The sequence below is a fragment of the Sphaeramia orbicularis genome, chromosome 15, assembly GCF_902148855.1.
Source record: "Sphaeramia orbicularis chromosome 15, fSphaOr1.1, whole genome shotgun sequence".
Taxonomy (NCBI): domain Eukaryota; kingdom Metazoa; phylum Chordata; class Actinopteri; order Kurtiformes; family Apogonidae; genus Sphaeramia; species Sphaeramia orbicularis.
Window position 1 is genome coordinate 29040865 of NC_043971.1, and position 56284 is coordinate 29097148.

At 38.7% G+C, this 56284-nt stretch overlaps 1 protein-coding gene across 5 annotated transcripts; it reads left to right on the forward strand.

Annotated features, from left to right (window-relative positions):
* Positions 1–17249: 17249 nt before the first annotated feature.
* On the forward strand, positions 17250–27863 carry zbtb18 (zinc finger and BTB domain containing 18). 5 transcript variants are annotated; one of them, XM_030155473.1, is made up of 3 exons: positions 17250–17700; positions 19835–19970; positions 22856–27863. In XM_030155473.1, the coding sequence occupies exons 2-3, from the start codon at positions 19955–19957 to the stop codon at positions 24568–24570; spliced, it is 1731 nt and encodes a 576-aa protein (XP_030011333.1). In that variant the 5' UTR covers positions 17250–17700; positions 19835–19954; the 3' UTR covers positions 24571–27863. The 5 variants fall into 5 exon arrangements, with proteins under 5 accessions (XP_030011333.1, XP_030011334.1, XP_030011332.1 ...); XM_030155474.1 differs by lacking the exon at positions 19835–19970; XM_030155472.1 differs by lacking the exon at positions 17250–17700 and having other exon boundaries at positions 19795–19970.
* Positions 27864–56284: the final 28421 nt, after the last annotated feature.

Genomic DNA, 56284 nt, shown 5'->3' on the forward strand with positions numbered 1-56284 from the left:
GGGTCACCAATCCTGTTCCTCGAGGGCCGGTATCCTGCATGTTTTAGATGTATCCTTCTTCCAACACATGTGATTCAATGATAAGCCTATCATCAAGCTCTGCAGAAGCCTGATAACGACCGTCAAGTGTACTGGAAGAGGGAAACATCTAAAACATGCAGGATACTGGCCCTCGAGGACCAGGGTTGGTGACCCCTGCACTAGGGCGTACCTTGTCTTTCCCTGATGTCAGCTGGGATAGACTAAAGCATCCTGCCAGAGAATTAAGTAGTTTGGAAAATGATTGAATGATCAAATAATTCTAGCTGTTATTGATTTAGTTTATTCAGCTGCTGTATATTATAAACTCCATAATTAATATAAATGGTTTTATAGTTTCATTATCCTGCTGAACTGCCTTCAAGTTTCAAGTTTATGTTTTATTGTTTACTGATTCCATTCATGGTTCTTCCCACTTGTGTTTCCTGTTAGTTTCATGGCCACGTTACAAATAAGGCCTTTATATCATTACATTCTGAGGTCGATTATGTGTTGAATGAATGACTGAATAAAAACTATTGACTGAGTAATAATAAAACCTAATGAAAACCTCAAAGCTATAATAAGTCTGACATGCACTCCTACATGTCTGCAGGCTGCCAGGGACAGTTGCTTTGGACAGTTTGTTTCAAGGATACAGCTGTGCAGTGTGCCTTTCTTGATATCCTTTGCCTTTCTTTGGGACTCCTATCTATGAAGTAAACCCATCTGTTAGAGGCTGGCACTGTGTACTTTTCTTATTTATAGAACATCTGGAAAAGAGGAGTATAGTCCCCTCAGAGTGCAGCAGCTCACTGCTGGGGCTGCAGTTGGTTTTAAGAAATACTGTGACAACAAATTCCTACTTTTTGTGGAATTTGGTGAATGTCTAATTTAGGCCAGAAATATTGTCTCCAGAGGGAGGACAGGAAGGATATGTGTTAGTCTCTCCTGTGCACGTCTGTGAGTTTTAGATGAGCACATCTGTCAACATCTGGGTGCACAGACTGTGTTTGGCTTTCCAACAACTGGGTGAGATCAACATCAAAAACACACACAGTTTGAGTACAGCCAGAGGACACAGCAGCAGCAGCAACCCTCCTCCCAAGCACACACTCGAGTGTACAAACACACACACACATCCACTTCCAACTGATGGCCCCTGAGGGCCCCAGTTTCCGATCCTGCCACTTCCTATTTCTGGTCTGTGCCTCCTTTACTTCCTTTCTAAGACACATTTTCTGTACCTCTCTCTCTCTTTCTCTCTTACCTTCTGTCTCTCTTTGTCTTTTATCTACACACTCCCACACTGAGACACATTAACACTTTATGTGTAAATGTGTTTTTCCCCAGGCTACACACTCCTTAGAGAGGCACAGGAGGAATCGTCCTCGCCTTCGCAGAACAAACTGCTGTCTAACATCTGTCTTCGGGAAGAGAGACAGATGTGAGAAAAGATATGTGTCATGGGAGGAGATGTCTCTCACTCATGTTTTTCTTTCAGCAATCTCAATATCCCAAATGTAAAGTATGCAATGTTTGATAGAAACTTCTTACACTGAGAATCTACAACCAATTCATACCTATTTGACTAAATGCTTTTCTTTTCTTTTTTCTTTGAGGCCACGTTTTGATTCATTTGTGGCCCAGAGATACAATTAATTCTAACATTTATTAATCTGTTGCCTTGTTTTGAATAATTTTTGTCCAAGTGTATGTGTGCAGAGAGCCAGCACAACAGACCAGCCTTTCTCCCCAAAGCATGAAAATGAGAAAACATATTCCCCAACTTTGCTCTTTATTCACTATGGTGTCACTTAAATCACTACACACATCAGTGGTCTCCTGTTGGTAGTTCTACCATGGCAGATTGGGAAAAGGCTCTTGCAAAGTTTGTGAGAATTTTATTAAGAAAAATATTCAATATGTTAACAGTAGTAGCATCAATTCAGTTCAGTTACTGGGCTGGTTAAACCTAAAATCTGTAGGTTATTCTACAACATGTAGTTTGGCAAAAATGTACATCTGCTTGCTTTTGGCTGTTGTTTTTTTTTTTATTGGAAAACGTTCAGTAATTTTAGTTTTATACACTACAGTGTCAGCAGAATCACTTCACACATTAATGGCCTTCTGTTGGTTTAATTGTGTTTTATTGTTATTACAATATTAATATTTTTTAGTATAAAGAAGAATCTTTTTCTAATTTTGCACTTGTCTTACAACCAGTTCCACATGGGGATTAGCGTTATTTGTTCAGCCAGGGGGATGTTTTGATGTAAATAGGATTAAAAAAAAAGGTGCTGCTTGTATTTTAATGTTTTAGTTATGAGTTGTTGATTAATTATAAAAATCTGTCAATTACTTTCCAACTTAAAGGAGGTGCAGTGCACCTGTTCTGGAGGGAGGGGCTGGTCTTGTGTGGCTATGACTCTGTATATACACTTACTTTGTTGCCAGGAAATTAATGCAATGTGGGAATGAACTGTATCTCAAGGCCATGAATTAATCAAAATATGGCCTCGATGCATTTATTTTTTTCTCCCTCAACAGTCCCTAAAGGGCTGTGCACTTGTCTTTTTACAGTTTCTATACAATTCAGTCATGTCAGTACCATCTGACTCCTATCAGTGACAAAACTTGACATATTTTGAAGTTCTCAAGTAACAAAATATGTTTTGATGGGTTCAATGACAGCAGATTCCGTTGAACAATATAATTTATTATAAATCGCCATATGATTGAGGTAATTCATATGAGATCATCCTGATATCATCTGGGATCTTTCATTACAGGGAGATTTGGGAGACAAAATCCCCTCCAAAAATATCCAAACAAATACAGCATCATCAGCCCATGTCCAGTTGTTGTTTACTTGGTCAGCGGCTGGAGGCCTCATGCAGAGGAGGGCTGCTCCGTGTCGTCCCAGTGACAGCTCACCATATGGGGGGCAGCGGACGTTCTCTAAGCCCTGTGGAAGTTCACACACATGGATCTCACAAAAACAGCTAAAGCACCCTGGCAGATGCCACCTCTGTGGTTACCATAGTACACACACACACACACACACACACACACACACACACACACACACACACACACACACACACACACAGTGGACACGTGTACACACTTATACAGCCAAATCAGCTCTAACATCACAGCTACCGTATACCCATCCAGATGATCAAGCTAATTGTGTCCTACTGTTTGATGGTGAGTGAACATGTTGTGTTTTTATTTCCAAAGCTGCTCTCCTGTTTACAAAAGAACATTTTTGGGCCATATTTGCATTTTGTTGTTTGGAAAACAGTGGTGTTCAATGACAGGAGAGAGGATGCCCTTACAGTGACCTAGATCAGACATCAGGATTTTATGGTGTGATTTTCTTCATTGTGATTTTGGCATAAATAAAGCCTTCATGACCAAATAAAAATATGGACTTACTTCAGTGTTCATTGGCAGATAATAATACTTCGTCAGTACTTATATAGTGGCTCTGATTTATGAAAACTTCACTGTTTAGTTGTTACTCTGATTCTGTGGACTGTGACAGCTTTGTACCAATAAAACCTGGTGACAAATCTTTACTTAAAAGTCTTTACCAAGAAACATTAGCTCGTACATAGCATAGATGTTTAGATCATATATGTTCCAAAATCAGTCACAATTTTCAAAACTACATTTCAAAACTTTTAGAGTAATTTCCTGCACTGGTTTCAGCTCAGCACATTGTATTGATGATGTCTCAGGCATATCGTTGTTTTTTTTATAATCACTGTCAATTAAAATTTATCTAATCGTTAGTACAGATAAAATACTTGAAGTGTTTTTTTCCAATTACATTTAGAGATAATTACACTCATTGTATCATTTCATTGTAGCAAAATATCTGCAAATAACATATTACAGTACATTTTTAACATAAAGGAGGGGTTAAAGAGGGGGTGTGATGCTACTGGCTGAATGAAAGGCACCAGTATATTTCAGAAAATTATTTATTTCTCTGAATTTGAAAATCTTTGGAAACATTTGATGTAATGTAAGTGCATGTCATACATAGGCCTTATGGTTTTTAGATATTTTATAGGTCCAGTTTGTGAGACTACAGTACATGAATACAGTATTCATGATTACGAGGGCTGTTCAATAAGTTCATGGCCTCACCCAGAACAGAACAACACAGACTGATAATTTATATTTTATTTTTCAACATAATCTCCATTTACAGCAATGCACTTGGTCCATCGATGTTCAAGCATCACTATCCCATCACGAAAGAATGTAACATCCTGTATTATAACAACCAGTATTTCTGGGTGAGGCCATGAACTTATTGAACAGCCCTCGTATGTTGTCATGGCATACTAGCACCTGGAAGTATGAATTATTGCAATTTTTAATCGTAGAATGAGCTGTTTTTATCTAAGGAGGGAGCAGTACACCTTTCACAGAGTCTGTCATATTGCACTGCCATGTTTTTGCAGTTCTCAGAACAGACTTGTACCTCTGGCCGTCTAGTGTTGTTATATTATTGCTGTCACCTACTATTTGTGAATTTTCTCAACCAAAAAGCCCCAAAGCATCAAACAAAACCAATTCCCATACTGAGGGATTGTCATAATTTTTGGGGACACTGTTAGTGAGGGTGAGGTGAGGGCAGCGTAGTGCAATCTGCAACTTCACCACTAGATGTCACTAAATATTAGTTGGAAATCTTGCAGGGTATATCTGAATTTTTTTTTGCGTATTGTTGTTGCTTCAATTGTTTATTGTATGTCTCTTTTGCTCTTCCACCAAAAAAACAAACAAACCAAAAAACAAAAAAAGCCCTGCTCATGCAATTTACTAGTCCTGAATAATGAGAGTGCGGCTCCCTCCATTTAGCCTGAGGCCTACAGCACTAACATCTGGGCCGTTTGGCAGGCTGGCCACCATTGCCCTTGTTGGAAAGGCTCTTCAACGCTGCTCCAGATGCAGGCAAGGGAGGCCCAGCACACACAGATGGAGACACACATACACAACAAGGCTGGCAACTGCAAATACAGTGTCCACAATGTGAGCAAAGCACATATATTCACATACACGTTGGCACCCTGCGTACTGCACACATGAGAGCAGCTGTGCACTCATGCATACAGATGCAAGCATAAATACAGATGTGCAAGGAGGTAAAGTCACAGTAAGCTATAGACAAACAAATACACATACACACACATTAATCCAATCTAGCACCCAGATGGAGACAGAGTGGCAGCTGATGTGGTGGGCAGAGCCGGCGCATTGTTGGCACAGGTAACATGTTCTCAACAGCTGGCGCAGGTTAGGCATTCCTGGGAATTGGAGCCACAAGGCAAATGTTCCCGCTGGCTTGGGGGCTGGCGCTGTGGCAGACAGGCTGGCAGGCTGGCACACAATCACCCATACACACACTTTACGCAAAATGGATGAATCTGAGGGAAATAACCACACAAATTCTGCCGCAGACACACTCAGGTATGTCAGCGAATGGGTGTTATACAGTTATTGTGCACATACACATGAATATCAACAAGGAGTTTGAAATACTTACAACTAAAGTGACAATTTAGCATGAATTAATCTGAGAATTTCTTCCATTTATCAGAAGTTAAAGGTGCTGTGATGGGTGGCGTCAGGAGGCAATGTTGTTGATGCCCTTCCTTTTCAAGTGTATAGTAGAGCATACAGTGGTCCCTAAAACAACCCCCCCCCCCCCCCCCCCACACACACACACACACACACACACACACACAAACAAACCCATCTCTACAGTTAGTGCTTTATTTGCTCTTTCTGGGCCACCATCACAACCTGAGCAACATGCCTGCTAGCATCATGCAAGAGAACTCAAAACAGCTAATTCTAAGCTATAGAAAGCATAATGTTTGCTATTTTAAGGTGATTATTCACCTATGAAAGCATAATTAGGAATGTTTCATTCACTTAAACAAATAGATCCTATTAAATCTTACTCACTGCACCTTTAATCCAGAATTTTACTCAATTAATGAATGTGAAAATGACAGGAATTAAAAAAAGAATGCTTTGAAACATTTGTGTCAGAACCTAATATCTTGTCATATCTGAAAAATAGTGAAATAAATGATACAGAACAAACACGTGTAGCAATCAAATAGAAGAAAAGACAGAACTCACAAGTGGATATGATAACAAGGGTCAGATGTGGAAATTGTGTTGCTCTACTGATGAGTTATTTAATGGTTTTAGCTCCATTCAAATATAAAGAAACTGATCTGGTGTCAGGGAATAAGAAAAAAACACAAGTACCATAACAGTTTGCATCATCTACTACACTTTGTCATCCACTCGCTTTCTTCTCAGTGCATCATTATGTGCGTGTGCATGTTTTGTTTTGGTTTCTGTCCTCTTTGTGGAAGTGTATTAGCCCTTTCACTGCCTGGGGGCTAATTTCCTGCCGCAGCTGTTGGCTAGTTTCTCTGACATCTGGACTGGGGAGAGACAGACAGGCAGGCAGGCAGAACAGAGGCTACAGTAACTCCTTTCATTTCAACATAATCTCTGAGATCTCTGTGATCTTACAATAAAGATTTGAGGAGATCACACTGCTCTATTTGCACTCTTGGCCTGGAGGAGACTATGAGGAATCTGCTGTGCTGTATTTATTTAAAGCTTTGTGTTTGCCAGTGTTTCCCCTTCTGCCTCCTTCTATTCCATCTCTGCACATTGTTTATATGCAACTGTTTAGCATCAGGGAAGAATATTATGTCTCCAGAGGTGGAACAGAACATCAGCTACATATTAATTTGAGGTACTTGTATTCTTTATATGATTATTTCCTTTGCATGTTACATCTAATCCACTACATCTCTGAGCCAAATATTATCATTTTTACTCCAATACTTTGATAATTTGTCTGCAGCTTTAGCTCATTTTCAGATGATAATATTTCATCTGCATTCGTTCCAATGAAAAACCTCACATCTCAAAATATGTTGGAATGTTTTTGACAAACTTTGCAATCCCCCCCCCCCACCCCCCCAGCTAAATTAACTCTTTAAAAATCTGGATTAGCTAGAAAATATATTGTCACAAAGATAAAAATACACCTGTTTTCTGAGCTGATGAAAACTTTTTAGGAATATGTGGTTCTCATAGGTCATTGATGCTCCAAATATGTGTTGATTTTAAAGAATATGATGCATTACTGTAGATTAAACTATCATTCATGTATAAAAGTAGTAAGAATTGGGCAAATTTTTGAAGATTTATTGCTGGCAACCTTTAAACCCTCATATAGGGTCTCAGCATGACAATATCCTTTATTCAACGAGCAAAATCTTCATTTAAAACCTCTTCCTCAAGAGTGATCTTGCCAAAAGAGCAGTACTGACATTGTTACAAATTAAGACAGAACACACAAACAAATTTCATACACTACAAATGACTAAATATAATATCTATTTGGTCCATTAATTTTCCAAACTGATTCATTCTTGAGGGTCATGAGGATGTTGGAGCTTATCTCACCAGGTTTACTCTGGACATGTTCCTAATTCATCATAGACAAAGACCAACCACACCATTCAGTCTCACATTTCATACATGGGAGATTTAGAATAACCACTAACCGGCATGTTTTTGGGAGGAAGGTGGGAGAAAGCTCTAGTACCCAGAGAGATAGATCCATCCATCCATCCAGAATTTGTAGGATGTTCTGAATCTTAACCTTAACCACTGTGAGCATAAAGAGTAGTAGGACACAGACTACGGTGGTGAACATGTTTGTCATGGCTAGTTATAAAACATAAAACACACTGATGGACCATACTGACTTCCTTAGATTCTGTTCAGGTATGTTCAAAATGAGCAGACCACTACAGTCCATTAAGGGTAAGAATCTTGCAGAAATTAGATGTAAGAAACCTAATTAAAGTTTCAATTTGTGAAAAATAAGTTATTATCAACAACAAAACCCAAATACTTATATGTTATAACATTTAAATGCCAGCATATTCAGTTATTTTAATCTTAAAGATGATTACATTTTAAATTAAATGTCCTTTTAGACCACTGTGGACTTGTGATCCAGAGTGATCGTCCACAAGGGGGAAGGTCATCAAAGTAAAACGAAGGCTAACTGTTGACATTCACAGCAAACAGACTTGAGTCCAGAGATCAAAGCGGAACATGATGCTTCTTTACGGTTGCAAAAGCAGCAACAAATTAGATTTTTGTCTGGAGCATACTCTAAGGACACAAATGCAAAAAGTGAATTTGGAAGGGAAAAACCCCTTAATGTCCAGCAGGGGTGTTTGTCAGTGGCAGGATGACTGGCCAGATGTAGAGCCCCCCACCACTCACTGCCACACACTCACACAGATACACGCACACAGGCTGTTGGCTTGGAGGCGCCATTAACCAATTTAGCTTCCAGATGTCCATCATACAGCCACAGCCAAAGCTGCACAGCTCTCTGCATGCTTCACACACATGGGTGAGAACATCCCACTTGCACACACACACACGTCACTGAGCTGTGATATGCTGCTGCTGGGACACAGGAAGATACATATAGAATGGCAAAGACTTTTGATGCATACAAGACGCATTCACTTTAACACATTACAGACTGCAGCGCTCAGAGCGGTAGTGCTATATGAGTGTGTGAGAGCGATATTTGATTGACAAGCCCAGATCCTGATAAAACCAAGACTCGCTTTTTGATCATTTCTAAAATGATCCTCCACCATCTGGAGATAAGCAAGTTAAATACACAGTTGTTTCTCCTGATGTCTAGTCCCTCTGAGACATCAATACACAAAGACACACTCGTGCATTAAAATGTGTGCTCTGTCAGACACATGCACGTCCAGAAGCCTGTGCACAGAGACACACATGTAAACTCAAGCATGCACTACACAAACGCATATTCACTTTCCCAAAATGGACAGATGCTGCACCTCTAGAGGCACAGAGACCCAGCAGCTGTTCCCCAGCCAGTCAGATGGGCTACCATTGATAGTTCATGAATATTTTACACTCAAAATGGCTGCATTCCAGACCGCCTACAACAGCAGCCACAGTGGGCCAGATGATCAGATCATTAAACTATATGGACTGACTTCCTCCCACAGTCAGCTAAATAAACAAAAAAAAGTTATAAAAATGTTTCTTGGACAACATAACACAGCAATTTTTGCAAAAAGTTTCAACTAGTAGGGCTGAGTTTAAGTACCTTGGACCTGTAGATCTGAATTCACAACAGTTTCATGTACATTTTCCTTTCTTTCACACCCTGCCTCACAGATGTGTTATATATGCTAAATCTAGAACTGAGAAAATGTAGCAGAACATTTTTTTCCAACTCCACCTTCATAGAGTGTAGGTTTCACTTTTACCACCCACAATTTAACTTTGGAAAATGAAACTTTATGAATGTGTAAAAGCAGTGGTGGAAAATAGCAAAAGGGCATTTATTCATGAACAGAGCTTAACTTGTACTTGAGTATTTCAATTTTATGCAACTTCATTCTTGTACTCCATGCACACATTGCTCTTTATACTTAAAAACATTTGTCTGACAACTTCATCTATCTTTAAAATGAAAGTTAGGGGCAACAGATAATAAAACAAGCTTTCAAAATAATAGACAAAAAAACCCACAAAACTTTTAATCTACATTTTCTGACCTTTTTGTCCTCTGATGTCTTACAGAATGCAGAGTATAGTCTGGCTCATATTTCAGTTGTCTATGAGTTGTTAACAGTTCCACCAAAGGCTGAATTTTTCCTTTAAACCTCTCACATAATTTCATTTCTGTAAATCTTCAAAGAGAAAGAGAAAAACTTCTTTCCTCTCCTATCAGTCATGTAATGAGCTCTCAGATGTGTGCAGTTCCTTTGCACAAAAACTGGATACAAAGTGATTCAGACTACAGCAACATGCTGCTTACACTCATGGTACTTCGATGTTAATAATCTAATGATGTCAGATATAATAATGTATGTTAGAATGATCAAACCAGCACTTTTCAGCTACATTTTGCTTCAAACACTACTATTCACTACCACTTACTACTTACTAAGGTTGGATTTTTTTTATGCCGTACATCTAATTGTAGCATAGCATTTGTACATAGTTATCTATTAAAGACAGAAGTGTTTCTTTTTCTTTCTGTGATTTTTTTTTATAAAAGTATGAGAAACAAGGGGTCCTCTTCTTATGTTAAGTTACCTCTTTTTCATTTTGTCTTTCAAGAACCAAACCTGAGCCAGTCGGTTCTTCACAGTATCTGATATCTCCACTCATCTTCATAATAACAGAGGCCGGCATGAGGAGAGAGAGGCTGTGAGAGATAATGGCTGAATGACACAGGAAGGGAAAGAGAAAGGGGTGGACAGATGTGAGAATCTGTGCCCCGGGGCCAGTCACATTACACCATCAGGAGCAAAAACAGAGGCAGAATATGTGTGCTGGAACAACTGAACGCCCCCCATCCTTGACCCATAATAGATATTTGTCTTTTTCCAGCTGAGGTGAGCATTACCATTACAGGCCCAAACATCCCAAACCCCCCCAAAAAGGATAGACAGAGGGAGAAAATTAGACACTGCTTAACATGTAAAAAAAAAAAAATCAGTGGAAGAAGGATTCACATTCTTTGCTTAAGAAGACCTAAACAGCCACCAGACACCAAAAACACCTACTGATCTGACATGTTTAATAGCTGTTGAACCACTAATCTTATCATTATATCTAAATAATTCAGGTGAAATGTAGTTTCTAAGCTTTTCAGTAACATCACTTGTGTCTTTCTTTGGATGTTCAAAGGCTCAGTAGTAGATGTGGAAACACCATCGTTTTCTAAAACATTGATTCACCAGTAAAACCTGTGTAGTTTGATAAATGACAGTAGTTTCATGTTCAGTTAATGATACATTTTACTTTAAAAATTCACTTTTTCCTCAGTTTTTTTCTCTGTTTTGATATAATAGCCTTTGAATGAACATCTCAAGATAAATGAATTAATTGAAGGAAAATCTGATTTTTACTGAAAAATACAAAAAGCGGGGTATATTGTAATAAATAGTGATATATTGCTTAGGAAAGATAAAATGCGGGGAAATATTCACTTGGAAGTTGTCACAAAAATAGTTTTCGGTTTTTAATTTATTCAAAGAAAAGAAAGAAAAGAAATGTGAGAATAATCATGGATGACGTACCCTTTGTTTCCTGTCCTTTTCTGGCTTTTTCTGATTATTTTAGCCTCCTGCTGTTTTGTTCACAGCTAAACAATATAGCACAGAGGATCCTTCTGTGAATTACAGTTTGTATTATAATTATTTAGCTCCCATTTAGCTCTTATTCACAGATTCTTGTAGCAACAAACTAAGTTTTAAGACACCACAGATTCAAGTTTATCTTGTGTCCACATAGATTATAACTGATAAGGAGAAGACGTGTGTGTGTGTATATATACATATATATATATATATATATATATATATATATATATATATATATATATATATATATATATATATATATGTATATATATATATATATATATATATATGAACAATCTAGTGCATTAAAGTGTTAAATCACATGTACAGTATGTTCCAGTACAGATTCTACACATATATCATTCTAAGACACAATTTATGCTGCATTTGCTTTTATTAGAAAAATAAGAATCATCATCAGAGTATCTGTTCAGATGTGCAGAGGAGCTGCTTTCTAACAGCTGTTTGCACTGAATATCTTTGAATATAGAAGCAAAGCAAAACGTAATTAATGCTGGCAAGGAGAGGTAGAAAACATACAGTTGTAAAAGTGTGAGAAGAGCCTGGAGAATTTTCTGATTCCTTCCTTTCACCTCCAGTAAAAGTGTTTTTCAGTGCTTCAGTCCAAAAGGCAAAAACCTCCATTCTGGGCTTTGACTGAAATAAAAAGGAGAATTTATTACATTTCCTTTAAAATCATACCTAAAAAATACTCAATTATACAAAGAGACAGTTATGTATGGCACCGGAGGAGGCCACAGCAAAGTCAGGTTAGTGTTATTGCTTTCATGTTCTCACTTTATTTGCATTTATTTATTTAATACACATGTTCATCCTTTTTTCTTCTAAATGTTCCCAGTCAGTGCTTAATACTATGTACATTTCTTCTTTTTTATGTTCTCATGGTGTTCAGTATTTAATTTGCTTGTATGTAATGTATTTAAAGATAGTTATGTATAACGGTATTTTATCAAAATTGAATGCCAATAAGCTTTGTTAAAGAAGACTACATTAACACAGAGCGCAATAATGGTAAGACATGGGATCTACAGCGACCTCCAGAGGTAGAAAGTAGAAAACCATCTCAATGTAAATCTGGATACACAGCAAAAATACTGAGATGAGTTCACCTGTGTGTCATTTGTTGTTAACTAAATAAATAAGTGCAGTTTTATATGTTGTGAGAGTGTAAGCAGCATTGTAGGAGAAGTGTGACTCATTATTTCCTTCTATTCATGGGGGAAAGGTGCATTTAATATATCCCTGCTGTGTTACATTAGAAAAAAAAAGGCAAAACTTGAACAACAAATGTTTTCCAGTGGGTATGTGGATGTAAACTCTACTTTGCATATAGGTCTCACTAATTTGTTGGCTCCTCTCTGCTTGGTCTTTAGTTTTGAGTTGAAGGGAGGATGAAATACTAAAACATCCGGCTGGCTCTGCTGTTTTAACTCTCACACAAACACACTGGGCTGTATTCTGGCATCTGTCGGTGGCAGCACAATATGTGGATTAAAAAAGGAACACAGGAGTGGTGAAAGAAGTTTTAGAAAATTGCAGAGGAATCTCTTGAGGCATCTACCTTCACACACACATGCACACACCTTAGCGCACATCTTAAAAGTACCAAAAAATTTAAAATTATTATTTTAAATGGGCCAGGCTGTAATTATGTTCCTTTTGACTAAAAAACCTGCCACATAAAATTTTAGGCCATTTCCACTATATTTAATGGTGCCGCAGTTGGATGTTATTTTGGTTATGCGTCCACTAAAGAGACAGTCAGTGGCAGTGGACAACAACTAAACCCATAAGCCATTGCATCCCCAACAACAGCCTTCATCTGTTCACTTTCTATAACATGCAGGGTTTGTTTGACATGGATCCAAAATACTGGCCTGATACAGAAAACATTGTCCAGAATCTCAAAGTTATCAATGAATGTGTGAAGCTGATTGAGGATATCAACCCTGTCCTCACTAAACAGGAAGAACAGCGACAATACCTGCTACAGTGGATTATAGTGGATTAGATTTCTATACCGCTTTTCAAGGTGCTGTAAGCGCTTTACATGGTGGTGGTAAGCTACATCTGTAGCCACAGCTGTAGCTGGAAGCATGGCTGCCAATCTGCACCAAACAGCCCCTCCACCAAACATTCATATGCATTCATACACCAGTGCGAGTGACACTGGAGACAAGGTGGGTGAGGTGTCTTGTCAAGGGGGGAGTGGGATTTGAACCGCTAACCCTTCGATTGTCGGACGACCCCCTGAGTCACAGTTGCCACAAGTGGTTGAGGCCCACAAGGGCCAGTATGCCAGCATGGCAAAAGAGAAGCCCTAAAAATGAGAACAATTGCAAATTTCAAGTAGAAAAGTGTTGAGAAAAAAAAAAAAATGGTTTCAATGACACTAATTATGTTGTCAACTTCATAAAGCTATTTCATTCAAATATTTGTTCATATCAAATTATTACAATGTAAAACATCATAAGGTTAATGCATTTTACTTTATGTAGTGGCACCACTTAAACAAATAGTACTGCTATAAAATTTTATAAAACATGTTTTTTTCATCAACATTTTGACTTGATTTGACACCTTGATTTTTAAGACACACCCTAACACACCTGTATAACAGATTTCATGCATTTGAAGATATCTGAGGAGTGTTTCTTTATACAGCACCTTGAGGTGGGTCAGGAAAAAGACATGCATTTTGTTCCCTGTGCGCTGATAGAAAAATTATTCTCGAATGACCTAAAATTCAATGAAAGCTGTGAAATGTGTTACCACTACTTTACATTTATTACTCAAATTAGCTAATGGTTTTGGACATCTGTCCTTAAATCCAATTTTCTGTACAGGCCTAAAGTTGAACTGTTCCTGCCTTTGGGCCTAATTGTATTTTCGTGCATGAACAAGGGGCTCATTGTAATGCGCTGGTAACGTGGATGCCCAAATTGATAGACACATAACAGGGTCACCGTTCATTTGCATTTTAACAAGTCCTTCAGCTATGACACCGGATTGTGTGAATTCATTACCATACAGGACTGCAGTTCATCCAGCCATCTATTAGTAACGCCAATTAGTTTACTGGGACAGGTTTAGGAGATGCAAATAGGCCCACAGACTCACTCTGGCAACCAGCGCTGCCCCAAGTTTTCATGTCAAGGCTCCCATGATAGACATTTGATAAAGGTTTTTGTCCCAGTGACCCACATTTTAGTAGATTTTTTAGGGGTTACTTAAAAATGATTATACAACAGTAGAGACAAATCTCTCATTATTTAGATTTTAAGCTCTGGAGTGACAATTTTTGCTTATATTATACTTATACAGAATTACCACCAATTAATGCAATTTCAATGATGTGAAAACGTTATAACCACATTAATAGGTAACTGGGCATCCCCTTGAATCTCAGAGAATACTTTGGGTGCTCTCTTTACTCCCATTGTTAATACCCAGGTCTTAAAAATAAGAACAGGTTGCCTTTTTTCCGGACAGTACTGTGATGCGGCAGTGTCCCAGATTTTCTTCTCTCTTCTCAACCATGATATATAGAAAATGTGGAGTCCTTCTGCAGCATAAAAATCTCCTAAAATAGGCATAAAAAGTTATAAAAATGTAGAAATATGGGACATATGCAGCTAACATTTCTCATAAGTGTGCAGAAAAAGGGGAAGCGCATGGTGATGTGATGAGTGAAATGACTTGGAAAAATCTGAGCTAATGTTTTAAGTCGTCTACCAGTTAAACACCAGAGCCTTCATGCTTGGATGAATACATGCAACAACTTGCTAATTGTAAAATAAAACATACAGGTTGAACAAGCCTTGTCAAATATAGCCCGGGCACAGCAATGTGACTCTCAAAAAAAGTGGAAGTCACAAGTCTTAGCAAGATCTTCTTACAACCTGTCACAGACGTTAGATACAGTTCACTCTCTCTCTCTCTCTCTCTCTCTCTCTCTCTCTCTCTCGTTCTCCTATGATTACATTATTTATTTACTAAAATACTCAAAAAGAATAATGTCAACCTGTGTTTTTAACAGTTCTCATAATTCAGATTTTTGTTCTTGATGACTTTACAACTGAAAATATAGTAGATGACTAAATATGTTCCAAAACTACCAGCCTAATACTATAGTTTTTTTTAAAGACGTTTATGAAGCCATTAGCTCTTCTAACAAATGTGGTTTGGCCTGGAGTTATATCTATGGATGTGACTCTGACACTTTTTATTTCTTTTTAATGAATTTATTCTTTATTTACCCTGGAAGATCCCATTGAAATACAAGATCTCTTCTTCCAGGCAGTCTTTTTTCTGCTCCTCCCTTATATACTCATTTATTGTCTGTTTTGCTCTCAGTGCTCTCTTGTGTCGGTGAAAATGGATGATTTGACAACAGTGATTTATATACTAACCAGTGTGGTCTATAAAGACTGTGGCCTACTGTATTTATTTGTGTAGATAATGATGTTGTAAATTAGCCACATTTTATTGACTGGTGTCTGTAAATCAGATTGCCCTTGTTAAAACTAACATTTTACACTGCACTCCTTATCATGTAAAATCATGTCAGACATCACTTTTGGACCCAGTAAAGTGACACCAGAAGGTAGAGGCCTGGCCCTAATAGCGTTTAATAAGGTTTGCATTTTGTACCCATGATGGACTACACTCTGCCAAACGCTGCTGTTTTCCAGAGGAGTTGGCCCACCTGTTAATCTTATAGTCTAGTTATCTATTACTAGATATGTGCTTCCCAAAATTAGGATCTTGGGGCTGTTTCATTTGGGTCATTAATTGGTGAATTAAATGAGTCTACAAAAATAAACCTGGAATTAAAAAAACAAACAAACACTCTGCTTAGAGTCTCTACTGTGGTTTGTGCCGTTTACAGTCATTGCTTCTGTTCTGCTGCTGCCTGTGTCACAGTTAAACACATGAACAGGGACTTCATGGTGCATTCAGGTCCACCATGTAAACTCTATATTCTACACTGAATTGCCAAGAAAACGTAACTTTTTTTCCAGTTTTTTTCCGCATCTCTCATTCCTTTATTGTTCCCTACCGACAGCAAGAATATCCAATTTGTTTCCATGTTACATAAAATTACAATAGGATGATTATCAATTTCAGCTGATGCTTTCTGCCAATATGAATGGAAGACAAAACTTTCTTGACTAAAACTGTGTGATGTATGACTGGAGAAACAGATTCACAACGAGAAGTAAATAAGCTTTAGATTTTTGCTGAGCAAGAAATATTTTAAGAAACTGTGACTGAATTAATGAATTTATATTAGCCCTACATAAAATATAGGAGGCATAATGAAGTTGACTGTAAGTGAAAATTGGGTATCGCAAATATACTTTGTATGTCAGGGTAAACTTACTCAAAATACTGAGATATTGATTACATTAACTTTATTTATTTACTATATTAAACACTTTATTTCCCCCATGGGAAAATTCAATCTGCATTTACTGATCCTAATATGTACCTAGCATTAGCAATTAGCATTAGTACATGGCACACATTAGGAGCGCACTGTCACTGCAGGCCCTGGGGACCAAGCCCAGATTTTCATCAACACCATGGTCAGGGACACCAACAGGAGAAGTAACTTCTATGTACATATTGTTTTAGTCCTGTTGTGTTTTTACACTATGGGTCCAGGGAAGACACCAAATTTACGTTTCGGGTCTCGCACTCAAAAAGTTTGTCCCTGCATTAGGCTAACTAACACCTTAAAACTGTAGCTTATTTTATTTTGTTTCCAGCGATGAAAGTGCCTAATTTACTCAAGAAGGCGTTACTGGCGACACCACCGGAAACCGCTGGGATGTTTTCCTGTCAAGGTGCTGCACCTGCTCCCATCAGCTCCGCCTCCCCGCTGCTCGGGTTAGACTACAGTACCCAAGGCGCACCGCGCTCCTCTCCCCTCGCTCGCTCTCCGCTGCGCCAGTCCGCCTCACTGACTCGCAGAACCAGTTGGTTTGGCCCAGCTTCTTCTTTCCTGCTTTCTCACTGTGTGTGCTGCTGTTGTTTTTGCCTGGTGTCAACCTACGCCGACGAGAGAAGAAGACATATCCCTCCCTCTCTTCTGTTAGAGGGCCGCTTCCAATTTGCCTTCACTTTCCTCCTCGCCGGCACCATTGGCTTCCGTGCCGTGCCAGTCAACTCGCCTCCTTTCCCAGCCCGAGTTGAGCAGCAACAGCTCGGAAACATCTGGCCGCCGCAGAGTGCTAGACTCCTCGTCCCTCCGACTGCTCGCCTCGGCAGCCTGTTATGGAAATTAGTCTAAAGTCAATCTAGTTTTCTCTCCGAAGGAAAGAGGGGGATTTGACGGAGGAGCCAGAGAAGACGTTGGACCTTGTTGTCTGTAAGTGCTGTCTGTAATACTGGAGTCCGATTAAAGGAGGCTCAGGAGAGGGAGAGGGTGGGTTACGGAGGGGAAAAAGTAGCTAAATGTTCCTTAGCATGACTGTGTTGTCTCCTCGCACTAATAGTTGCTATGTTAGCTCTCCCTCCGCGGTGTTTTAGCAGCTGTTGTCATAGCACCCGGGCCTCCCGAACAACTGTAAATAGCTCAATATTGTAGCCTGTTCGCGTTACTTTTGTTAGCCACGGTCGGGCTATAGCTAGCTGCGTGGGTCAGTGTGTCTGTGTGTATCTCTCTGTGTTTGTTTGCTGTGTCTTCTCAAATTAATTACAGTATTGTGGTGTTGTCAGTTTGTTTAGCGGCAGTCTCTTGGTCTGTCACTTATAACGGTGGAGTTTTATGCTAATTTCCTCGCTGGACAAAGCTGTTAAACGGTCATTGTTATGACTGACAATATAAGCTGCTTTAAATCAAGTTAAGGGTTATTCTTGTCAAATTCTTCTAAAACTTGGTGATCGTATTAGCGACTTTCGGGGATCCTAGTTATTTTAATGGCGCTGTCACGCTTCTGTTTTGTAAAGTAACAGAAATTGACGTGAAGCATCAGGAGTGGCAGTGTTGAATCTAAACAGCGACCACGCATCTTCACACGACTAATAACACTGTAATTAAAGAAGCAAAACAAAAACTACCGTGGAGAACTTAATTAAAGTTTATGCCTGATAATTAATGTCTGCGACTTTGTTTTTTACTTTGCTTATTGCAGATCGTGCACGATGGTAAAATTTTACCCGAACTTTTTGCCACATCAAAAGTGTTAAATAAAAAAAATCTTACATAGGCTATACATTTTATATTTATTACTCATACTACACAAAAATATCTGTACAGGACTTGTAAATGTCACGTGTTGCTTACAGAAAGAAATTACTACAATACTCATAATTTCTCTCTATGTGTTAAAAGGCTACATTTTTAATTTATGAAAATATTGCAACTAATTTTACACATATAATACAAATAAAAATGTGAAAGTTCAGTTAAGAACATTAAGCGAAAGTGTGGGATACATAGTAAAATAAGGCGGTTGTAATAAGTTTCTCCTTGCCTTATTAAGTACTTGTATACCTTTTGTTTGGGATCTGCACTCATTAGGTTCTTTATGATTTGTTCCCATTGTTTCCTCATTTCATTTTTGTTCCTGTCACTTGTCCGAAGGGTCCGTGTAGGGGGGCGAAGGATAGATGGATGAATGAATGAATGAGGCAGTGAATGAATGAATAGAAGACAAGGCAGCAGCGCTGAACCGTAAAGAAGTGGGAAACAATATCAGCTGCGTGCGTCTGTCAGTTGCAAATGTGCTGTGTTGTCTTTTGTTTATACTTACAGACAGAAAGACTTGGAGAAAAATAAGAGATAAACACTTTTAGGGGTTTTCTAAGAAGTGCCCTCACTACAAGAAATGCTGAAAGAAGTTTAGAAGATTTTACTTAAGTGTATTTTCTCAAATTTGTCTTGATGTAATAGTTGTGGTAGCTGTGGGTGACTGTGGTTGCATGAATTTGTGACTTTCTCTTTACTTTTTCCAGAAGATGAAATCAGCATCCCACTGCATTTTGTCGCGCTGTTGTTTTTTCCCCATAGAGAGAAAAAAAGGGGGAGAAACAGTGAGAAAGACACAGAAACTGAGAGACAAAGTTGCGTGGTGTTGGTGTTGGTAGAATGAAAGAGGAGTCTGGTGGCAGGAGTGTAGAGGAGGCAGCATATGGCTGTAGAAAGAGCACAGCTGGAGGTAGCATCTCCATCTGAGGATGATGTCAGAGCAGCTGACAGGCTGCCATCCACCCCACCTCCTCCATCCCTCCACCGCCTCCACCCCTCCCCAGTCCTTTATTGTGAGTCTCAGCGGCAGCCTGGGAGAGTTAGTGCTGTGTGTGTGTGTGTGCGTGCTCTGTGTGTGTGTTTGTGGCTGCCGATCAGCGCCAGTTAGGAGGAGGAGGAGGGAGGTGGTATCTCGTTCCCCCTCCAACATCTCCTCCACTTTGCATCTGTCCCTCGCAGTTTGAACAGCGTGTTTTTTTTTGCCTGCCTCCCTCTTCTTCTTCTCTTCTCTTCTACCCACTCATTGATTCAGAGAGAGAAAGACTGAGCAAGGAAGAGAAAGAGCAAGAAAGAAAGAGAGAGAGGGAGAGAGATACACTGCCATTCCCAGCCAGAGCCCAGCTATTCTGCTACAGTGGAGTTAATCAAGTTGATGCATACTGCTGCAGGTATCGTTTTGTGTGTGTGGCTGTCGGTGCATGTGTGTATAGTCGGAGAGTTTGGGGTAGTTATGTTGTTTTGTTTTGGGGATCTCCGGTGTGTCAAGCCAGTGTGAGCGCTGCGTGTGAAACTGCTGGTGAGTGCTTCAGTAGTAAACTCGTGTTGGTGCTGCCTGTCTGAGGGGTAATTGCAGTCCGGGAATACTGTTGTGTTTCTAGAGAATAGAGTCAGGCTGCTGTTTTCTACTTGTGCTGTCAGGCAGCTTTTCCAGACGCATTTATAGGTTGTAGAGTTAGATTTGATATTTTCAAAATTTTAAACAACAGCTTAGTTCTTTCCTGTTTTTTTGCCAGTTTTATTATTTATAATCCATGTTGTGAAAACTTAATTGGCTGTCCAAAGTATTATTTAACATTTTTATCAAAAACAGCTAATTTTCCCTTTTAATGAATTAAATCTAGCAAAATAAGTATTATTTACATTTTAAGTTAGTAATGTAAGAAAAAAGAAAATTAAACTAGCAATTTTTTTATTATCAGCTAAGCTGTATTTTTTCCCACTGTTAAACCAACTTGCTATAAAATTACTTGAAAGCATGTGCGGGCGACTCTACCCACTTTTTTCCCCTCCTGTCGTCGGCTGGAGTAGAGGAGACTAATTTAGAAGTTGCAGATTTGAGCTGCCTGAATTGGCTAGACAGCTGTAATCGCACTCCCTCCTAGTCTTAATCTCTTTATCTGGCTAGCAGCTGCCATATGGCCCCCGTCAGCTGGATCAGATGTGGGTAAGCCTCCCTCCCCGGCCGTCCCAGCCTGTCCCTCTCCCTCCCTGCCCCTCTTGTGTCTCTCTTAGACCCATGCCTGAGCCGGTCGGCCGGGCCGGGCCGGGTGACGGGCTGCTGCCCTCCTGAGCCTCCGCCGACGGCTCCCTCCCCACCGTCGCCACCGCCGTCTTTATTTTTAGCCATCTTTAAGGATTAGGATTGATGCTGTGACGAGCAGGGCACTTACAGTGATTGTATTGTAAATCTTCTCTTCTTGGTGGTGGTGGGCGGAGAAGGGGGGTGAGGAAGAGGGCAGCTTCTACTGTGGGGCGGATGTGCGGGTTTTTTTTTTTTCTTGTAAGATTCAGAAGGGAAAGAGTACGTGAGGGATGGTGCGTGTGTGTGTGTGAGAGTGTGTGTATGTGTGTGTGTGTGTGTGTGTGTGTGAAGGAGGAGGAGGTGGCAGAGGGGTTTGGCTGGACAGGGGGGTGGGAGGTGGTACACCCTTGTCCCCGTAAGCCCCCTCATTAAAAGCAGTCTGAACGAGCCTGAGGGCAAGCGCACACACATACACAACACGCAGACAACACACACAGTCACACATCCGGACATTCTTGGTTTAGCTTCATTCAAATGAGGTGATTTAACTGCTTTGGTTAACACAGCGCAGAACAGGACCAATGTATTTTCTCAGACAGGACAAATCGACTTGGTTAACAGGTGGGACTTCATGATTTTACACTTTCATTCTCCTTTTCTGTTATTTTTTCTTAGATATGGTCCGACGGTTTTACATCGTACATTTGTTTATTTTTCTGAATTAGCAAAAAATAATGTACTCGTTCTTCTAAGGACACCTGCAGAGCTCTACTACTTTTTTCTCGTCTAATCTCACATCTAAAGCTGGAGTGTGCAGGTTAAACGAGGGACAAGCTGGTTTGTTTTCGACAGTGCTATTTCAATTGGCCAGTTTTCCTGCTCGACTTAGCCTGTGGAGGTGGTTGGTAGGTAGGCTGGTACTAAGTGTGTGTTGTGTGCGTGAGGACAGTGTGTGCAGCTGAAAGCCGGTTACCTAAAAGGGCTGTGCCAGGCCAGGCCAAAGTGGGTTAATAAAAATAACCAGCGTAGGAGCAGCGACAATCCAGGAGTGCAGGCAGAGGAGTTAGAGAGATACAGCGAGAGAAAAGAGAGACAGAGTACAAGAATCTGTCGCTGTGGTTTACCTGTAAATAAGTATTTCTGTGGGTAAAAATGGATTCAGTGTTCATTGGTTAATTGATTTTCTTTAAGGTTATTTTTACTTCATCATTTTTTAAATTTCCATTAAATTAATTTAAGAATAGATTTTGAAAAAAACGCCTTTTTAAGTGAAAAAATGTTTGCATGCTTCAACTTTTAATTTAAGATGAAATATTTCTATTCACTTAAGGGCTGCAAGATTAAAATGGAAATTGACACACAGATTACACAAGTCAAATTCTGTAAATAAATAGATAGATAAATAGATAAAAAGATTTTTACTCTATAATGTGTATTTTCAAATTTTGTTTTCTGCGTGTCTTTTTTTTCTTAATATTGATCAAATGGGCTTGAAATCTCTTCTTTTTTATTCCATAGTTTGTATACTGACCTACCTTCTCTTGGTGTGTTTCTCTCGCTTGCTCGTCTTTTTCTCTGCGATCTGTTTTCAGCATCTCATGCCATATGTGTTTTTGCCATTTGTCTCCTGCCTCTTTCATCTCTCTCATTTTATATGTTTTTGTTTTAAACTGGCCTCATTTAAGATCATTTTGTATGCAGAGCTGCTTTTGTTTCCACAGAAACCTGCGCTTATCCTAAATTTTACCTCCAATGTTCTAACTTACAGAATGTTTCATATCGGATCATCGTTAAATGTACATTGCCTTTTTTAGGTTGTGCTTTTTGTTAACATTTACACCGTTTATTGATGTGCATAGAAGAAAACGTATAATTTAAAATGCACCGTTGAATTTGACCTCCAAAATAGTACAAGTCTTATACATTTTCTGTAGATTCTACAAATGTAAAATCTGAGTCCGTGGACAGAAAGACCTTTTGCAGATATGTCTCTAACTTTCCCTCTTGCTCTGTGTCTTTGTGTGGCTGTAGGTTATGAGGACGGCAGGATGGAGTTCCCAGACCACAGCAGACATTTACTTCAGTGTCTGAGCGAGCAACGGCATCAGGGCTTCCTATGTGACTCGACAGTGCTAGTGGGTGATGCCCAGTTCCGTGCTCACCGTGCTGTGCTGGCCTCCTGCAGCATGTACTTTCACCTCTTCTACAAGGACCAGCTGGACAAGAGAGACGTGGTGCACCTCAACAGTGACATCGTCACAGCCCCGGCCTTCTCCCTGCTCCTGGAGTTCATGTATGAGGGCAAACTGCAGTTCCAGGACCTTCCCGTAGAGGATGTGCTGGCAGCTGCCAGCTACTTACATATGTATGACATTGTCAAGGTGTGTAAGAAGCGTTTGAAGCAGAAGGCCACTGCAGAGGCAGACAGTACACGTAAAGAGGATGATGGCGGCTCCAGCTGCTCTGATAAGGCTGATAGTCTATCGGACGGCTCTACGGGCCGGCCTGCTACCGCTGATCTGCTGCACAGTGATGAAGAGGAGGAAGGCAAGGCAGAGGGCGGACCGCTGTGGCTGAGGCTGCCGTCCACAGATAGATCAGGGACACCAGCCATGGCCACAGCCAGTCCAGGCCACGGTGAGGCTGAAACACAGGGTGGGGACGGGCTGGCGGAGGGAGCAAAGCTGCTGTCTCCAGCTCGTAGCCCCACAAGCTCCACGGGATCTCTGTCCCAGAGGTCTCACCGCTCCGTCAGCTCACGAACTGGGCACCGGGGCAGGAGGGTGTCAAATGATGCGGCTGACTGTGTCCTGGACCTGTCAGTGAAGCCAATTGGCAGTAGCAATCACAACAACCACCATCAGTCGTATTTCAGTGGGGCAGCAACACCAGACAGCCTCCAAAGCCCATTGGCTGTCAGGGTGAAAGTGGAGAGGGGTGTGGCTTCAGATGAGGAAGAGGAACTGGGAGGTGGGGACTACGACATGGAGCACAGCGGGCTCACCAAGGTGACGGGTCCCAGCGCCAATGGGGGCCTGACCCACCATGGGGTCGGAGGGCCTCTGTCGGCCCAGCGGAGACTCGGCCTAGAAGCGCACCTGTCAGCTCTACGCGAGGCCTCTCTGGCCTCAGAGCTGGAGCGGGAGGAGAAGGCCCCTGCCGCTGCAGATGACGAGGACATACTGGGGGGTGAAAATGAGCGCACCCAGGCTGACGCGGCCAGCATGGATAGCTCCCTGCTGCCCTATGTCTCCAATATGCTGTCAGCTCCCCACACCCAGATCTTCATGTGCCCACTGTGTAACAAGGTTTTCCCCTCCCCACACATCCTACAGCTTCACCTCAGCTCCCATTTCAGGGAGCAGGAGGGCATTCGCTCCAAACCCGCCGGAGACGTCAACGTGCCCACTTGCACCATCTGCAGCAAGACCTTCTCCTGCATGTACACGCTGAAACGTCATGAGCGGACACACTCCGGTGAGAAACCCTACACCTGCACCACCTGCGGCAAGAGCTTCCAGTACTCACACAACCTCAGCCGCCACGCCGTGGTGCACACGCGTGAGAAGCCGCATGCTTGTAAGTGGTGTGAACGGCGCTTCACACAGTCTGGGGACCTCTACCGACATATTCGCAAGTTCCATTGTGAACTGGTCAACTCGCTGTCAGTTAAGAGCGAACCGCTGGCGCTGCCCAATGTCAGGGATTGGGCGATTGAGGACAGCTCCCAAGAACTGTGGAAGTAGATAAAGACTACTGAAAGAGAGCAGAGAATGACAGAAGGGCAGAGAGGCATGGGGAGGTCAAAGGGAGGTGGCAAAGTTTGATATTCTGGGTTTAAGTGAGTCATGTTCTTGTATGTCGCAAATCTCATTCAATTGCACTTTAATAGCACATGAAAATGTTACTACTGATTTTTTTTGTTGTTGTTTGGGGTTATTTTGTTTTATTCTATTCTTATTTTTATTTTGCGTAAGCTCTGTTTGGTGGTTTTCATTGCGTCTAAGGACATGGGTCTCAGTGAGAATGTCTTGCTTTTTTTGAAGAGTTTTTACTTTGTGTTTAATCTCAGACACAACACTCCGACGCTGGCCATCATATCAGTCCCAGTTCCACAGACAGCAAACCCACGGCAGAAGTTCAGGTCGAACACACTGAAGTGAAAAAGCGTTACTATACACTAAACGGGTACTGTGATCACCACGAGTCGATAACCACCACACACACAGTTTCAAAAGGTGTGTGTGATACTGCACTACTCTGGCAAAAATTTCATCTGATGTGCGTGAGTGTGTATGAGTGTATTTTGTGTGTATTAATTTTATTTTCTACTGGCATGGAGGTGTCGTTGGCGAAGCGCTCCCCGCTTCTCTTGTTAAGCTCTTCGGTGTTGTGTGTTAAGGGGAAAGCTGACTGACTGACAGACAAACTGATGGCACTCATGCAATGCACAGCCTCCTTTTTTCACTTCCAATCAATTTGAAGTATTTTTTAAAAATGAAAACACCTTTACAAATTATTATAATTAATTATTATAATTATTGTTATTATAGAAGTTTTTCTTAAATCTAGCTGGCAGTCTTTAAAACATCTCTTGTTGAAAAGGTATTTAATTTAAGGTTGTTGTATATTGTTCTACTATAGTTTTAAAACTTTATTCCTTTACAGTTTTTTAATTAATGATGATTTGATGATGATGATGATGATGATTACTATTATTATTATTAATTATTATTATTATTATTATTTTGTTACTTTTTGTAATGGGACCTGCTGTTGTTGCATGATGTCCAAACCTGTATATTTTAAAATAAAAATGTGAATTTGCTGTATTACTGTACACATTGTAATTGATCAAATATTTGACAACAGGCTTTCTTTTTTCTTTTCTTTGTGAATACTACTCCAGGGTGCAGTCTGTTGAAAAACTGAATATTATTCTCACAACTATGGAAAAATGCATGAAAATTTGATTTTGTCTTATACCTTTAAGTTGTGGTTTTGCATCGGGGAGAACGTGGGTTGGAGAAATGTTTGAACATAACACTTTGTCCGTGAAAAGGTAAATTTTTTTCTACTCGTTGTAGGTCTGTCGCTGGGCTCCTAAAAAGAATGTTACCAAATGTGTTTCTGTCGGTTGTTGAAGCGATATGATGAAGCATTTTTAAGCCTGTGTCTATATGCACTGATCTCTCTGCTGTGTATGTGTTTTTGTGTGTGTTTACGAGTGTGTGACTTGGTTTTTACCGGTCAGTTTAACCTACTGAAGATCTACGTCCACCCAGCACTTCCTCCTGCTCTTCCTCAGGCGTTAAATTTGTCCACTGCTGTACGTTGGTTTGTTTTTTGTGTTCATCTCTGTGTCCATCCTCTCCAGCTCTAGACATGGTCAAGCTACTTCTTAATTACTTTTGCTCATCGGGCACTTACTTCAGATCTGTTGAGTTCAGTTCTGTGGCTCTGACTTGGCTAAAGTGTGAGGGATGTAGAGAAAAAAGAGAAAGATGGAGAGAGGCTGAAACTGAATCTGTCCTGCTGAAAGTTGAAGGGTCAGAAATCTCTTTCACGCTGTTGTGTTACGTCGAGCCGAGACGTGTTGAGCCGATCTGAGCCGAGCCGTGCTCATTCAATACAGTAAGCCATCAGACTCAGTGCAGTGCATTTGGGCACAACAGTGTGAATCAGATTAAGATATTGTGTGTATGTTACATGTGGGAGTGAGTGTTTTCCACTTAAAACATAATCCTTACTCTGTGATGGGAGAGAATTGGCATGCCTGAATGCACCTTTTTAAGCTAAAAGACATGAAATCAGATTTTCGCTGAAAAGATGCCTTTATTGAAAACATTTCTGAGTATTTGATACTGTAGTGCATTGAGAAATAGTTGTTTAAAATCATGTATAAATTCATGGAATTTATTGAATTTATCAGAAAATTATGATGTCTTATTATATTTTGATTATGTGATTGGAAAAGTCATGTTTTTTCTTTTTTTCATGTGAATATTGTATTGGGGCTACATCAGTTTAGTTTCTTTTTTTACTTCTATCAAATCTTTCTAATTTTTAACATCACTGTCAAGCGTTTATATAATCCACGGCGTTCACTGTAGAGATTCTGATGTTGAAAGTAAATGCTCCACATTTCTTCTTCCTGGCACTCCTTCAGTATCAGCCCCTGACATGTGTGTGTGCATGCCCCCACTGATGTGCATGTGCTGGGTTTGGGTGGTTGTATGTTGCCACCCTGTCATCTGGTGGCACCTACAGGCTTTGCCAATGCAACAGTGTGGGTGACATTGCTGCAGTTTGCACCGCGTTGCCAACCTGTCTCTATTTTTTTTTTTTTTCCCCTCAAACATTATTTCTTCACTGGCAGCGTCACTGCATATGTGCTCACTCCTTCCTGCTGTTGTTTTCATCATTACTGCTGTTTTTTTGTTCTGGTTGTACTTGACCGCCTTAAACTGCTGTAGTCCAGGCTGTTTTTCTTTTTTTTTTTTTTTTTTTTTTTCTGTGTGAGTGTGGGGTGGAGGTGTGAGTGAAGTTTTGAGAGTGATGTCAACTGCTCAAGACGCTGTGAACTAACCACCCTGATGAGACATCTCCATCTTTGCTGTGCTTACTTGAAAACAAGGGGGATATTTTTTTTTTCTTTTTAGGAAGGTATAAAACTAAAATGTTCAAATGTCATAGACAGTTTATGGAAAGACAGACGAAGGGAGGAGGGTGGGGGGCATCAAAGTTTTGTCTGTTTTTGAAAAAGGACAATCATTGTCTGGGAAAAAAAAAAACAAGCTGATTTTGATTCAGATATATTTGCTCCCCCTTTGAGATTAAAAACGTTGCTTTTCTTTTCCGTTCTTTTTCAGATTTAGTCATTTTTAGCTTTGACAATCATAGTTGGGTTGATTTATTTTGTTTTTCTCAAGGGGAGTAAATTCTAATTGTGTTTAGTTTTGTAATTTTTGGTGTGCTGTTGTTGACATTTTTAAATTGTGTGCAAACTGCAATAAATTATAAGAATCTTGAAATTCAACTTTTGTGTGACGATTTGTTTTTGAATCATGCACAGCTTGTTTCTGTGTCATATTTCACAATTTAATGCTGAATTTTACTGGTAATTGTCTTAAATATAAGTCGTTTTATATTCCTATTTTTTAATTCATGCATTTCTTTATAATTTTTTTTCCTACATGGAAAGATTCTTTTTTTAATTATTGCATAAATGTTGGTTATATGCAGCTCACACATGCACACACAGAGTTACAGAAGGGCCAGTGCGGGAGGTTTTGGCATCCTGTTCCACTGACTTGTGATGTGGGTGTAAGTTGTGTATATGTATCTGTGTTTACATGTTTGTGTGTTAGTAGCTCCACAGTGAGCTGTGCTTGGACACAGCATGGTGGCCTGTACACTCACGCTGCGTGCTTTCGCGTGCCTGCACAACTCCTGATATAACTGCTGCACTGACTGAAGTGTAGGCTGCTTTTGCGAAAATGTGCAGCAGCTTGGTGAGCAAAAACCCCCTATAATACACACACACACACACACACACACACACACACATACACACACACACACACACACACACACACACACACACACACACAGCCTCTTTCCAAAGCTCCTCAAGTACAGTTTTCCAGTAAAGAAATCAGCTTTAGCTAATGTCCTGCACTCAGAGGCCAAGGAGCAGCGTCTATTAGGGCACCACCACAGATGGTCTCCTCAGTAAGCCCCAAACACATACACGCAATAAGCTCACTCCTAATCTTTATGACATTGTCCTCTGTCTGATGAAGACCTAATGTTGGTTTAAGAAAATTAGACATGTTAAACAATTTTACTTTGGTGTTTTCTTCCAAGCAAAGTTTATTTTTCATTTAAAAGTGCTCACCTTAGGGTGCACTGCAGTCAAAGAAAAATTAGACGAATTTACATTTGCAAGTAAAATACACTCGGCAAAATATCTTCTGCACAATTTATGGAGATTTTTTCTTTTTAATTTTGCAGTACAACAATCTGAAAAGTGATTATTTTGGATCTACCTGTGCTCAGAATAGTTTGCAGTCATATGTCAGTCATTACAGTCAGACTTCAGACAGTATGAAAACTGCTGCAGAGAAAACAGCAACCGTATCCTTTGGTTATGCACTGCTTGGTGATCATTAATTGCAATCTGCAGTGTTCTAAGTGAACATCTGCTTGTAGACAACTGCTCTCTCTCTCTCTGTGCGAGGAGGCCGTGCGAGGTTTGCTGTGAATGTAGGTCATTAATTTGTTTCTGTCCTTTGTTTACTTAAGGAAGGGGGACAAAGGGGCAGCTGCAGAACCATTTGGCTGTGCCCAAGGCGGGCCAGCTCAACATGTTGGGAGGCTGAGACCAGCTTGGGCTCCTGTCTGGGGCCCGGGCCCCTGCTCTCTGCTGCTTCGCGTGAGGGAACGGCCTCTGCCAAGCTGCCAGGGAGGGCTCCAGTACCAGGGGAGGGGGAGATAAAGAGAAGATTGTGATGTGGAGTTGAACTGTCCTGATGTTGAAGAAAACGGCTGGGCGAAAGATGTACAACTGAAGACTTAGAAAAACTGAGATTAAAAAGTGGAATACACACACCTAACTTGTTTTATGGACATGTCTGTGTAGAAAAAAGGGAAAAGATTACTGTTGTGATGTTGCAGCTACAGGATGCTTTATGTGTTAAACAATAAAGGTGTTAAATGAGAAAGTAAGAACAAAGTTCTGCCACAACAAACATGATATAAGCTTTTAGCCTTGACAAGGCAACCACTGCACAAAGCAACCCTAACAGCACTCATTCAAAGCTTATAATGCATACTGCTCTACAGGGGAGAAAAGCCCTCTGTATCCTTTTCATGTGTAAGACTTGTTGATTCTCCGTGAAAAAAAGGAAACGCTCCCAGGCCAGGTCTAACCACGGAAGAACTGACGGAGATAGGGGAAAGCAGGGAGAGAAGTGTGTGTGAGTGTGTACGTGCACGCAAGTGATCAAGGATTGTCTGCATATTTAAAAGAGCTCCTTTGTCAGGCACTCAGCACAGCAGGACAGAAGGCAAGCAACAAGCGGCCCGCCTGCAACCAGACAATACAGTGGCACTACACTGGCTGGGGGAGGGGGGAGACCGGAGGGATATTTTTTGGGAAAAACTGGGGGCAGAGTATCCCAGAAAGCCATCCAGCCACCCACTGCACCCTCCTCTCTGTCCTGAAAACAAAAGGCGACTCAACTTGAACTTGAATATCTGTGTGTCTCTGTGAGAGGAGAGAAGAGGAGAGGAGAGGGGGGGCCCAAATACCACTTACCCATAACCCCTCTGCCCCCTCCCCCATCATCCACACATACATGTTCACACATCCACACATCGAACGCACAGATGAGGGTTTCAGCTTGCCAAACCCACAGCAGTGCACACCGTTGTAGCACACAGACACAGGTTTATATAACCTGTAATTTAACATATGCACACACACACATGCACACACACACACACAAACACACACACACACACACACACACTCACAAAGGCCTCCAGCTGGTCTGTCTAGGGCTGGGCGATGATGGGATTAAACAGTACTTGTCCTTTGTGCGATTCTTGTATGAAAGCGGAGCAGGCATGAACTCTCCACATAAAAGATAGAGAGACATAAAGTGTGAGTGTATCAGAAGAGAGAGAGAGAGAAAGAGGGCGGTGTTGGAAATCATGTGAAGATGACTAAATAAACAAATTAACTGAATTTACTCTGAGGTCAAAGTAACAATACAGACAGATATGAGACCTCTTTTACATTTTTTTTTTTATCCCTCTACACTCATGCCATCCTCTCCCAGCTGTGTGTGTCTGCCAGATAAGGGGCATTACCAGGGTGTGTCTGGGTGTTGTTGGAAACTGCTGGCACTGGGACACATGTGCACGACTCAGCACTTTATCATCGCCGTGGTGACCTGACGGGGTCACGCAGGGAGGGGTCCTTTAGTGTCACCAACATCAACCTGCTGGGCTGCCACTGTCCGCTGTGTGGATATTAACGGTGTTACTATGTGTCTTGTGTGTGTGCTGGACATCTGCTGCATCTGCCTGCTGTGGGGTACACATGTATACACACACACACATACATACACACATACACACCACACACACAAGCAGGAGTCAGCCAGCTGTGGTGTTGTAGAAGAGTCAAGTTCATTGTCGCTGTCATCGTGTCTTTCCTCCCGCTGAAACACAGTGGAAACATGATGAAAGAGCCACGCATTCTGAGCATTCTGGGTAGTAGCTCATATTGTTTGCAGCATACACTGTGCGCTCTATATCATATTGTAAGAGGTGCAACAAATCACAAAATGCACGGTTAGATGTGAGGCATCACAGCGGTGTCCACATTCAATACATTTTAAAATGTGCAGAAACTAGAAGCAGTATGTGTCTTACATTTCATCTTCGGGTTATAATGTCTCCAAACTTAATAAAAGTATAACCTTTAAAAACTTTAGGATGAAACACAATATGTTCCTGAAGTATTTAGACTGGATTCCTAAGACAAACAACCTAACACTGTGACATAAACAACAGTTACATTAGCTCAGTGTTGTGGCGTTGTGTGCTGTAAATAGAGTAGAATTTAAAAATGTAAAAATACAATGAAAATCAATCAACTCAGTGCAGTTAATTGAGAATGTGATGATACAATGATGATCAGATTCATTTTGCAGGTAATACTTTAAGTACAGTCCTATAAGTCAACATTCTGTTTGTTGGTTTAGTAAAGTTATAATGACCACACATATGCATTTCTCAGGATACATGTGATGTATGTACAACAGCAAAAACAAAAGTTTCAGTGAAAAAACAGCAGTTGTATTTAGTGTGATCTCTCCTTGTACTTAATATGTCTCTAAACCTTTTGTTAAGACAATATGAGATTTATTGCGTTAATTTTCTGATGCTTTATACCAAGTTTCATTCATGACATGTCAAATGTTTTTAATTGTTTGTGCTGCTTCATGTCATGGGGTCAAGGGGTCACACTAAATAACAACTTTAATATTTAGAAGCCACTGAATTCAGTTTTGTGTGTATATGTTAACACGTACTTCCTGTATTTTCTTGTTGTATGGGAAGGAAAGAGAATGATAAATACGTACAGTTGCCTGAAAAAATTATTAGACCACCCTTATTTTCTTCAATTTCTTGTTCATTTTAATGGCTGGTACAACTAAAGGTACATTTGTTTGGACAAATATAATGATAACAACAAAAATAGCTCATAAGAGTTTAATTTCAGAGCTGATATCTAGCCATTTTCCATGTTTTCTTGACAATAACCAAAATCACTTAAGTTCTTACATCAATAGCTATGGCATTGTACTGCCAAAAACAGGGCTTTTAGGTATTCCATTTTTTCTTTTCTGTCTGTTTTACTCACATGATACACACAGGAGTTAGTACTTAATTGCATAACTATTGTTTTTGATGACTTTTGATAGTCTAATAATTTTTTCCGCAGCTGTGTGTATGCTCATTGCAGTCCTGTAAAAACAACAAAACTAGAGGTAGCCTAAGACTTTGGCACAGTCTTGTACATGTATGCTCCGTTAGCTGTTTATTAATGCACGGATTAGTGGCATGTTATGACCTTCATTGTGAGCTTTATAAGGTCATAAACTCACGTAATTCATGTACTACTACCTCCTTACATATTAACAAAAAAACAGTGAATAAGAGGTTGTTAAGGGCAGACTGTTGAGTAGTGTCCTTGCAGTTGTATAATATCGTCATGCAGAACAAGCACTTGAATAATAAACAACCACTATGCTACTACTTTGAATAAGCAACTAGCTAATGGTGAAAATGACTATCTTAAATCAAGTGTTTCTCTCTGGCAAAAGCTTAATTATGTGATGAAGAAAAAAAAAAAAAAAAAACACTGCAAAGTAATTTTGTTTTGTTCTTCGGCCAAATCTACTGCAATTCACAGCCATCCATCCAATAGATGTCAGGTATTTTACTAAAACTCAAAGTCTTGCCATAATACCCAGAACCTGGCATGAGTGTCTGTATAAAATGTTTGGGAAATGCACTGTGGTGGAGCTTCAACAACACTGCGGTTGTCAAGTCGATGCCTGTTGTGATCATAAAAACTTTAAATTAAGTACATTTTACACACAGACTGAAGAGGTTTGATAGCACATGCAGTGTTTCCATCATGTTCTTCTCATTTTATTAAAATAAAGACAGATATTGGTTACTTAAAGCCCCTGTACACTAACTTTATTGATTGTGTACAAATTGACAAGAAACCATGTTAAACTGGAGTCTGCAAAGCCAAAAACAATGACAACATGTGACATATGAGAACTTCATCCATAAAGACCAAAACGTCCACTGCCGACCAAAAGCTTCAACTGACCTGAAATATTTAATACCTGTTGATCCATTAATCCTATCAAAATATGTAAATAATTGGTGTAAAATGCAGTTTGTCATCGTTTCATGGTCATCAGATATGACCCATTTGGACGTTCAGAGGCTCCATAGTGAACATGGAAACACCGTCATCTTCTACAACACTTATTCACCGGTAAAACCCATGGAGTTGGATCAATGACAGTGGATGGACACACGTTTTATGTTCATGTTTAATGATGTATTTGCTGAACAAATAATTTTTTCTTTAGTTTTCTGTTTCGATATAATAACCCTTGAAATTTACTCTGAGTTTTCATGAACATGATCAATGAATTAAATATAGGAGAATATTTATATTTATATTTATAGTGAACAATGCAAAACATAGAAGATAATCTTATAACAAATGGTGATAAATTGCTTGAAAGAGGTTACATAAAGAGAAATATTCATTTGGGAACTGACACAAAAGTAGCACTGGGTCTTTATGGGTTAAATTGTAATGTAGTTTACTAAACATAAAACTAATGTGTGAACGACAACACTTCAGGTCAGTTCAGGGCAGTTTAACTTTCTGTTTTGCATACGTGATCTAATTTCTGAGACAAATTTTGCCTGAAATATTCATTCATTACAAAGAGCAAGTGCTGATGTGAAAGCATGAATTAGACTCGGCATATTGAACTATTATCTGAGTCTGCCAACTGGGGAAATTGATTGTAGGAGCAGAAAGAAAATTTATGCAAACAATATGTCAAGACATGTCCACCTCGCCATCTATTTGTCTATTTATCATATGCTCGAACGTTTTCTTGACACAAAGAAAGACATCGAAAACACTCCTGACAGCAGAGAATGTGCATGAGACGAGTTAACCGGTGCACATGCATGTATGCATGTTGGATTGTGTGTATTGCGTGTGTGTTTGTGTGTTCTCTCACCCTGTGATGCCAACCTCTCCGCTCCCTCCCAGCTCTGGCCAGGCACGACCCATCTGTCACATTCCTCCTTCCATCCCTTCTTCCATCCCTCCCCCATCCGCCGCACTCTGTCCATCCCTCCCTCTGCGTACCATCCTCCTGTTTCTCTATCTACTTCCATCCCTCCATCTCTCTCTGCCTCCATCACCCTCTATCCGCCCTCTTCTTCTCTGTTTTCCTTTCCTGCCAGCAAACACCAAACTCCATCATCCTGTTTTTTCCTCCCTCCTGATCTCCTTCTTCCTCCTTCATCTTTTCCTCCAATAAAAGTTCAATTCCCGTGCGCTTCTCTTTCTCTGTTGCTTGTGTGTGTCTCTAGAAAACCAGGTTTAAATTCTTTATGGACATTTGATGAAAATGAAAACATGTGGCAGCTCCAGCTTGTGTAATAATAATAATAGTCATCATCAAAAGATAACACAATCAAGCCCCAGAGCTTGTTTCCATTGTATCCCAGCTACTTGAGGCCAATGTGGGACCCTGCAGGCCCATGTAGAGCCCTAAGGCCCAGTGTTACTGCTCCATGCTGAACCAAACTGATCCAATCTGGGCTAGAGAGACAGGGGTCCTGCCTAGGGAACTGGCACTGTCTCTGTATATGTGTGTGTGAGTAGTGTAGCATCAGGGGTGTAGCCTGGGGTGTACTGGCATGGCTGTGCATTGGATTATTGAAGGCAGCTTGGGACCATCTGTATGGTGGTGGGGAAGACGAAGAAGGGAAGGAGCAGAGGAGAAGACATGGAGAAAACCAGTGAAATCTGGCTTTTATCAAACATACAGTATGTTGCATCTTTCTTTCTTTTGCATCTTTTTTCTTGTCCTTTTTTTTTTTTAAGCATCACAGTACTTAGGTGCAATGTAATTAAACTAAATGAAGCTGCCTCTGCGTCACCCCAATTCACAAAACTCTCATTGTCACCGTATGTTTGAAACACACACAATTGTTCCATTGCAAACATTGTCGACACTTAATATACTTACAAGAATTTCACAGGGTAGTGTTGTCCAAAGTAGAACCACATGGGCTTCGTCTTATTTTTCCTCAACATCTGACCGTGATCAGGACCCGCTAAACATGCCACCTCGTTTACTGACTTGACCTTGGTTTAATAAATGAATGAAAATGAACTTTTTTGTACTTTTACTTACTTGTGTGTTTCCAACACAAGGGGAAAGTTTAAAGTGGAAGGTATACAGCCACATGCTACTGTTTCAGTGTCATTTTATATAGAAAATGACACATTAAACAGAGGGAAATATAAGGAGATAAGGAAACAATTTGAATAATATGTCATATTATGTAAAGGCACATATATTTTGACCTGTTTTCACACATAAAGAGGGAGCGTAGTGTGAGCTTTTTCAACATTAATATAATGAGATACTTTTGGACAGTCTTGTTTTGCACACACAAATATGTGATGAACCAAAAAAATCTGAGGAAGATAAAGTTTATAGATGAAAAGTATATCTGATAAAGCCTCCACCTGAAGACATAGTTGGAAAATGCAGTTCACACACCCTTGGACAGTGGTTTAAAGGAGCCATGAGGAAAAATGTGAAGAAATATACATGTTTGTTTTTTTTTTTTTCTTCCCAATATGTCGATGTATTGTAATGAACCTTAAAAAAAAGAGACCTTTCCTGACCCTTCTCACAGACTCATATCTGTGTGGACAACTTGAAATAATCTGATGTTTTCTGCTCTTCTGTGTCTGAACAGCAGCAACAATGTTCAACACTAACCACTGTTAACTTGTAAAGTAATTTCACTGTTATCCGCAACCGACTGAACAAATGTACACAAGCAGCAGGACGCTGACTACAGTTCATTTAATGATCACCAGTGGGATTAATGGTGATGGTTCATTTCCCTTTAATACACTATATGGACAAAAGTATTGACACATTTAAGTGAGTAACAGTTATTTATAGTGAAACTTCATTATTTTTGATGAGAACATGACAAATATTTCACAAATCTAGAGACAGAGCATTTAAAATGATTATAATGATAAGCAAACTGTGAAGCACTGCAATGACATTCATCACAATATAAAATAACGATATTTGTTATCATCCTTTTGTAGCCCAGACCCCTGTTAACAATGAAACACCTGAATTCCAGAGTTCCAATACTTTTGTCCATATAGTGTCACTTTAGCTGAATGACAGAAAAAATGTTAGAGCGGGAGTGTCAAACTCATTTTAGTTCAGGGGCCACATTCAGCCCAATTTGATCTCAAGTGGGCCAACCAGTAAAATGATAACTGTGAAAAAAGTAAAATTATATTATGATCAGGTTTACATCTACAAACTTTCCTTAAAAATCTGAATAACATGAACAACTTGAATTGTCTTAAGAAAAACAAGTGCAATTTTAACAATATTATGCCTCATTTTAACAGTTTATCATTTACACATGTGCAATACAATTGCACAAAAGATTTAGTAACAGGCAGAATACTGGTAAAATTGCATTTACTTTTCTTAAGACATTTTGGTTTGTTCATATTTGTTCAAGTTATTCACATTTTTTGTAAAAGTCTTGTTTGGTAATGTAAACATTTTCATGTAATTTTACTTTTTTACACCAAAAAAATAAAGAGAAAATTTGGGGTTTTCATTATTTATAGGTTATTATGATCATATTTTACTGGTTCTGACCCAGTGGAAATCTTATTGGACTGTATGTGTCTGTATGTGGAACCTGAATTAAAATGATTTTAACATCATTGATTGTTAATATCTTCAGTGTAATTTTTGCATTTCACAAATTCATCCTGCGGGCTGGACTGGACCCTTTGGCGGGCCGGATTTGGCCCCCGGGCCACATGTTTGACACCTGTGTGTTAGAGGATCATCATTATGGATAAAAAGAAAGAAAGAAAGAAAGAAAGAAAGAAAGAAAGACATTATTGTAGGAGAATAGGTCAGTACATCATCATTAAAGGACGATAGGTAAATGGTTTCTGAGCCACTGTGTTGCAGTGACTCATAAACCACAAAGATCACAACTTCTTACTTTGTTACACCTTATATAAGCTTTCTGCTCAATGAAAATATGAGAGAATATGTTTGTTTCTGCTGAAGGTCATTGAAAAAAGCATGTAATTCAATGCTGACACCTTTTATGCAAACCAGTGAGTAAAGTGCAGACACCAGTTAAATACAGACCAACTGAGTGATTGCTTAATGACTGACTGATTGATTCTTTTATTTTGTGTTATGGTTGTGAAGTACCAACACTCTCAGGTTCACATGACTCAAGTGATTACATCTCAAAACATTTCATTGCAAAACTGCAGTTTCTTTCACAGTTCTGTCTTAAACTACACATTCTGTCTTTTTTTCTGGACTTGGAAAATAAAATGTGCTACAAAAAGGTTCTGTTTCTGAAGAACAACTGAATTTCTTCATAATCATCCAGCCAAAAGAAAACAACATAAATTGAGGACATTTTTCTCTAAAAAGCACACCTCTTACAGTAGGACAGTAAAAAAAAAAAAAATAAATAAATTTTCTGCAGTTTACACAACAGACTCTGTCCTCTTGTGGAAACCTGCCAGTCCCTATGATAATGGTAACGTTCCTCAGCACTCTGCACACAGGGATCTGTGTGTTTTCCTTAAATCACACTTCATAGAGTGGGTAGGGTTCCACACTGTGGTTATTCTTTATGAGACAATGAGTGGTAATTTTTGTTCATATGTGTATCAACATAACATTTACATGAGAAAGGAAAGGAAAGGACAAGAAAGGAAAGGACAAGAAAGGAAAGGACAAGAGAGGAAAGGACAAGAGAGGAAAAGAAAAGAAAGGAAAGGAAAGGAAAGGAAAGGAAAAGAAAGGAAAGGAAAGGAAAGGAAAAGAAAAGGAAAGGAAAGGAAAGGAAAGGAAAAGAAAGGAAAGGAAAAGAAAGGAAAGGAAAGGAAAGGAAAGGAAAGGAAAGGAAAGGAAAGGAAAGGAAAGGAAAGGAAAGGAAAGGAAAGGAAAGGAAAGGAAAGTCCCTTACATCCAAACAGACTGGATCACAGTCGAACTGTCTTTTAATTGTTTTAAGTGAAATGACAGTGCTGCTCTGTCATTTTAAAAAGTTTATTTTAATATGAAAATTACCTTAAATGCAGTGTACTTCATGCACTGGACGCCCTTTAGATGAACAAACCGTACAGATCAACTTAAAAGTACCCAACAGCTGTGTGTATGTGTGTGTGTGTGTGTCGGTGTGTGTGTGTATAGGTCTTCCAGAAGGTCTACTCAAGAAGGCAGACAGGCTGGCAAGCAGCTGTGGTTGTAACTCTCTTCCACACTCACACACACTGTCATACTTGCACACACACACACACACACACACACACACACACACACACACACACACACACACACACACACACACACACACACACACACACACACACAAACCTGTGAGCTTACATATGCACACACACTGTCTCTGTCATACACACACACACACACACACACACACACACAAACACACAACACAAGCTGTTGTTGCTTAACGACTGGGCTGCTCCGGAGCACATCTGCACTCTGCATTATCATTAGCTCTCTCCCGCATCCCCAGGATTGCTGACAAAGTGAACAATACCGACAATCACCCCCATCAGCTGCGGCCATATGGGCGCCATCCATAGCTGTAGCCCCCCTTGGCTGGGGGAGGTGGAGGGGTAGAGTTGGTGGTGGTGTTAGTGGAGGGGTGGGGGGCATGGCAGCAATTGTACCAGCATCTGTTTGGCACTCACTTGCTCACTCGGCCATTTTTGAAGATGAGTCGGTCGAGCTGGCGATGAAGAAAGTTTCTTTTTGCTGTTATCACAACAATCCTGGTGTGTGTATGTGTGTGTTGTCTTTTTTCCTAATTATCTCCCTTTCCCACCCTTCTCATTTGTTACTTCTCCTCCTTTGCGGCCTCCCTCTTTAGTTGATCTCTTCCTTTTGCCTCCCTCCTCAGTTAAACGTATTGCCAGGTACGCTCCTGTCGGGTGCGTCTTGTAATTGCCACCACCTTAATCCTCCGTCCTAATGGGCTGGGAGGGAGAGGAAAAGGGAAGGAGGGATATATATGTGTGTGTCTGTGTGTGTCTGTGTGTGTGTTTTGTGAGGGAGTCAGCCCAGATGGCACAACAAGGTGCGCTCCACCACTCTTCTGCTAGATCCCCAAATCTCTCCCTTCCTGTGGCCCTCTCTCTCTCCGTCTTCTCTCCTCCTTGTCTTTTCTCCCTCCTGGACTTTGAACCCAGCTGGCGGAGGTGTTTTTTCTGGGATCAGCAGCAGAATCCTTCACTGCTGTTCTAATTATCTTTCAACTCCAAACCCCAACTGTATATCATTCTTTTATATCCACATCTTTCTCGAACTTCTCTCTCTTTCTTTGCATTTCTTTCTTTTTCTCTCTGTGATGAATCAGAGGCAGGAGCTTCAGTCACTCCTCGGAGTTTTTCTTTTTCCAGACAAGACAAACAAGAACCTTTAGCATGCAGATGTCACCTTGAGATTAACGTGTGGCGATGCATAGTCTTCATCCTGTTGTTTCTGTGCAAACTGTGAAACTACAGGTGCAGACTTTAATTGAATTTTCTTCTTTTTTCCCCATTTCCTGCAGAATTACTGTTTAGTTACTTTGCCCAGAGGTAGAATTATTTGGTAATGTCAGTATGAATGGAAACAAATATAGATCACAGAATCATATTTATACAGGAAACATGCATACTGAATGACTGCACAGAATCTGGAAGTAGATGAACACAAATTTAACAGTCGCAACGTGACTCAAATTTGGTTACACAACTGAAACTGAATGCAAAACGATGCTTCAAAGTATGTTTTTGTCAGACGCTGAAACCTCATCCAACCTATTCAACAACAGACTTGAAAAATCTGAAGTTTTCTGATGTTTTCTGTTATGATTTCTATATTTTTGCTCCAACCAGCAAATTTGTGATAATGAGTAAAGAAGCATTTTGCTCCAGGTAGAAAAAGAAACCATTTACTCTTTAATTGGTTGAAAGTCATCCCCATAAAACTGTGGAGTGTGTGCATTGCCCAAAGTAATATGTGGCTCTTTAAAGAGACACATGTTTTATAGTTTTAGTAAAAAGCACAGTGTGTAATTTCTGACTCTTGGCATCTCTTAATAAACCTGATAATAAAACGTGGAGTGGAAGATGGTAGCATGAGTGGTGTTGGATCCACAGGTGAAAAGTTAGTGTTAGTAAAGGGGATATGAGCCACAGACAGGTGATCACATGAACTTGATGAAGCTGGGGATTTCTTTAGCTGTTCTTAGATGTTTTACGTAACTCATACATTCATTCACTCATTAATTCATATCTTCATTATCTGAACATGCTTTATCCTCACTAGGGTTGCAGGGGTCGCTGGACCCTATCCCAGCTACCTATGGGTGAAGGCGGGGTACATCCTGGACATGTCACCAGTTCATCGCAGTTACATACATTACCTTTAAAGGTCACTCCATCATTTCAATATCAATATTCTGAGCTGGGTGATCATTTTTGATATATTCATGTGAAGAAAATACTTATTTAACACCAATAGCAAACACTGGTGAAAATCTGTACATGAATAATACAGGATGTATTACAGCAGAACAAGGTTATTATCGTTAACGAAAACTAACGAAATGATGAAAACTAAAACATTTTTGTTAACTGAAATAAATAAAAACTAGAAATAAAAGAAAAAACAATAACTAACTGAAACTGTATTGTGTGCTTACAAAACTAACTAAAACGTATAAAAATTATGGATAAAATCCCCTTAGTTTTTGTCTTTGTAAATGTCAGATTGATTTGAAATGGATTTATTTCATTTGAGCAATTTTAGTTGGCGACACCATACAGTACTTCATGGTCCGTACTTCTCATTGCTTGTCGTTTAGGGTTGACTTCTCATCCCCACTGTACCTGGCAAAATGGAAACTAAAGGTGGGAGAAAACAGCAGAGTCCTGTTTGGGATTACTTTGAATATGACAGCGAAGATATGAAAAAAAAAAAAACTAAACTAAAACCAAGCATTTAGAGGAAAACGAAAACTAATAAAAACTAGCAAACCTGCTCTAAAAACGAATTAAAACTAACTGAATTAGAGAAAAAAAAAAGTCAGAACTAAATAAAACTAAATTATAATGAAAAATCCAAAACTATTATAACTTTGCAGCAGAAGTGAGAGTATTTAGTCATAGTTTTTAGGAGTTGGGATTTATGTTACTAACACTAATGAAAAATTTTATTTGACTTTAACTTAATATTTACCCGACTTGACTTGACTTTGATCTGTGTCAGATGACTTGACAAACCATTCTGCTCAAAAAGAAACTGAAACATGATGTGGGTGATTTCCAATGTGTTGTTTGTAAATCATCTTAAAGAAATTTCTTAAGGAATAAGAGACGGAGAATAAATGAAAAACGAATCCAGTATCATAAACATTAATATTCATATCAGACATTCAGATCATTTGAAGGATTGGTAATTTAATCTACAGCAATGCATCATATTCTATGAGATCATCATACATTTTCAGCATCTTTGTCAACTTTTCATGAGGTCAGAGAAATCTAAATCAATCAATCAATCAATCAATCAATCAATCAATCAATCAATCAATCAATCAATCTATCTATCTATCTATCTATCTATCTATCTATCTATCTATCTATCTATCTATCTATCTATCTATCTATCTATCTATCTATCTATCTATCTATCTATCTATCTATCTATCTATCTATCTATCTATCTATCTATCTATGTAGGATTTTTCTGATATAGCTAAAATGCGATAAGTTTGGACAGTGTTTTAAAGCATACGCCGCTGTTTGCAGAGGTTTGTCGTTTGTTCCCCTGATGTTTCTTCGAGGTGTCATGAACTCCCATTTCTGTGACCATCCATTTGCCATCAGCTGTCAGCTCCTGGTGTTTTCCACAGTTGCCACCTGATCTTCAGCACCAGGGCCACAGATCACTCATCAGACAGTTTTCTTCTTCCTTCTTATTTGATCGTGTGCCTACTTCTGTTTTTAATCCGTACAAACCTCCACCTAATCCCCAGTCCGTGCAGATGTTTACATTACTGGTGGAGGAGGTGCACATACTACAGGTACATACACATATTTGTACACAGTTTTAATGTGTGTGGGTTTAGTGTATGAGGGTGCAAACCTATCCAGCTCTTCCTCAAACGCCCCTCCCCGCTCATTCAAACAGAACAAGCGCCTCCTGGGCAAATATTTAAAGTCAAAACAGGCCGGGCCCATAAAAAGCTGAGAGGTGGTGGTAGTGGTGTGGCTACATCTGTCAGAAGGGGGAGATGAGAAGAGGGGTGGCAGCAGCTGCCGAAACGAGTCTGGACACTGCTGACGGCAACACCTGTCCATACTGGAGACACGCGGCTAGCAAATGTCCAGCCCCTGCCTCCCCAATACACACACTTACACACACTTACACACACACACCTTCTTACACAGAAGCATCTATCTGTCTAATTGTGCAGGAGGATATTTGGTGTAGACACATGGATTCAAACACACACCTTACCCGGGCCTTTGTAGCACACCACACCCCTTTCCTCTGGCTGACCCCCATCTGTTGCCTCCCTGGGGAGTGTGTGTGTGCATCCGTGTATGTGTGTGTGTGTGTGTGTGTTGGGTAGGAGGTCAGGGGAGGGGACGGGCAGGCGTTGGCCCCGGCTGCCCATTGATCAACAGCTGCTGGGCTTCTCATGCTGGGCCGGGCGGCTGGGAAGGCGACAGCAGCTGGGTCAGAGAGAAGGTAAAAAGCTCAGGGGCCAGAGGCTGGGACCCCGGGGCTGGAGCCGAGGTCAGGGCCACGGGGGTCTGAACTTACAGGCCGGGACCGGGAGCGGGGTTACGTAGAGTCGGGGACAAACATGAGTGGATTTTCAGAGTAAAGATCAGGTCAACGGGATGGAGATGGAGATGGAGATGGAGCTGACGGGGACGGACGACGAGGTTATGGACTGAAGCCAACGTAGAGGAGGAGGACTGAAAAGAGTAGAAAATAAAGAGAAGTGGAATAATCCCTCCAGAAAAAGATCACACAGTAATACCTGAATAATATAAATATGGAACAAGATGAAAACAATATAAAAGACATGGAAGAAAACAACATACAAGGCTAAATATGATGAAAACAATGACAAAAACTACTTTAATACTGATGAAAACTTCTTAAAATGTCACAATGATGTAAAAGATGTAACAAGGTGAACACAATGTAAAAGACGTAACAAGACACAGAATGACAAAAATGCAACAATAACCTCTTCTGTAATATTCAAATTTTGTTAGTTTAGGTCAGGTTTGTGAAAAAGTAAACATACACCTTGATACAGGTTTCATATCCTTTTCAGCATAAGTAAATAATGATAAATATTTTAATCACAATCAGAACAGCTTTATTGTCACTGTAGATTTAGAAATAAAAATCCAATGAAATTCACTGTGCGATAATAATAAATACATGTAAATAAACCATAAAACAGCGTAAAAGCAATTTCATCATTTTCATAGAAGCTTCAACACTGAGACAAAATAGTTGTTTTGTCTGTCCTGAGCCTCTTTTTCTCTTCTTTTACATTTAAGAAATAAGATGTTTAGCAGGAAATCCTTTATCATACATTAATGCATTCATTTATGAGGTTTAATGTATAATGATCAGGATAAAACCTTTTACGACGACCACATCCTTATACACTTTTATACAAGTACCTGTCAAATAAGCTCTCTTACTTTAACTAGTTCAGTGTTTTAGTCATTCTGAAACGCTAAATCTGTAACTTTATCATGATAACAAAGAGACTTAATAGTTGCTTAAATGTGTGACTGAAAGATAAAGATAATTAACATCTATTGTCCTCATAAATAGGTAACAAAAAACATAACCTTACAAGATGGTTGGAATAGAACAGGATAACCCATCATACAACAGATTAAAATAGTTCTAAATCTGTAAATGATCCACATGTGGTGTTTTTATTTATTCCAAAGCAGGACAAATTTGGACAATGTTTTAAAACTTACAACACGGTTTGCAGTGGTTTTTCTTCGAGGTGTCTAAATCTGTAAATTTATCATGATAAAATAAAAATGTGGTGATCCTGTGTACAGAAATGAAAAAAAAAAAAAAAAACTGTAGAAAATGTGTAGTATAGCTGGATTTGAGCTTTAAAGTTAGTTAAAGCGTATAGTTTTTAAAGGTATTTTATTTAACTTTGGTTTTTCAGTTTGAACCCATAAAGACCCAAACATCCACCAGCAACCAAAAGCATCTACTGATCTAAAATGTTTAATTCCTGTTGATCCACTAATCCTATCAATACATGTAAATAACTGGTGTAAAATACAGTTTGTCATCTTTTCATGGTCATCAGATATGACCCATTTAGACGTTCAGAGGCTCCGTAGTGAACGTGGAAACACCATCATCTTCTACAACATTGATTCACCAGTAAAACCCACGGAGTTTGATAAATAAAAGCGGTCGTAAACACTTGTTTTAAGTTCAGTTAATAATACATTTTCCTGAAAAAGTCACTTTTTCTTCAGTTTTTTTTTCTGTTTTTGATACAATAACCCTCAAGTTTAATCTGAGCTTTTATGAACATCTATAAGATCAGTACATTAATATTAGAAAATACCTGATTTTCACTGGAAAAATGCAAAATGTGAAAGATAATATGATAAATGGTGACAATTCACTTAAAAAATGATAAACATAGAAAATACAAATATTTGGGAACTACCACAAAAGTAGCACTGGGTCTTTATGGGTTAAAAGTATTGATTTGCACGTGGTGACCAATATTTGGAAGGACAGAGGTGTCTTGATAAATATTTGACCAAACCTGTTTGTATTATCTTATCTTTAAGATAACAGACGTACTTGTATCAGACTGGATGCTGTGTAGTCATGCTTCACGGACTGATGTGTGTTCCTACCACAGCTGAGACCCAACCTGCACCCTTGTTGAAATGTTCTTTATAAGCAGGTCGCCTGACAATGTGTCCCACAGCTGTTGGCCAATGGGAGCCTATAGTTTAGTGTGTGTGTGTGTGTGTGTGTGGTTAGAGACTGAGCTGATATAAGGGCTGACAGCTGTTATCAGCGTCGGCCGTCACACATCTGCTGCGTTCAGGCTCTTTTACAGAGTGTCCACTTCAGGGGGTGAGAAGATGAGAAGAGGGGCTGCGAAGAGGAGGAGAGAAGAGTTGAAGCAGGTGAGGAAGGGTCAAGGCAGATAATGAGTGAAAACAACTTTGGTTTTACGGCCGTGAGTTCCACAGGGAGGTCAGAGACTGAACAGCCTTTAATCACAAATCCATACAGTCAATCAGGTCCTTTAAAGGCCCTGGTTTGTACTTAATGAAACATGTAGGGATCAGTACGACACAACACACAGAATTCACTTTAAAAATAAAAATTAAGACTCAAACTGCACTGCAAAAAAAAGGAAGAAAGTAGCCCTGTTTCAGTGAGTTTTTTCTTATTTTTAGTCTAAAAACAAACTCTTGACAAGCGGGTTTTTTCACCAGAAAATGAATCTATCTATTTTCAGGGAATATATCTAACTTTTTCTCAATAAGACATTTCAAGTGACTTAATCATAAATTAAAGCCCCAGACGCATTCTACCCTTTACCATTTTACACACCAGCTGTTTAAGACTTGCACATTAATATGTTATTAGGTCAGTCTTATTCACCCTTAATTAAGGTGTAAATTCTTCTTTAATCCATTAAGACCCAAACATCCACTGGTGACAAAAGCATCTACTCATCTATAATGTTTAATGACTGTTAAACCACTAATCCTATTAAAACATGTAAATATTTGGTGTAAAATACAGTTTGTCATTTTTTCATTATCATCAGATATGACCCATTTAGACGTTCAGAGGCTAAGTAGTTACTGTGGAAACACTGTCATCTTCTACAACATTGATTACCAGTAATACCCATGGAGTTGGATCAATGACAGTAGATTGAGACATTTGTTTTTATGTTTAGTTTTTGATATCTTTGCTGAAAAAGTCACTTTTTCTCAGTTTTCTCAGTTTTCTTCAGTTTTCTTCAGTTTTCTCTGTTTCTGATATAATACTGCTCAACTTCAATCTGAACATCTACATGATCAGTGAATTAAAAACAAGAAAATACATGATTTACACTGAAAAAACACAAAATACAGAGAATAATATTAAAATAAATGGTGATAAATCACTTAAGAAAGGTTAAATTGAGAGAAAAAATCATTTGGGAATTGACACAAAACTTGTACTGGGTCTTTATGGGTTAACTCAACAGAATACTCACTTCAATGAAGAATTCACAAATAATAGTGTTTTTTTGCTTGTAATAAGCAAAATTTAGTTAAAATTTGGACATTTTCTTGTTTCAAGTGTTGAAGTGGTAAATCACTCCATTTAAGAATTTAAGAATATTTGATGTATTTCTAGAAGGGCTGTTTTTGCAGTGTTCATTTTGGTGGAAAACCTGAAATGGAATAGACCTTTCACCTTCTCTATTTTACCTTTAAGTTGATCATTTTGTGTGCCTTAGGGTGCAAAAGTCGAGACCTGAAGCAAAGGAGTCAAATGTTCCAAACTACACTAAGAAGATAAAATTTCAGACAGTAAACTTTTATTTTAACCTCGCTCTGGGGTGGAATGTCCCTCTTAAATGTGGGAGCATAGGAAAATGTGGCTGCGAGAACATGTATGACCTAAATGCCACTGGTGACCTTTGCACAAAAGTCAGACCACCTTAAAAGAGAGAAACACAGTGAAGCAGGTAACCTGAGCAGGAGGTCCGCTCATATTTCCATCTGAAGCGAAGACAGATTGAGATGAGTCACCTTTTCTACTTAAACCACAATGAATGTTCAAACAGCATCCACAGCAAAACAGCAAACTTATTTAGAATCACAGTAAAGTTATAATCTTTGAACTGAAACTTAATGCATCTCGGATTTATGCTCTGTTTGGAAAATTTCACTAGTTGGGTGCTTGTATGAAACTGGTCCCTAAAAACAGGATAGAAGGGCTAAAAGTTCAAACCAGATGTAGACTAATGTTATGAAGCAGGTTTGGAAGCACTTTGGGTCTATTTTAAAAATAAATATTTACTGTGATAAAAGAGAAATTATTTTTCAGAAAAAAACACATTTTTATATTATTTTATACAAAAATCCGGCACAAAAATTACATGCTACTATTTTTTTTTTTTATATATTTTTTTTTGTTCACTCACAGGTATATTTTGGGAATTGAACTAATTATGCAAGACAGTGTTTCACAAAAATGAAAGCTGTTGCAAAATCACTTGCAATTTATTTGTGTTTAAATGGGCAGGTTCTGCATGTAATGCGAGTGGACACGATGGGTTACACGCAAAACCTGGAACGAGATTGACGATTCATGAAAAACCTACATGTCTGGATCAGAAAAACCAATAAGATCATCAAATTTAACGCAGTATCTTTATTTATAGCGATATATAAGACCATTTCAAGCCATGTTTTCCAGATAAAATGCACTGACACCTAGGAAGCTTTTCCTGCCCCAATTTTGGTCCTATTTTTGGCCCCAATATTTTGTTAAAAATTCATTAATTTTTGGATGGCTCAGAGCAAGAATATAATTTTTTTTTTTTCATTTATCTGAGCTCATCATTAGGCACATCCTGGGGGAAATATGTCTAAATTTCTCTTTTATTATTGGGTCTAAAAAGCTGGAAAAGTGTCAGGTACCAAAATGAACCCAGTTTCATAGAAGCACCCATTTACTTTTATTTAGTCTGATAGTTTAACCCTTTTTCAGGCCAGTGATTATTTTTGGTAATTTCCACATACATTACAAGACAGTGATAACAACGTTCACAGTGAGGACAGTGAGTCAACAATGTCAGGTCCAATGTGGTCTACAGGGTCTGTAAGGTCCACCTCTGCATGTACAGTGAGTGGACCTGCTTTGTTAGGTACCATGAAGTAATGGTACTAATGTAGGGAATGATGTTCAAAGGGAGAATACAGGTGTCTGGATCAGCACTTATGTTCTTAAAGGGATGTGCCTTTCACTTTACATGTGTTTTTCTTGTATTTTTTACATATACTTGGATTTATTTATTTGATTCTGGGGGGCACTTACAGGTAAGGAACTAAATATGTTAAGTTCACTGACCTTGATTGTCTACATAGCAATGAAAATGTTTGAAAAATTTCACAAAAGTAGTACATTCATGCTATGTCCTCCAATAACACACTAAGGTTGACATTTCAGAGTATTTCTATGAGTGCCCTATAAAGGGTTAACCTTTAATTTACATTGAGTTCTAGTTAATTTTACAAGGGCAAAAGTAGTTTTATTTTGAGCGATGAAGTAGTTATTGTTCAGGTTTTCATTCTTTAAGTTGAAAAAGGTAATAGGCATGAAGCACTGTGAAAATAAAAGGAGAAAAAAACACTGAATTTACCCACAAATCTGTTTTCTTTGCAGACTGCACTGTTCACTGGAGTTTATAATTAGCTTTCATGCTGCTGAAATGTTTCAGTCAGCTGGTTCTTTCACTGATAGATCTAGTTTCTGTTAACTGTCGTGGCTCTGGACTCTGGTTGACACTATGAGCATAGTCTTATTTATTTATTCATTCTTTTGTCTCAATTTCTACTAGGGATGTCTTTACTTTTTTTATGGATTCATTTCATGCAGTATAATTTAGCTGATTGACTTTGCCATGTTTTTTTTTTTTTTTTTAACTTAACCCTTTCATACATAGTGGTCACTGCAGTGGACAGTTATTTTACAGCTGTTCTCTTGCATATTCATGGATTTTGTGGTTTTAGTTGCATATCAGCCAACACATTGGACACTCATACATCATCTCATACACTGCAATTCATACCATTACTGTAACTTTGCTGTTCTTGATAAACCTCATATGCACTAACATGTTTGAGTGTAAATCAATTGCTAGTTGTTATTAGACTGTAATTAACAGTTTTCTGAAACAAAAAGTTTGTTTTTTTGCATATTATCTCCATGAAGGAGATAGTAGTATCTACTATCTAACTAGTATCAGAGTATGCTAAAATGTGAGAAAACATCAGATTAGCTGCATTAAAAAAAATGATTCTGTAGTTTTCACACAGTATATCACTTTCTGATATTGAATTTTAAATGCATGTTTCTTTGCTTCAAAAATTAAACGCATGGTGTTCAGCTGAGTGGGCATTTTTTTTTTTTTTACCTCCTTTAAAAATAGGTTTATTAAAAAAAATTCAATCACATTATTTTTTTCAGGCCTAAAGAGGAATAAAAACACTCAGGAAAATAATCTTGACTGAGGTCCTCATAATTCATACATCAAAGGGTTAAGGCAGAATACATAACATTTTCATTAAAAAAAAACAACAACTATTCTTTCCATGTACAAAATAACTGTTTATTTCATTTTATACATTTTTATTTTGTGCTGCATTGTGTTACTTTGTGTCAGTCTTGTGTTGTTTTGTGAAATTTCATCTAAAAATAAATGGATAATAATAATAATAATAATAATAATAATAATAATAATAATAATAAAGATGTATATATTAGAAAGAATCCCTCTTCAGCCTTCCTCGTGCTCCTCTAGAGGTAGATGGTTGTGTATTTACCTGCAGAGACACTGTCCTCTGTCTGCAGTTTCTTATTTTTCTCCTGTTTGACTCATTTCTGGACATCAGCCTTTGGGCAGTGAGTCTGTCCTTGCAGCCAATCACAGCGTTGCGATTCTGTGACTCTGATTCCCCTCGGCCTCATGTGTCTGTTCAGGTGTCAGTTCTGGATCTGCTGTATTCACTCTGAACAGTCCCACAGCGTTATGCAAATATATGGAAGATATTTATTTCTATTAAACGCTGTGAAACAATCAGAAGAAAACCTTTGGTTTCTCTGTTTCTCTAATTTTACTTCCCTTCTTCATTCACTCTCCATCAAACTCAACTGTAGTTTATTTATAAAGAACAATGAATAAGCATTGACAGCTGTGAAAAAACTTCAATAAAATAAGCCAAATAATTTGTTTACTATCTGTTATTTACATTATTAGGACTGTAAACAGATGTAACTTTATCATTATGGAAGCAAAAGTAATGTGTTATGTTGTATAAATGAGAGGTGGGGGTGGGATTTAATATGTTTTCTTCTTCCCACTCCTTTTTGAGCAGTACATACTGAATTTATTTTGTTATTATTAGTGTACATGGCAACTGCTATATTGTCTTGATCACCTCTATTTATTCATGTATTTACTCTGCCTCTGCTGTTAGTTCCTTGTACACATAAATGTTTTTTTTTTTTTTTCATCTGCTCGAAACAAATAAATGAATGAATGAAAAAATGAAAAAAGCTTTATCAACACACTAAAAAGATGCAGGCTGACAGTCAGATGATCACATCTACTTTTATTTGTTTATCATATACTCAGAAGATGCATATTAACCCTTTCATACATAGTGGTCACTACAGTGGACAGTTACTCTACAGCTTTACTCTTGTATATTCATGGGTTTTGTTTTTTTAGTTCCATATCAGCCAACACAGTGGACTCTTACGCATTATCTCAAACACTGCAATTCATACAATTATTGTAACTTTTCTGTTCTTGATAAACCTGATCTGCAGTAACATGTTTTAGTGTAAATAAATTGCTAATTGTTATTAGACTGTCATTTGTTTTCTGAAACAAAAAGTTTTTTTTTTTTTTTTGCATATCCTCCTGAGACCCAGCAATGAATTTCGTCCTCTATAGGGGACAAAAGTTTGACAGTTTAACTTAAATGCTGTCCATTGCAAAGGATATTCCATTAAAAAAATCAATAAATGAATAAAAATGATTTTAAAAATGTATCTGAAAAAACTGTTGCATTATGCAGTTTCCAAAGAAGACAATTCTTTAGTGAAAAAAAAACATTGACTAAGGTTCTCATAATTCATGCGTGAAAGGGTTAAATATCCTCAAAAGCCCCCCCCCCCCCCCAAAAAAAAGCATTCATACTAGTGTTTGTACCTCTTTTTTATATTTGAAAATCAGTGAAATGTGACATTTTTTTAGATGCATCTATAAGAATGTGTGTCTTTCTGTTGGTTCACATTAAGTTTAATACGTGACATTGTCATGAAAAGATTGGCAGTAACATTCACTTCAATGCAAGGATGTACTGATTAGATTTTGGCAGTCAAAGGTCAAAGGTCAAGATTGCTGCTGCCCCACCAAACACAGTGCAAGAGCACACTGTGCAAAGATAGCAGATGTGTTATCTGTTAAATATCTGACAAATGTTAATTTTTTCCTCAGTATTCAACATTTTAATTCCTTTTTGAGAAATCCAAACTGAATCTGGTGAAATAAACCAAATCATCATCAGCCTTTTCTATCTCAGACCTCAGAACCTCAGAGAAGATGAAGGTTGTGATTAGATGTGGAGTCTCTGCTGCATGTCACGGTTACAATACCATACATGTCCCATTGTTGTAACGGCCTTTGTGTTCAGGTCAAAGGTCAGGGACGCAGAGAGAGAAAGGTGTTCAAGTAAACAAAATGAACAAAGAGGCAGCGAGCGTCTTGAATGAGTAGATCTGTGCTTTTGTGCCTGTAGATGAGTTCATCATTTCATCTTATGGTACAGTATATGAGCGCTTCTTAACAGCACAGTTGACTTTAGAAAAAAAATCTCATTTGCTTGTCCTTTTACTCGCAGCACAATGCAGAGGCTGAGCTGGACAAAGAAACCTCACTGTGGGATTCAAATGAGTGGGGGTGGCGTGAGGGGTCGGAGGGTGGAGAGGCCCGAATGAGAGGAACGAGGAGGAGGAGGAGGAGGAAGTGATGGAAGATGATAAGAGGAGTAAGGGGCAGCTGGTTGTCATGGACGCGGGGCAGCGGTGCCCTAAAACCTGCTGCGATGCTGTTCGTCCGCTCATCAACATCATCACACAATACTGAGGACGAACAGGCCCGGTGCCAGACGCCACTGTGGGTCTGTATGTGTTTCAAGGTGACACAGTTTATTTTACAGGCTGACCTTACTCCTACCACAGCTGTGTCACTCATACTGCAGCTCAACGTCCTGCGTCTGGGATGTCAGGGTGTTTGTCCTCAGTGATGGACGCATCTGGATGTGTCGTATGCATGAGTGTATGTGAGTGTGTAGGTGGGTTTTAGAGGTGGTTGGCTTAATTTAGATGTAGTCAAATATGGAGAGGAAGCTTGGTGAGGGCAGGGAAATGAGCTGCAGGTGAGGCTGTGGTTAAAAACGCCTGTGGTCACACCGCGTTAATGTGAATAATAAACATTAACACAGGACACAGGTTCTTCTGTCTGATTTGATCTGTAAATACTGGAATTTTTTTCATTTCCATGTTGTAGATATCATCACTTTCCTCATATGATTGCATAAAATGGGATTTTTCAGGAAACACAAAAAGCTTAATCACTTAAACATTAGGACATGATTTAGATAAAAAAAAAAGTCATTTTTGTCAAAAAATTACTTAGACATTGTTTATTGATCTTTTCTCCTATATACCCAACTAACTGTGTTACTTACTCACCTATTTAACCCTTTCATGCATGAATTATGAGAACCTTAGGTGAGATTTTTTTCCTAAATCTTTTTATTCCTCTTTAGGCATAAAAAAAAATAATGCAATTGATCGTTTTTTTGTTTGTTTGTTTTTTTAACCTGTTTTTCATGGAGTTACAAACACAGCCACTCAGCTGGACACCATGCATTTAATTTTTGAAGCAAAGAAACATGTATATAAAACCCATAATCGCAAAGTCACATACTGTGTGAAAACTATTCATTCATTCATTCATTCATTCATTTTTTGTTTATTTTGAGCATTTACAGAATGCATGCAAATTCAAAATTCCAAAATCATTCATGTATACTCAAAAAGGAGATGGAAGAAGAAAAACTATGAAACAAAAACATTTTTCATGTAGATAATCTGATGTTTTCTCAGATTTTTACATAGTCTAATACTAGTTATTACTAACTTCATGGAGATAATATGCAAAAAAAACAACAACAACTTTTTGATTAAGAAAACTGTTCATTACAGTCTAATAACAATTAGCAATTGATTTAAAACATATTTCTTCAGATCAGGTTTATCAAGAACAGCAAGGTTACAGAAATGGTCTGAATTGCAGCAGATGGGATGGTGCATAAGTGTCCACTGTGTTGGGTGATATGAAACTAAAACAACAAAACCTATGAATACACAAGAGAACAGCTGGAGAATAACTGTCCACTGGAGTGACCAGGATGCATGAAAGGGTTAAATTGAATTACATCAACCTGTCCAGGGACTACAGGTGGAGATTAGCTTCAGCTATAACCTGGCACCAACATCTTTCCTTTTGAATCTGTCTATAGGTCAGTGTATTGTTGTGTACTGTCCCACTTCAAATAAAGTCATACCAATACCACTGTCACCTTCCTAAAATAACTGCTTAAGTTCATCTTAATGACTTTATGGTTACGTCATAGATTTATTATCTAAAGTACAGATAGAATTACTAACCACCATTTGGGCTGTTTGTTCATTATCTAATGTCTATATTTGTGTGTATATGTACATTTTCATATATCTATATATGTATACGCACACTGTACATTACAGTCATTCATGGTCCAATGGCTCCCTCTAGTGCTCAGAGTCAGACAACTGCTGATCATTTATATCAGACAGTATTCAGATGTGTCCCTCTGAACATGACAAGTACAAGTTTTTTAATGATGCATGTAAAATTAAAAACTTCAAATAACTTAAATAGTAATGACAAATAATAAAATAATTCCTGCTCAATACATTCATGATATTGTCTCTCTTTCATACATGTATGTTTTCAATAATGTGGATAAAGAACAGAACGGAACAGAATAGAATGGATTAGAATGAAATAGTACAGTCTACAACAGAACAGACTAACAGATAAATAACCAGGTAATGTATTCATGTGATATCATTTAATTTCAAGATATTTCATGCATATATGTTTTCAATAATGTGGATAAAGAATAGAATAGAATAGAATAGAATAGAATAGAATAGAATAGAATAGAATAGAATAGAATAGAATAGAATAGAACATATATGTGTATTAAAATAGTGCATCAAAATAATGTATGGTCATGCATAAAAAAAAACAAAAAACAAAACAAAACAAAAAAACATGGAGGATGTTCAAGGACTTTCATCTTTGTAAAAATTTTCACTCCACACTTTTTATACATGTGGCCTGATCCGAATTAGGTTGTAGAGGTTTGAGATCTTTTTTTATTTATTTGTTTTTAAAGAAGCTCTTCCATACAACAAAACTCCAGCAGGTTTATATAACCCATAAAGACCCAGTGTTACTTTTTTGTCTGTTCCCTAATGAATTTTTCTCATTATTTAACCTTGATTAAATAATATATCACCATTTATTATAACATTGCCCTCTGTATTTTGCATGTTTCACTGTAAATCATGTATTTTCCTATATTTAATTTAGCTGTTCATGAAAAAACATAATAAATTCAAAGGTTATTATATCAAAACAGAAAAAACTGAAGAAAAAGTGACTTTTTCAACAAAATATATAATTAACTGAAAATAAATCAAGTGTCTCCATCCACTGTCATTGATCCAACTCCATGAGTTTTACTAGTGAATCAAAGTTGCAGAAGATGACAGTGTTTCCATGTTCACTACGGAGCCTCTGAACGTCCAAATGGGTCATATCTGATGACCATGAAAAGATGACAAACTGTATTTTATACCAGTTATGTACATGTATTGGTGGGATTAGTGGATCAACAGGCATTAAACATTTTAGATCAGTCAATACTTTTAGTCACCGGTAGATGTTTGGATCTTTATGGGATAAATATATATATTCCTATTTATACACATCAGTTATCACCTTTGACCATGTGTAATGATTACATACTTCTATCATTTCAGGAGAAGAAGGAAATCTATTTCATTCCAAATTTGTGGGTAACAGCAATGCAAAAAGGCCTGTTTTCAGATTTGTGACAATGCATCTTCCATTTAACTCAGTGGAAATGTAAGGGTTAAAGAAGTGGACTTCACTGGAAAAAAATTGCATAAAAATGTATAATCTGAAAAACAATCAAAACACTACCAGATATATGTAGTGAAGTAAAAACACAGGCCTCTGAGATGTAATGAAGTCAAAATATAAAGCAGGATGAAATACTCAGTTACATTCCAGAACTGGTAAATACACCCAACACTGGCTGCATCTAGTTCATTATCATTTTTACATTAAACTAAGGCTGACAGTCTTCAATATGTCCTCAGAAGCTTTCAGATGTTGGCAGATGTGGTCGAAAATCCTGCAAAGCTTCAGTTATTGATGGAACCTGCAATATGTGTTCCCTGTTTTAGGTTATAGTTACAGTTACAGTGTGTCACACGTCATTAACCCTTTCATGCATAGTGGTCACTACAGTGGACAGTTGTTCTACAGCTGTTCTCTTGTATATTCAGGGGTTTTGTTGTTTTAGTTCCATATCAGCCAACACAGTGGACGCTTATGCACCATCCCATACACTGACATTCATACCATTACTGTAACTTTGCTGTTCTTGATAAACCTGATCTGCACTAACATGCTTTAGTGTACAGTAGTTGCTAATTGTTATAAGACTGTAATTAATAGCTTTCTTAGACAAAGTTTTTTTTTTCGCATATTATCTCCATGAAGTGAGTAATAACTAGTATTAGAATATTAGAAAACATCAGATTAACAGCAGTGAAAAAATGTTGTTTCATATGGTTTACACCAGGGGTCTCAAACTCATTTTCTTTCGGGGGCCACATTCAGCCCGATTTGATCTCAAGTGGGCCGAACTAGTACAATAATAACATAACAACTTATAAATAATAACAACTCCAAATTTTTGTCTTTATTTTAGTGCAAAAAATCCCCATT

Bases quoted from the DNA above. Each gene is read 5' to 3' on its own strand.
- zbtb18 (XM_030155470.1), top strand. From the start codon at position 21,406: ATGTATTTTCTCAGACAGGACAAATCGACTTGGTTAACAG. The intron at 21,446-22,855 runs GTGGGACTTCAT...GTGTGGCTGTAG, and splicing joins CAAATCGACTTGGTTAACAG to GTTATGAGGACGGCAGGATG.